Source organism: Botryllus schlosseri, chromosome 2, assembly GCF_051294905.1.
Source record: "Botryllus schlosseri isolate E-star chromosome 2, Bs_hap1, whole genome shotgun sequence".
NCBI lineage: Eukaryota > Metazoa > Chordata > Ascidiacea > Stolidobranchia > Styelidae > Botryllus > Botryllus schlosseri.
In genome coordinates this window covers 13,720,151-13,792,239 of record NC_137237.1, presented here as the reverse complement: position 1 = coordinate 13,792,239, position 72,089 = coordinate 13,720,151, and the positions used below count along the sequence as shown (strand labels likewise).

At 41.5% G+C, this 72,089-nt stretch overlaps 3 protein-coding genes across 5 annotated transcripts in view; 2 read left to right on the top strand and 1 right to left on the bottom strand.

Annotated features, from left to right (window-relative positions):
- LOC145433687 (uncharacterized) overlaps positions 1-12,959 on the top strand; it is a 14,140-nt gene extending 1,181 nt beyond the window's left edge. The window contains exons 2-4 of the mRNA XM_080310856.1: positions 5,446-5,588; positions 9,150-9,374; positions 12,061-12,959. Of these exons, the coding sequence (XP_080166982.1) occupies positions 5,446-5,588; positions 9,150-9,374; positions 12,061-12,502 (810 nt within the window). The 3' untranslated portion in view covers positions 12,503-12,959. The remainder of the gene's footprint in view (positions 1-5,445; positions 5,589-9,149; positions 9,375-12,060) is intronic.
- Positions 12,960-22,334: 9,375 nt separating this feature from the next.
- On the bottom strand, positions 22,335-23,981 carry LOC145433697 (uncharacterized). 2 transcript variants are annotated; one of them, XM_080310869.1, is made up of 5 exons: positions 23,649-23,981; positions 23,233-23,459; positions 23,095-23,173; positions 22,747-22,862; positions 22,335-22,687 (listed from the first exon to the last, which is right to left on the bottom strand). In XM_080310869.1, the coding sequence occupies exons 1-5, from the start codon at positions 23,849-23,851 to the stop codon at positions 22,350-22,352; spliced, it is 963 nt and encodes a 320-aa protein (XP_080166995.1). In that variant the 5' UTR covers positions 23,852-23,981; the 3' UTR covers positions 22,335-22,349. The 2 variants fall into 2 exon arrangements, with proteins under 2 accessions (XP_080166995.1, XP_080166996.1); XM_080310870.1 differs by having other exon boundaries at positions 22,646-22,862; positions 23,649-23,970.
- A 1,963-nt stretch (positions 23,982-25,944) lies between these two features.
- LOC145433696 (putative ATP-dependent RNA helicase TDRD12) lies at positions 25,945-71,843 on the top strand. 2 transcript variants are annotated; one of them, XM_080310866.1, is made up of 35 exons: positions 25,945-26,025; positions 26,904-26,984; positions 27,411-27,514; positions 28,374-28,520; positions 29,677-29,813; positions 29,873-29,992; positions 30,057-30,118; positions 30,258-30,423; positions 31,292-31,343; positions 31,402-31,877; positions 32,220-32,311; positions 32,368-32,573; positions 33,386-33,607; positions 35,132-35,319; positions 35,964-36,099; positions 36,290-36,406; positions 37,103-37,271; positions 37,343-37,467; positions 37,866-37,975; positions 42,594-42,714; positions 42,774-42,905; positions 42,967-43,124; positions 47,271-47,430; positions 47,493-47,642; positions 47,708-47,806; positions 48,855-49,021; positions 49,083-49,189; positions 62,205-62,474; positions 63,723-63,965; positions 67,471-67,682; positions 69,330-69,515; positions 69,950-70,083; positions 70,149-70,227; positions 71,344-71,464; positions 71,531-71,843. In XM_080310866.1, the coding sequence occupies exons 1-35, from the start codon at positions 26,016-26,018 to the stop codon at positions 71,572-71,574; spliced, it is 5,103 nt and encodes a 1,700-aa protein (XP_080166992.1). In that variant the 5' UTR covers positions 25,945-26,015; the 3' UTR covers positions 71,575-71,843. The 2 variants fall into 2 exon arrangements, with proteins under 2 accessions (XP_080166992.1, XP_080166993.1); XM_080310867.1 differs by lacking the exon at positions 26,904-26,984 and having other exon boundaries at positions 37,103-37,280.
- Positions 71,844-72,089: the final 246 nt, after the last annotated feature.

Sequence of the window (72,089 nt, the reverse complement as noted above, 5' to 3'; positions counted from 1 at the left end):
AACACTCGCCAGGGGTAGCCTAATCGTCAGCATCTAGTATGGCAGTGGTTCTCAAGCTTTTTGTCTTCGCGGACCCCCAACGTTTTAGTTCAATTCTAGCTCTATGATCGTGCAACCGTCATCTGTCATGTGCAAATATTAACTGTAGGCTAGTGATAAACAGCAACAATATCACATTTCTCGAAAATAACATCATACTATTTACATGAAAATTGGGAAGTCTTTTTTTTTTATTTTGAAGCGAATTTTGTAGATGCATTTCTTGAAATACATGGCCGTGTCTTGAAAATTTGCACCGTCGATTTGACATGAACGAGTGCCGAAAATCCAGTAAAGATAGGTGGTAGCGAAAGTAATATTAACTCGTAAGGCTTCCGACGAAACCTTTTGGTATGATCGCCACATATATGGCACCAATATAACGCCCAAACTGGTCATTTCTATTCAGCAGTTCATCTTGAAGTTATTCTGGAATAGCGGTTACGTATATCACTGGAGAAAATGTTTTCATTTTTTATTATTTTTTATTCCTAACCCCAACAAGACACCTCTAAACAGCAATATGTTTGTATCGGTAGGCTATTGGCAATTTGTCGATTAAAATGAGTTTGCACAGTTAAATAAGCCCTCACAAACGGCCATTCTCCTTATGTGAGTCCTGAAGTTTTAGCAGTTATATGAAGCGAAACTGCTTGAAGATGTCTCTGATTAAAAAAATACAAATTAGGTTAACAACTATTTTGCAAATTTGGACGTTTCGCGGACCCCCTGAAATTGATTCACGCACCCCTAGGGGTCAGTGGACCCCAGGTTGAAAACCAGTGGCGGCTCGTGACAATATCGGGTGGTGGGGCAAGGGCTGCGAGCGACTTTTATCAACATGACGTCACAATGGCGTTTTCCAACGTAAAAAAGTAACTTTATGATGGTCACATGAATTTCCCGACAACAGTGATTTTAACGTAGGTGCCGCGAGAGGTTTGCCGGTGAGCCGTGACTTGAAGTGTGGTAACAAATGTTTTATTCATTTATTTTTAATCAAAGGATTATTTTACAAAATGTACGTGAACTAAGAATCGTCCCTATGCCACGAATCAAGTATCAGGTCATCCTTAGTAGCATGCGTTTTGATTTCATGGTAGAGTTATAGATTACGCAAATCGATAGACCCTAAAATCCGACCGTCACCCCAAATTCGAAATCCGGATCCAGTCCGGCCAGGTAAAAAAAACATTGAAATCCTGCTCCTGCTCCTGAACCGGACTGTGGCCATCTCTGGTTACGACCAGGTGATAATAGGCAACCAAAGCGGAGGCACCCGGCGTACGATTGGATCAATAGACTGGACAACTTCTAGACCTCTCATTTTCGCTCTAAAGGCAACTGCGTAAACTACGTACGGAATAAAGATTCAATACGATTCATGTTCGCACTTGACTTGACCTGACTAATTCCAATGACTAGAACTCGAGAGATTGCGTAAGCCTAACTGGAAAGGTCAACGAGTTCGGACACATACGCAATTGTTATCTCATAGATTGGGCCTGTCATATTGAATCCAGAACATCAATTTGAATGGTCTTTGAAGAACTAAGGACAGCAGCCTCGGAACTTCGGTCTTGGAACAACGTAGGACATTTTGGCCTTGAAACTGGAGACTGTGACACAACACATACGGCTCACTGTCTATAAGTCTGCTGCGAAATCGCCGTTGGAAAATATATTAATATATAAATACATGAATAAAAGCCGTAACTTAGTATACTGTTACAAGAAATCATCGAGAAGTAGCATACGTAATCTCATAACCCATTCCGGTATGGTACACTGTCAAAATCAATGCAAACAGACGAACACCGAACTTTGAGTAAAATACATCGAGGAATAGGCTGATCGAATGATCAGCTGTTAGCCGACATCGAAAATGAAATAGCTATCGCAATTGACAGGGGATTGTAAGCAAATGGTTTGAAGGCCACAATTTCACAGTGAAATGGACATTGGCGAACATAAAATTATGCGAATACTTGAATGCAAACCGAGAATCTTGGTTAGCTGTTTCATGCGATCATCGAGATATACCATTGGAAATATCATCACCGATCTCGTTATGGAACGCAGACTATAGATTAGCACAGACCGACACCGGCTTTTGCGTGAGATCCGCAATGACGTAGGTAGGCTAAGTATCAGATCAGCGCGCATCTCTACCATACTCGACCTCGAAAACGAAATAACTGCCTCAATCATTGAGTGTCAACTTTTAGACTTGGCACCGCGTTCGATACTAAAATCAAGACATACCGTGTGAAAGCTCATGACAGATCTAGGTATGGAACATCGTTAAAATCAATATAGACCAATAACGGCTTTTGCGTAAATTTGTTGGCGATAAATGAAGAGTCAGCTCTTACTCGACTTTGGAAACGAAATTACCACCCACATAGTTCAGTGACAAACTTAAAACTTGTTACATCGGTCGATACTAACACTTACCGTGCCAAATGTCATGACCGATCTCGGTATAGAACAGAGGTCTCAAACTCAAAGGTGCTTGCGGGCCAGTTTTCCAGTTTTGACGACGCCGCGGGCCGCAGCATTTATAGGGGTATTTTATGCCTTTCCAAGTAGGCGTTATTTGGTGGGAATGAATTGTCCTATTGAAAGTGAGCCGATTCAGCAGACTGGCAGTAAACACACATCGTCAAAATGTGATTTAATCTTGTATCAATTTAGGCCTGGCACGAAAAGAATCAGCACATTTATACCTATTTGAATAGAATTGTTGTTGTACGTGATATATATATTAATTGTAAGATATAGACACCGTATGGGTGGACAAATGTATGATGCCATCATAAAAGCTATCGGGTTATAATTTTGCAGCTACTATGAATATTTTGAATTTAACAGATTGATAATAGAGACTGATCTGATATCAAAACATTTTTAGGTTGAGCATTGTAATTCCAATCCAGGATTCGGGTATACTTCTGATAAGTAGGCCTAGGCTATTTATTAATCTCATGGCCAAATATCTTCAAATAATATAAATATATTAATGAATGTGTCCTAGTGATTGAAATGTCGGAACGCCGAACGGCCCATTGTTGTTACATCATTGGAGCGTACCACTACCTTTAAGAGACCTTATATAATAACATGGTTTAGCGACCAAACATGTATAACTAACAGATTGCCAATGGTTGCCATAACTACTTGCTTAGATAGCGAAATACCAAGCTGCGACCTTCTGATCTATTACTGTTCCCCTGATACGCGAATATAGTTGTCTTGCGTCCATGTTTCTAACAAATACACGGCATTCCGAGTCACTTCGAGTCCACTCGAGTCATTTTCATTTCGCCATCGAGTTAGCCCGTGTCTGAGCAATTCTAAGATCGAAAGCTCGCGTCCGAGTCCAAATCACAAATTTCAGTCACGAATCGTCTAAGGGTCAGGTTTGTCATCATGAATTGGAAATGTGACGAAATAGTGAATCTTCCATTGCATGGTAGCGTTTGCATTTGATTTGATAGTGAAGTTTGATGAATAGTTTCAGGCTTTCGGAGCAATTTAAGAGGGAATTTTCACTTTATAACCTGAAAAGATATATGTGACACTTATATATTGTAGAAATAATAAAAATCTAAAATGTCGTCGCGGGCCGCACATAAATGCTCTGGCGGGCCGCATGCGGCCCGCGGGCCGCGTGTTTGAGACCTCTGGTATAGAACATCGTCAAAATCAATGGAGACCAATACCGGCTTTTGAGTAAAATCCGTTTGCTGTACTATGTACATGATAGATCAGCACACACTGAACTTCGGAAACGGAATTACTACCATTATCTTCAAGTAGCAAGCCTAAAACTTGGAGCAGTGTTAAATACTACCTTCACGACATATCATACCAAGTTTCAAGAATTATCATGGTGCGAAACACCGTCAAAATCGACCTATACCAGCAAAGGTCGACTCAACGCATATTACGGTAACCGAGTTCAGATATAGATACGATTGTTACATCACACCTTAGGGGCGAGTAGGCATATTTGCCCCGGTTGCTCGGCCATTTTACGAATAGGAGAGAGTAAATCACCGTTTCTTTATTGTGCGTGGCTTTGAGAGAATAGATAGTGAAAGCTTGTTATGAGCGCTACCGGGGCAAGCCCCGGCTAGGCATTCACAAAGCGAAAACACAGAAGAGAATTCGATTTTCGCAGAGACTTCGCTATGTATGGGCGTTTGCAAGCGAAAGCACAAGAAGAACGCGGGTTTCGCTGTGATCTCGGTATATATTGATTGCTGTGCGTCTATAAATGGTTAAATTGTTATTGAACAGAATTTTAGGTGGGGCAATGCCCCAGTTGCCCTATAGGACGAGCCGCCACTGTTGAAAACCACTGTAGTAGAGAATTGGAAAAGAACATCGTACATCGACATTTTTTTTCAATTCTCCACTAGTTGCTGGCGATTACCCCTGACAGCCGAAAATATTCGGGTTAATTTCAATACGAATACACTATTCAATGAAATACCTAATTTAGAAATCATGTGAAAAAAGAAAGGTTAGCAGTTCGCCGGATTTAAGGATTATAATTTGAGTCGACAATGAGGGAAAACACCCGGTAAAATAAAGACACTCGAATCAGGCTGAGTGACCGCGATTATCAGACCTGCTGGCGACGCTAGTAAAACAGCAAGGCTATGTTAAACAAGGGCTGAGCAAAATCGAGTGCCTGAGCGATTCGATTCTGAATCACGTAATACGCTTCGGGTCGAGTATCACTCATTATGACGTCATAACAGAATGTAATAAGTCAAAGTTCAAATATGTACCGTTTATGCCACCACAAACAATATAATGCCAGTTATCCATCTCATATACGATACTTTGTTTTTTTTTTCGACCATACCGATTTCATTCCACTTGGTGGCAATGTTGTGGGATGATCATGACTTCGGAAGTGTGCTGCATCCAGTAACCTTCGTAGCTTTGTACCATATGTTTCGTATGCTGCGATACCGCCATCAAGGTTCCGTATGGCTTCATCGGTTAAAATTAGTATCCAAACTATAATTCTCGTTGATAAATAATAATCCTCCGTTCTCATTACCTAATATTAACACACCAACTTAGTAGTTTGTTTTAGCGATTTAATTTAACGCTTTCAATTTAGAAATGAAATTAATGCGCCATATAATACAGTTTAACGTTTGGACCTCCCGACCAACATATTTTCTGCTAGTGATTTGATTTCTCGGGTAAATAATTGCCCACCCCTGTCATAGGCCTTGTAATTCTACTACAGAACTATCAATTTACGAAATACTCCCTCTGTCAATCACACATGGAGTACCTCCCGCTTCGCCAAAACCTCAACTACAACACCGAAGAGTCACTGATAGCGTTCACTGTCCATGTGTCTATCTTTGTTTCCAGATCGGATCGAGTGGTAGAGGACCTGGTCAATTTGGAGGATGGGTTCAATACTTTTGCGTAAGCGAGGATGGTCGAACTTTATACGCATGCGACTCTTTCAATAAACGAATCCAGATTATATCACTTCCGGATAGAAAATGCAAGTTAGTGGAATTTTGAATTTTGTATCGGGCATTTCTATTAACACATTTGCGTGAAACGAAGGTCTATATCAGGGGTCTCCAACACGCGGCCCGCGGGCCGCATGCGGCCCGCGAGGTCCTATTTTGCGGCCCGCGACCTGATTTGAAAAAAATTCAGAAAAACGCTTAGTAAATCATGTTGAAACGCTAAAATTGATTTCAGTTGAAACATAATGTTGTTGTTTTTCAAAGTGAGCCATTCTATGTGCCCACTATCACTATTACTCACTAGTTGATACGGCTTCGGCATGGTAATATCATTCCATGGATGAAGAATTTGCTGGTACGAATGGGCATATTGCCTTGACGTGCAATGGCCCACTACTGCCAAGACCGGGACGCCTGCAAAACGACTTCGGGCGCTCCAAAAGACCATGCTTTACGAGGAGATAGTTGTCTAGCAAGTAGGCCTACCGTGTATAGCTAACCCCAATATTGATTCTTCAATCCATGGGTGGCCAATCTGCAGCAGTAGAAGGAAAATTATGCGGCTGTCGACACTTGTAATAACAACCCTAAGTTTTCACAGATACCCCCTGCATCAGCTGTATCTGGGAATCTGATCACATTGGCCGAGAAAGGATAAATATTTTATAGTAATATGTGAAACTATACTAATATTTATTGACGAAATTCACTCATGAACATGAAAAATTTTTCGCGCTTCGCGCGACTACAGATTGGTTCTCTGTGGCTCTTTACAACATAACTACTAAAGATTTGGTGCGCATAGTAAGCCGATATGTGCATATAGATTAGTTCGGAGTGTACCGGCAATGGACATGGACATGATAACGTGGGTATTTGGCCCCAGCTAGTTTATCACGACTAACCACCGGTATGCGGCCGCAGGCTACATGAGTACGCGAAATGCGGCCGTGAATTACAAAAATGTTGGCCACCCCTGTTTTAGCGGCTAAAGAGTGTTGTCATTGTCAGGTATCGTGTACAGCTCATAGTCCAAAATATAATGACATTGATGATCATGATACTTTTTGTTGTATTTGTGTTTGTTCAATAAAATATTAGTTCTTTTGTGGTGACTATAACCGTCGCCTATGTTAGAAAGCACAGCGTTGTAATAACGTAGAGTTATCAGACGTGGTTGTTGAACTGCGTTGCCTACTTTTATATCGATATTGATGTCATGCGGCCCGCGGCCTCCAGGAATTTGGAAAAGTGGCCCGCGACCTATTTTGAGTTGGCGACCCCTGGTCTATATGATGCGAGTTGTGGCCCGTATCAATAGTGTCATTATATGCTCCGTCTATAGGTTACACCTAACTTTATTTAGTAACGTGGCTTTTTGGGTTGGTAGTAGCCTGCCATTTCAGCGTAACGTGATATCAAGAGTGCGGTAGCGTAAATATTCGGAGTTGCGGCATTTGCTATGGACACGACTGCCATCAACATGGACCAAAAACCAGTGACAGCCAACAATGTTTAATATAGCCTAGCCGTGTCTAAGAAAAACGGTCATAATCACGGCAAGTGATCCAAGACAAGTTCTATAAAGACAGAAGTCGAAAATCACCTTTACAAATGAGGGCAAATCTTTGAAACACCGACGGCGGGGCAACCATATGCATATAGTACATCACATCGGAAGTCTGCATCCACACATGGCCGTAACTGCCGCACCCCAAACCCCCAATTGGGGGGGCGAGATCGAAGGGGGCCCAAAATTATTTCGTGAATTAGCATAAATTATAGAGTATTTTTTGAAAATTTATGCAACTTTTTAAAAAATGTTCGCGCTACGCGCGATTTCAATTCCCCACATACCTTGATTATTGCGTACTCTTCCGTCAAGAAAAAATACACAAGATCTATAGAAATGGGCATATCGCGGCGTTTGACCTTTACCGCGTCACAACGCACCAAGACATATAAAGTCTTAGGCCATGTAACATGCGACTCCAAGAAGTGTGCCAGAACGATCGACAGCGAGAAAACCTTGGCCGTAAAGGACTGCCCTTATGCTGACCAAAAACTTCGAAATACCGAAAACTTCGTTATATATACAAAATACATATAGGTTTAATTGTCCATAGGCGCCTAAATGACTGGCGCCGAATGTTCCTGTCCTGGCAATCTGAGCCTCACAAGACAAATACCATCCCGCAGGGAAAAAATATATGCCAGTGAAGAAATACCAATCTGAAATCGTGTGATCTTTCAGTTTAGTAGGTTTGGGCAATTCTATATTTTTTGATATAGCAGACAGGAGATCACGAAATAACATTATGTAACGAAGTCATACCAACGGGTTCGCCCTTGGAAGATGTTCAATTATTATTTATGGGCTCTACACCTACAGTTTCAAAGACACCTCTCACTCAGCTCTACCAGCAAATCTGATTACGTGAGCACAGAGGACAGGAAATTGATACCATGGAATTCCCGATCTTATTCACCGATCTAATCATGAATGATCGAAATATTCGCGCATCGCGCTGGCTCACTAAACAGTACAACTTCAATGTCGTGGCAAAAGCGACCAACGTGATGGGGGGTCAGTCTATCACCCATGGGAGCCCAAGACTTAAGTTTTTTTGGGGGGGCTGACGAAGTGCTGTTTCATTCCTGCCAACGGGTATACACCCGGAGATGTTTCATTATCATGGAAGGGTCCTACCTTTTCAAACACATCTCACTCAGCTCTACCGGTAGATCAGATTATGTGAGCAGAGAGGGGATAAAAACTGATAGAAATATAAATGCAATTCCCGATCATATTGACCGATTCAGTCATGAAGTAGAGAAATCTCTTGCGCATCGCGCGTTCAGGTGAGTAAATGTGAGTCACTCAACGGACACCCCAAATAGCAGATAAGTAGCGGTAAACAGCGTGAGGGGGGTCTGGGGGGCGAAGCTGCCCATAAGTTAGGTATATCACCATATGGGGGCCCAAGACCAACGTTTTGGGGGGGGGCCTGACGAAGTGCTATTACGGCCTTGCATCCACATATAGGTCAGGTCAATAATATGATGGTAATACGCAAATATATTGGAAATAGTGATATAAAAATCCTGCTGAGGCATGGGCGAAATATACTAGTTCCAAGTGAGCCCATAAGTAATTAAAATACGAGCCCAAGCAGATTCTGTGTCGGATTGTGTGATCGTGATCGTACATGATACTTCAAGATTGTACGAAAGCTTATATGTACAAATCATGTGGACCGGCTTCGCCAAAAAGTGAAGATTTTAATTCGGGTCATTCCAGACCATAGAAGTATCCATGATCAACTTGCACGTGCACATTGCACAACACAGGCACCGATTAGTGACGTAGCCATAGGGGCAAAAGGAGTCCTTACTCTTCTCAAAGTACATTTTTGCTCGCTGCGATGTCACTTTGTTTCGGTACATCAGCAATCGATTGTGAGATTCTCATAAATCTCGTACAGGCTACGTTCCTGACGCTGACCGGATTTTACACAATAAATAGTCTGTCCTCATCAAGAAACGCATCACTGACACCAGGCAACTCCTGATCACAATTATTCCCTGTTTCAGGCATTCGTTTACTACAACGATGCCGCAATACGATTACTGCGCTCGTGGAATCGCTGTGTTGCGCGGCGGTAACGTCTGTGTGAATTGCGTTGGCTACGACGGCACTTCGAAGATCGGCATTTTCACGCCCGACGGCCAACTCGTGCACAACTTCGGACCGGGACTCATAGGGCAATCCCTCGCTATGACTGTCGACCCCATGGATCGCATTACTGTTGTGGACAGGTATAGGCACGTTCTTGATAACCTAATTGTCGTGAAATTGCTTCCTTAAGGCGTAGCCAGGATAAATCCTGGGAATTAATTGATTTTTAACAATAACGTGACGTCATCGATTCATTGTGACATCGTGAACATAGATGACATCACGATCTCTATGTCGAAAATTAGGGGAGTCGGCATCATTCGCCACTGCCTGCTTCATGGTAATATATGCCTGATGTTGATTCTACCTCTGTACTATGTAGAATGTAGATTTGGCGACTATATAGCGTATAGTGCAGAATTGTACAATTATTACATATTACAACAATTACAACAGATAAGTTTTGAACTATACTTGATGGAGACTACGGGACTTATGATTTTAATTGTTACAGCAGACTTAGTTACTTTTCCTTTATTTTGAAACTGGATTGCGCATGCGAAATACGTAGGCTACGTAATCACGGTGCATACATAAACAGGCTTCAAAATAAACTATTTCCGGGTCAGTTTATACAGCTTATTGTTTTAGTCCACGCGTTAATTTTCAAAGTAGGGTTTGTGTTCTTTATTATAAGCGACATTTCGTTGGTCGGTCAGAATTACGTCACGGCCTGCGTTCGGCCTGCGGGACGTAAAGTGCCCACTGCCCAGGTCTGGTGTAGTGTAATACGTACCACCGCTGTAGCACGAATGTGTTGCGGGTTCGAGTCCGATCGAGTATGACTCCAGAATCCCTTCCTAAATGCTGAAGCTTGATGTTCACTCCTCGTTGCCATACGATCAGTATAAGCGGTGTTTTACATAATAGAACGAAAGCGGGCATTGTCATTAGTCGGTAGCTCAGGTATCATATCACGATGAGTGGCGTGCATGTAGTGATAAATGATCATATGTCGACACACCATGAATACTAAACAACAACTCACTCACTCTGTCTGTATCCTTTCCGCTAGATACAACGCGTATTACAGGTATAGATGACTCAGTATATATCGGAAGCGTTGTTATGGCTTCCTGTAATATACTAAATACATGGCTACTGTCACTAACAATTCATAAAAACACAAGATACACCCTTGGATTTCAACATTGTGGTGTATTTCATCAATGTTAGGGCTACCATATTTCGGAAATGTGAAAAGGGGACACTTTTTTCAGACTTACAATACTGGAGTAAAATCCGGAAAGAATGGCAAATTTTCCCTGACTTTGTGGTTGCTTGACTAAATCAAAAGGTGAACTTTCCGGCTCAACTCCTAAAATACCCATTTCTATCAGGTTTTCCGCTGGTTAACTAAAAATGGTCATTTACCTCGCTCAAGTCCCGAAAAGCACGTCTGACCGTTAATTGGCCTATATCTCAATCCAATTTCCACCTACATTTAACCAAAATTCTCAAAAAAGAGGACATATAGGCGTCCTCCGAGGACACTTTCAACAAAGAGGAAAAATCCTCTTAAATGAGGACGTATATGGTAACCCTAATCCATGTGCGGTGAGTGCCGAAATTCTTTCGATTCACTCGAATATCCAGCCTGATTATATCAGAGTGGCGAAATTAATGCAAGGTCCAACTAACTATACCTAGTTTCAAAGTCTGGGACATCTATTCTCCACACGCATAGCGGTGAATACGTGATTCTGAATTCTAGAGTCTACAACATGGCGGGTGTTGCAGCTGTATACCTATGGTTGAATTTAAAACGAATGGTGTTTTTAAACACCGTTTTAAAGAGTTCCCTTTAAAAAGAATTGATTTATTTTTCAAAACTTGTATATGCCATAAATTGTGTAAATACTTACAGAAATCATGTAGTATGAGCCTATACGGACGATTTGTACCCGATATAGCCGACGTATAGGATACGGGAATAGTTCGTGGCGTAATGCTTAAAATAAACAACAATAAAGACATACTAACTGCTAACAAGTACCTTGTTTTAAACTTGATTGTTTTAAATTTATTTTTGTTTTGTATGCAACCCTAGTTGTACCACTACACTTGTATACGTGAAAGTAGGGTTACCTCCATTTTCAGGAAATTAAAAATATACTTCGAGGACGCCTAAATCTCTTCCTTTCTGGCAATTCGTCCTCCTTTACAGCCCTTACAGCTGGCTAGTGGACAGAGTTAACCGAAAATCGGCATAAATAACGCGAAAAAGGTAATGCGGACGTTCGAGCGGGTCATCCGGGAGTCGAATCAAAGTGATGATATTATTTTTAGTCAGCATAACAAGATTTCCAGAAAATAGTTAAAAATCAGTTGTTTTGAATTTCGGTAAAGTAACTTTTATGTTTTTTAAAAAGTGTCCTCCCTTCCGGATTCCAAAATATGGTAACCCTAAGTTACAGTAAAAATGCTGCTATGACCCGTAGATAGAAGTAGTGAATGCCACACAGCAACTCCAATTCAAATAGAAGTACATAACGACACAGTCGAATCTACTAACGATACTAGCTCTGTATATAGTTCCAGTACGTCGGGACTGACACACCCTATAGAATTCTCTGGTCTTCGCGGCATAGCGTTTTCGACTTTATTCAGTCACATATTCATTGTTTGTATTTTAGTTTGATTTTTTATCCCAAAGCCAATGACGCGCGCAGTATTCACACTTGGACTTTTATTGATTATAATGTCAATTATGCAACGATCCTTTCTCACCTGTTATAGCGGACTTTGTAATTGTACTGCATTTAGGCGGCGAATGAGAATAACCATGATGTCAAAAAACGGCGAAGGCATCAACAGTTTCATGAATCCAGTAAAAGACGATTCACTTCGCATCTGCTCGAACAGCAGAGGTGATATACTGGTACCGGACCATCTGAAGAACGTTGTTTGGTGGTTAGACGAGCGCGGAGCACCCAAAGGCAAGCTCATTCCCCCCGGCGGACCAAAAGCTTCCTTCACGTATCCGGGAGGCGTCGCCGTTGACGCGAACGACAGTGTATTCGTGTGCGATGTTGGGAATCACGGAATCGTCAAGTTTGACTCGGAAGGGCATTGCTGCGGACGGATTTTGTCGAAGTCAGACTCGCTCTGGCGGCCTCACGATATCTCGATCTCAAAACGGGGACACTTGTTGATTAGTGAAGTCTCAAAAACATTCATCAAACTCTTCGGTTACCAGCGGCAATAATCGTATCGCTTGAATCGCTCAGTTCATCGGTAACAAATGAAAAATTAAATGTTTTGTGAAATAGAGCTTTCGTTTCATGACTGTTGCAGTGTTGCTACACAAGTCGGCTATGCATGCGCATATGACTGCTGGTTGGTGTTAGAATGATGATGCCATTATACAACCTCAACGATTTGTGGACCGCAGCTCGCCTGCATATGTCTGAAATACCTGTATGTCGGCCAGCCAAGTTCAGGAACTGGAAGAGGATGAACAAGACGATTGTGAGAAAAAACATGACTTCCGTACAGACTCACTGAACGATCTCACCATGACGTAATACTCAAGGCCGGGTAGAGGACAAGCGCTTCCTGATTTTGTGTATTTGTGGATGCGCGTGTAATAGCCTACAGCAACAAATAAGGCCCGTTTATGCATCTGTATGCTTTTACACACAATATGATTCTATGTTAAATCCCATATGTAAACTATTCGGAGGTGTATTTAGAGGGGGCGATAAAGCTGAATTTTTCTACTCGAGTATATGGCATATTTAGCTCCAGTTAGCCGACCCTACTCGAGGTGTCTCTCCCACTTCAACGCGTTTTGGCCAGATTATCTGCATCGCCAGTTTAGTTTCAACGTCTTCATGTTCGTCAAATAGGAAGTATACGCCTATGCTCAGGGGCGGGCAACTTCTCTAGCCGGCGGGCCTAATATGGGGAATGGAAGTACTCGGCTGGCTGGATTCCTGAATAATTGATACATTTTATCGCGTATATTTATGCACATGTACAAGGACTAAATAGTAGTTGATGAAAACTTCAATTTTAAGGCAGAGAGAACAAAGCAGTATATTAATTGAATCTATAAACGTAATGAAATTCAACAGCTGTTGAAGTCAATGACACGTTTATGGTCGATTAATGTAGTGAACAAGCTCTTTAAACTCTGGCTGCATGTCGGGCGTATAAACCCTCAGTTAGAACTATGATTATGAACATCAGTCAGATTGCAACGTCGCTTTATTGTTTTGTTGGTGTTCATGGTCGAAGATATTTCCTCGCAAATGTTTGTAGACCCGAGCAGAACAAGTAGTTTCATGGCAATCTTTCAGGGGTTGGCATCAGTATCGGTATCAGTTTTAACAATATTTTCATCATTTCAAAACACCACAAAACTGCGATACAATGAAAAGATCGGAAGGTGTCGAAACGACTTGGTTTCATTCAGTGACGCAAAAACACACAACGTAATGACAAAAAAGAACTAAAGAATTACCTACAGTCACTAAAATTTGACGGAGTAAGCAAGTATTGGGGCAGGGGTGGGCAACATACGGCCCGCGGGCCGGATCCGGCCCGCGAAGGGATTTTGTCCGGCCCGCGGACAGTTTTCCGTTTTACATGATAATGTGGCCCGCGTCCCTAGTCTGCCGAGATTTCCCACTACTTGCTTACAACGTCAAATTTTAGTGACTGCATAGTGCATGTTATTATATACGTATATGCGCAGCGTGCTAGAGTGGAGCTTACGCGTAAGTTCGTTGAAGCGAGAAGACTTGCATTATCGGCATTTGGGATGTATACTCAACCCTAATGTCGTTTGTGGTAATCATGGTGTTTGTCGACTACAATGGTCAATTACACCAGGCTGATATTTCTTATTTTTCATTCTGTAACCGCCGACTTGTAGCACGGCACACTTCTAGGCTTTTGTAAGACGATAACACTGCTTATACCAGGGATCGCCAACTCAAAACCGGTCGCGGGCCACTTTTCAAATTTCGTAGAGGTCGCGGTCCGCGGACCGAATGAATTCATTATCGAGATTTCTCAGGCCACACAGTTGAACAACGATGCTATCTCGTCACCTTCTCAACCCTAACGAATATATGTGTTGGTAAATTAGGGGTACCGGGGTTATCGAACTCCTTGAAATCTTAATTGAGGATTGCACCGTGTGTTGATTGATCAGATAGAAGCAGACATGGCGGCGCCTGTATGACAATGCTATTCTCAAAGCCACATTGTCTTCGTCATTATCGGCGAGAAATGGCTTTGAAGTGACATTACTGTGGTTAAAATGTATTCAATGAATGCGATTTATTCCTTGTATATGTGGAATGTGGATAAATCGGCGAATATTGTATCGATTCAGCAATCCGGCCCGCCAAGTACTTAATTTTCCTATATCCGGCCCGCCGACTCGAGAAGTTGCCCGCCCCTGTATTGGGGAATGCGGCAGACAGTGGCCTCGGTCCACACTATCATGTAAGACCGGAACTGTCAGCGGGCGCACCCGGCCCGCGTGCTGTAAGTTTCCCGTCCCTGCGTATAGCTTATGAATACACATGCGCCTTTTGTCAGTTATAGCCTACTACTGTTGCTTCGTTCATAGTGTTGACTGTTGATTACAATCCGTCATATATAGGGTTGCATTTGAAACAAACGGCGTTTCAAAACACTTTGTTTAAAACACGTTTTAACCAGTGTTTTAAACAAAGGCCTTTAAAATAATTGTTTTTTCAAGTTGTAAAATTATGCCATAATTGCGTAAATACTTTCCAAAAAAGAAGTTGGATGAACCTACGAACAATTACCACCCGATATAGTCGACGTATATCGATATGGAATGGTTGGAACCCTCAAAATAGTCGGTTCAACATTAATAGTACGGCTATTTCGTCAAAGGAGCTATATTTACCCTATATTTTCAATTGGCAATGTCAATCCACTATGACGTCACAATTGAATATTCGTGACGTCATGGCTTATAAAAAATAAAAAACATGCATTAAGTTAGGGCCTTGTTTTAAACAGGTTTGTTTTATATTGATTTTTGTTTTAAATGCAACCCTAGTCCTAACCATCTGGGCAGCACATCGCCTGTATGTAGGATTACGGAAAATGATCTTGAAATCGCACTTTGTTTAGCATAACATTACTATCCATTTTGCAACATAAATATTAGTAATATATAAGTAGCCTAGTAGCGTGTTGTTGCGCAAGATACGGGCACGAAAAGATCTATGTGGGTGTGGGCTATCATGCAATACTGTATTTAAAGAATGGTAATTTTCTGCACTAGTTGAAGAGGTAGAAGATCAGGTTTGGAGGTTTAGCTGTACTTGCTATCGTAGGTTCACCATATTTTGAGATCCGAAAAAGAGGATAATTTTTACAAGTTTTAAAAAATATAATAGCGGACGTAAAAACGGGTAATTTGGAAATCTTCACGGAAAATATAATTGCGCTGACTAAGGAATAGGTTCATTTTGTTCCAACTCGAATCCCCGACAGATCCGTTCCCAGTTACAATCGGTTGTGTAGACGACCAGCAGATGCGTGGCAACCCTAGCTATCGGCTTCTTTCTGTCTTATCAATCCATCATGTTATAACAAAAACCGACGCATATTTTTCCGATTCGAGGATAACCAGTCAGAATCTAAAAACCGCTAGGCTAGGGTTACCATATTTTGTGTGAAGCAAATTCTGGTCACTTTTTAGCGCCCACTACCGGATTCAAAAATGAGGTATAACACATTGTCTGTCAACATGACGTCACAATAGCAAAACATTGCCAATCGACTGTATACACTATACAGCAGGGGCGGGCAACATACGGCCCGCGGGCCGGATCCGGCCCGCGAAGTGATTTTGTCCGGCCCGCCGACAGTTTTCCGTCTTATATGATAATGTGGCCCGCGGCTACAATCTGCCGAGATTCCCCGCTACTTGCTTACTACGTCAAATTTTAGTGACTGTATGTTATTATATACATGTATGTGCGCACTGCGCAGCGTGCGAGAGTGGAGCTTACGCGTAAGTTCGTCGAAGCGAGAATTAAGACTTGCATTATCGGCATTTACGATGTACTCAACCCTAATATCGTTTGTTGTAATCATGATGTTTGTCGATTACAATGGCCATTTACACCAGGCCGACATTTCTTATTTTTGTTTCCGCAGCCGCCGACTTGTAGCACGGCATACTTCTAGGTTTTTGTAAGACACCTCTTATGTCAGGGGTCACCTACTCAAACGGGTCGCTGGCCGCTTTCCTAATGTCATAGAAGCCGCGGTCCGCATGAATTCAATATCGAGATAAAATAGGCCACACAGTTGAACAACGGCGCTACACAGTTGAACAACGACGCTATCTCGTCACTTACTCAGCCCTAATGAATTGATATCTTGGTAAATTTGGGGTACCGGGCTTATCGAACGCCTTGAAATCTTAATTAGTGATTGCAACTGTGTTCATTGATCAGAGATAAGCAGACATGACGGCGCCTGTATGACAATGTTGTTCTCAATCCACATTGTCTTCGTCATTATCGGCGAGAAATGGCTTTGAAGTGACATTGCTGTCGTAAGAATACATTCATTAAATACGATTTACACCTTGTATATGTGGATAAATTGGAGAAAAATGTATCGATTCAGCAATCCGGCCCGCCAAGTACTTAATTTTCCTATATCCGGCCCGCCGACTGGAGAAGTTGCCCGCCCCTGCTATACAGGAATGGAGTGGAACATAGCAGAGTTGGATCAATTTGTAATTGAGCTGAATGTAATTATTTACATTTTTTCATGTAATTGTAATTGTAATCGAAGCATTTCTATTTTGTGTAATTGTAATTTTAATTATAATTTGATGAAAATTTTGCTCAATTACAATTTCAAGTACATTGTTATGGAAACCTGACAATCACAACATAAAATAATCAATCAATCGATCATTTATTCGTCACACCAGTGAAAATCCGGTACGGACCAGGATGACGACGAGGGGCCGGAAGGCTTTAGGGCCTTAGTACACAATCCCCACCTGTAAAAAATTAGCCTATTTACATCGGTGTTCTATGCGTGCCAGGTTATAAGTAGATAATTCAGCCTTGCTAAACTGTTTCCCATACTTCAGTAGCAACTCTGTGAACTACATTATAGGCTAATCCAGTGGTTCTCAAACTTGGGGGCGTGCCCCCCTTGCGCGGCGTGAATGCGTCTAAAGAGGGCGCGAAGCTCCGGTAAATTGAAATTATTTCCGCGCTTGGCGCGAATCACCTCTATTTCATAGCTATATTGCTCTGTGTATAGTCCGAATTTCATATTGGAGAATTCTCTCATCAACAGTCATAACCTTCCTTACCATCAAACTATCTGTAAGGATTACTAACATTCTGGTTTCATTGTGTGATATGACGACAAGTGGGGCACGAAATATTGCACTATCATAAAGTGGGGCGTGACTCAAAAAGTTAGATAATCAGTGGGCTAAACTCAATCTTAATATTTCAAAATTGAATGAACAACAAATAAATTCTTCTGAAACTTGTGCTGAACCATTTCCTACACCACGTTCAGAGTTTTATTTTTAAATCTCTGACCATCAGTCAGACATGGGGTGATTACTTCGTGAATGTAATCGATTGCGATTACGATTACTTCTGAATGACGCGATTACGATTACGATTACGATTACAGCAAAATCAGGAAGTAGTCGATTACGATTACGATTACATTGGAAAAGTAATCACGATTGCTCACGACTACATTTACTCTCCATCTTAAAAGTTATATTGGAAGACAATATATGGATTGCGCTGAAAGGCCTAATGAGATAACAACTTTCTTTATAAAAGATGCGACATTTGTTTGTTACGTCATAAAATACCCATTGCCCATTTCATAGAGGACGATATATCGCACCCAACGATTTGCATTCTTGCTACGTCCGCACTCCGCAACTGCCGCACCCAAAATTTCCTAATAGGGTGGAGAGCGAGCTCGAAAGGAAATCAAAAGTAGGCCTATTTCGTAAACCAACACAAATTATAGACTATTTTCGAGAGATTTCATGAACTTGAAAATGTTCTACGACCATCGCGATTTAAATGTCTCTATATAGCTTGGTTTTGAAATACATACGTCTCCTCCTCAAGAAAAAAAGCATGCATAATTTATAGTAACAGGCATTTAGGTGCCACTCAATACCGCGCCACGACGCACCAAAAGACATATGCAGTTTCGGCCAACATGAGAATCCACGAAGAGTGCTACTGATGAAAGACATTGGCCGAAACTTGGGGTATGTGTCCATTGTCAATAGCCGCGCTGGGTGGGCGTGACTAATAGTCTGGTCCGTCCAATTTGAGTCCACAATGCAAATGCCACCCGGGCACGCACAGAGCATTAAAGACATGGCAATTTGTGTGTGCGTCTCACGCAAGTATTTCTTTTAGTCTGCTACGTCTGGGCGAGGAGGATATACAAGCCGATGGCTACGGCGGCAGGTCCAAATGTTGAGTAAAGCATTGTGAAATACCGATTGATGCCCGTTTCAAGTAGAATCATATGAGAATTAGAGAAAGCGAACATAAAATTCTGCCTTCAACTTAATACAGATAATGTAATACAAGCAGCCATTACGAGAAACGGCTCGGTTATGATATATATCAGCAGCTGTTGATTTTTAATGCTTCGTCGTGGAAACCGTAATGTTTTATTTGACGAGCAGGCCTACAAAATTTCAAACCTTTGTCCGGTGTACGTTCGTGCTGCATAAGCCTACAGCTCGCCAAGCAGCAACGGTCAAACTGCGTTTAACTAAGCATAACCAAACATCAATACAAAAGTTACTATTTTAAACTAGGCAGAGTGGTGATTAACTATCCCGATAACCTGATATACAGCAGGGTGAGTGTTCTTGCAATCACACCAATGTACATCGAATATCCATTCACTATGTGTGGATAGCTGGATACTTCATACTTACGCAATGACGAGCAAAGCTAATACGCCACTTCTGACGTAATAATGAGCAGTGTCATTTGGAAATCTGACGTTTGTGCTATCACTAACTAGTATAATCCTTGTTCATGTTCAGCACGAATGTTCAGTTTATGTCATGGTCCTGTAAAAATAAAAAATAATCGTTCTTTCACAAAGAAATCGATTAAATATGGGAAGTAGTCGATTACGATTACGATTACTTGGGAATTTTTTCGAATGTAATCGATTGCGATTACGATTACTTGAAAATGCTGTAATCGTCGTAATCGATTACGATTACTAATCGCGATTACCCCATGTCTGCCATCAGTACCGAGGCTTGCTGCAACAATTGCAAAAAGAAATTCAAGTTTCCAGCCAAGGCTTCATCAAACTTGATCACGCATTTGTTCAAACATTTTTCTGTGTTTGTAGTGTTCAGTACTCATGATTAGGAATGCGAATGCGTTCGAGTTTTTTCAATCAATGGGTATTCTACGTATCATGAATGAAACATGAATAGCTTGAGATTGTTGCTAATTACGTCGCTACGATTATCAAAGAACACCTCTCTACCGAATCAATTACATGTTTAACAGTAATTGCAATTGTAATTGTAATAAATTACATGTTTAACAGTAATTGTAATTGTAATTGTAATTTGACATTTTTAGCATTGAGTAATCGTAATTGTAATTGAACCGAATTATTGTAATTGATTCAACTCTGGAACATAGGTCATGAATTGGGCCATTTGTAATGTGAGCTCTGGTGATTGGTACTTGCTAGGGTAACTGCAATAGATTTCTCCACGGGCCGGATGAAATCGTCTGGCGGGCCGTGTCTGGCCTGTCGGGAGTGTGTTTGACAGCTATCTGATTGTGTGTTTTTATCACGTCCGAAACAACATTTTTTGTCACCTTCCGCCCAACCATAGGGTAATCGGTGTAACTTTTTGGGCACTTACTATAGGCCTATGCATTTGGCTGTTAAATTTTATGGATGAATTCTGTCAATAATATTGATTCTTAGATATATTAGCAGAGGTGGTCAGTAACGAAGTACCTCTACTTTTTGAAGTACTTGAAATTGATTTTGGCTACTCACACTACTTTTTAAGTAGTTATGATTTTAGACTACTTCTACTTGACAGTTTTCAGTTTCGTAGGCAAATATAAGCGTAGAATACCTACTTACTTACTTGTGAACCACCACTCCTACTTCTACTTGATTAGAAATTCCGGCGTTACTTCTACTTCTACTTGAGTAGCGACGGTGACTACTTTGACCACCTCTGTATATTAGGCTACTATAAAATGCACCAGCAGGTTGCACATCCGGTGATTTCCAACATTTTATGATCGCGACCTCATTTCCAACTTGAAAATGTTCCGTGGCCCATCTCAAAACTTGAATAAGCTAATCACTAAAAAATTTCAGCTTACCCAAACTTACTCACGGCCTGGGAAGGTGATTACGTCCAACATCATCGTGATCCCCAGATAAAGGCAAACGACCCCGAGATTCGGAACTGAAGCATCCAGTCGGCCTTAACCGACTATAAGAATATACCGTCAGCTTATAATTGCGATTACAATTGGGCTTATTTCAGTAAATGATGGTTATATATATTTATTTTTGATTGCATTTTTTGGTGAGGGTGGTGCTTGATGCCCAAACTAATGTCAATATACGTTGCATTAACTCGTGCAGCGCGAAGAAGAATTTCGAATAGCATAAATATCTGCTTGAAAATAATATTGTTTATGGAGAACTTTAGAGCCTACTTCAAGCCTTCAAAATTCCGGACATTTAGGCATATTTTAGAAATTTCTCCAGACGCAAATTTTTCAGTGAAATTCCGGACGTATGGCAGCCCCACGCTAGGCTACCTAGGCTACCGAAATTCGAGGGGTTGTTTTCTATTGCATGAATACAAACTATGGCTTGACCACAAACTAGGTGAACTTATCTCAGTCCCCTGGTAAGCAAGTCATCAACAAGACAATCGGAGCCCATCTCTGAATCACGATGACGAAACAGTAGTACCAGTAGACTATTTGACAACATGTCTGCGCTCGAAATTATCACACCACCACGATATCCCATATCTATATCGCCCACATACTAAGATATGCCACCTAATTTTCATCTTTTTTCCATCTTATTTTACCTTCTGTTAATCTTATTTTATGTTCTGTTAGTTTTAACGAAGTGGTTCATCATGACCATTTTACATGTTGGATTTCGGCTGACGTGTTCCAGGTCAAAGCGGTTTGTTTGATTGAATGACTGCTACAAGTTGTCTCAGCTCATTCCTATAAAGTCATTTTATCACAATCTTGAGATATGATGAAATTATTGCTGGGTAAGTAAGCTAAAAACGTTATCGCGAACGCTTCGCCCACCTATTTCGGCCAAATCACGGTCGGATTGCGCCCGGTCATGTACTGCGTCTCCGGTGTCCGGTCAATACCGAGAATGCTATTACCGAGAATGCTTTTACCAAGAGGGACAATACCGAGAATGGACATTACCGAGAATTGACGATACCGAGAATGGACATTACCGAGAATGGACACCATCGAGAATGGACATTGGACAAATGGAGTTCTATATATCCCCGGTCCATGCAAACGAATGAAGACTGTTTTTAAAACTACTCACTTACTTGAGTAGATTTAAAGTCATTCAATTCTACTTCTACTTCAAGTAGTTTTAGGTGGCTTATGGAAGAAGTACTTCTACTCGTACTTGAGTAGATTTTTTCGTCGCTACTTCTACTTCTACTTGAGTAGCTTTCTTGACTACTTTGACCACCTCTGTCTTCAACGCATGCGTCATAGCCTTTCTGCCGTCCGTGCATGGAAACGAAGGAAACATAGTCTGTATGTACAATGCATGTGTCATGGCCATTCGGCCATCCGTCGACCATGCATGGAAGTGTCCTACAATGGCGTTGACACAAGCAAATCGCAAGGCTCACTGTGATTGGTCTACGTCACACTTTCCATTCGGACAAGGCATTTTGACGATAATTTTCGACCGGATTGCCGAAGGTGAAAATCGATAAAATTGGTAACAATCGAAAGCTACCGCGGTACTGATATCGAATTTAATCTGATCGTGGTCCTGGAACCCCCCAAAATCAGCCTCAAATGTTGGATTGTAATGGAGTTCAGTATTGTGACGCAACAGAGCTGTCTGGAACAATACGGTGCAGCTCGGAGCGCACGAGAGTGAGAGCATGGAAAACATAAAACACAATTTAAATTGAATGCTATTTTACCCATGGCATTGCAACTGGGGGCCCTGAAAATGTCTTGTACTGACATACTCCCTTCCTCCCAGCTCAGTATAGCATGACGGTTGACACTGCTGTCACTACTTGAATGAATACCATCACATAGTTTCAGGCTTTGCAAATTCTCTGAACCCACAATGAATTAAAATGAGAAATTCTTATCGCCTACACAGATCCAAATTTACCCAAAGTAGTCTTCAACCTTTGGTAACGATGGTCAACATCGAGACAAGTTGCAATAGATGCTGGCCATCCAAAAAAAGATATTGATTTCATACTAGCGTCATCGGCAAACACTATTCTGTAAGACAAAGTGATCAGAGTTGGCATAAGCTCGTCACATTTTAAAAATAAATATACAAATTGGTATAGAATCTAATGCGCTTCAACTATGTAGGCTACTCGTACAGCATTGCAAAAAGTGCGGGCTGTTTGCAATTTGTAAATTTGTAATTCAGAGTAGCTCAGGAATCTTGGTAATTTCCTTATTTGTAGATTTATGCAGGTCTTAGTCTGGTAAATTCAAAACTGACCTAATTTTAGGTTGAATATGACCAGCTTCCTCCAAATCAAGATGAAGCTCTCCTTTCTTCTCATATGATACCCAGCCACCTATTGAAGAGTGATTGAATCACAAATTAGCATTCAACTTTATTCTAAATTTGACCTACCTTGAATATGAGATGCGTCCTTTTTTAACTGTGCAACATTTTGATAATATAGTTTTTTATCAACTGTGTTTCTGGGCGCTGGCTCTTTCCTTGGCGGGGAAGAGAATGATGCAGACTTTTTAGGCAAATTGAGGCAAGGTGTCGCTCCCAATTTCAGCCGACGTTTCCCAGAAGCACCTGCCGCTATAATATCTTCTGGCCGGAAATGTCGATCACATATTTGGGCTCTTGAAAACACAATAAATCGTCCATAAAAGAATCATAGCATGATGCCAGTAACAACGTAGCCTATCAGTCACAGGATTGCAGCTACCAGCTTTGATATCATGCCGGCAATATAGCCGTACACCTCCCATACCACCAATAGATATATGTAGATCATTTTCTGTTACAACAATGTAAATACCGTAACTCACGATTCTCTATCGAGCTGACTGATTATATTATCTCTTCTATCAGTAGAATCGCGCATGGACAATATAAAACGACGTAGTTGCGATCGGTGCTGCCTTTCCTGTTCGTTCTTCGCGAGATCCACCCTGTAAATGACAAAGAGTGCTGAATTACTATTCTTCCGACTAGTATTACAACCAGGGACGGCACAACGGTTTGTAGGCATTTCCGATATTCAATTGTTGTAATTAATCACCAATACAGATCTGCAAAACACATAGATATATGGTCAAATGGAGTGCAGCAACGGTGCAAGATCAACAGGTTGCTGTATAATATTTGGAACAGATATGGTGTCCTTGCTTCGATCGAAGTCGTTGAAGAGAAGTTTACTGACAATTTCCGGAGGAATATCGTACCATTCCTCAACAACATCACTGATTTTCGAGGCCATAATTTCAATAGATACACTGTATAAATGAGTATTCATTAAAATATTAATGATAATAATAAGACAGATCCCATGACAGTACTGAATTACTATTTTACCGACTAGTATTACAACCAGGGAAGGCACAACTGTTTGCAGGCATTTCCAATATTCGATAGTTGTAATTAATCACTAATACATATCTGCAAAACATCTACTACAAGGTCAAATGCCCCAAAAGATCACTAACAGAAAACAGACACTTTCTCAATGCTAAGGTTTTGTGACTGGCGCAAATTTGCTCAACTCGTGAGGTCACTGTTACCCGACCGGAAATGATTGACAGGCCACGCAGTTACCGTTCTATCCCATTCAGTTTTCCATGGTGAGAGTGTGAATGCTCAATCGCTTGTGCAATAATGGCCAATACGTTTGCGATTTGCGCTGCTCCTACCAGCTCCGTAGAGCCTAGATAAACCTCAAACACTTGGGAAGGGAATGTGTGTATGCGTGAGAGAGAGAAAGAGAATAATGTGCCTATGTGACCGACGTATATCAAAATTGAAAATTTAGTCTATTACTAGTACCCATGGATTTGTTATAGCCCAGATGCTCAAGTTTGTTAATGTTTCCTCATCGAATTATTGCTCGGAATCGTTTCCCTTCAATCCAGATGCAAACATATTCATTCGAGGCAACATATTACCCCATTCAATGTGACATATATTATTTCTTACCATTAAAATTTAAAGGAGCTTGTTATCCAGTAACCGGAACATGCACATTCTCAAACAATCACGTGTTCTGCTTGGCTACGGAGCCGCGACTCGAAGTGGTTTCTACTGAAATTGGTTATTTGGCTCGAAATATTCTGTAGAAACGATAAGAAATGCGAATAAAAATATCTTCGCATTATTTCATTCGTGTGTATCACTTTGTAGTTTTCCATGTTATCGGCGGAAAAAATAGAAGAACTGCTGAATGCTCATAATAGGCTATATGTATGATTTGCCTTGGTTTGAATAACTGCATCAGCATAAGCCCCTAAGGCTTTAACCACGCATACGATTGCTGTTAGAGTTAATACAGTGCCGTCATTGCAATAATTCTTTTGCGCAAACCTGATTTCTTGACTATTTCTAGAAAGGAAAATCATACCGGAGGAAATATTGCCGTAACAAACAAACTGCATCATTAATGATATACTGACAATACATACCGGTATTACACTGTCCTCACATAATAGTGAATCTAGGAAGCAGCAAACATCAATAAAATCGGACGTGAAATCTCCATCTAGCTTATCTAATGTTCATAACTGATTTGATAACTGTAACTTTAACTGCTGAGCGGTGCGGCCGCTTAGTACCTGTCATTGCGTATTTGCTTCTGATGTCCAGTCTTTAACAGCTACCGGTACACTACAAAAAAAAATAAGACAAATTTGGTCTCAATGTCTCAAATCGATTTTTTACAAAAAAAAAGTCTTAAAGACCAATAAGTCTTAAAGACCAATTAGTCTTACCAAGTACTTTATGTCTCAAAAGTAAGCCAGAAATTGATCGAAAATAGTAGCAGTGCCTCGGGGGCATCCTTTTCAGTGTTAGGGGTCTGAGCGGAGGAGGGGAAGGATGAGAGAGACCAGAAATTGCAGTGTTGAGATGATCCTGTACTAAGTTTACAAGGTATTCACTAGATATAGTTATCAAGGTACATGCCACTTACTACTCACATGTACTATTCAGATCAATATATATATGGTTGTCTGAGTCGAAAATAGCATTTATGGTGAGTGGGTGGTAAAATGAGACCAAATCATCCTCATTTCTTAAATTTGAGACCAAATTTGTCTAATTTTGAGACCAATTTGTCTAATTTTTTTTTGTAGTGTAGATATTGTGATCGGTAAATAGAAAACAAAATCTCAGACTGTAACTTACTGGGCTGTGTTAATGATTGCATGGCATCAGGTAAGATTCAACAGGGCCTATTCTTCCTCTGAAATAAATTCTCACTTGCCTCTTCATCTTTGACTTTTTCAGGTTGGGCTATTCAACTGGTAATCACACACTAGGGCTGGGCTGTTGATGCATAATAACATCAGTCCCATACATAATAAGGGCAGTTGCATTATAGACAACTCATGTTTATGAATTATATTATTGGCAGGAAACCGGAGCCTCCAAAAGTTGCCCTCAAAATCGCTAATTACTCAGTAATTAGCATTGTTACGTAAGCCAATCACAGTGACAGGATGCAATACTTATCGTTATCGCCACATGCCAATTCTTTCATTACTCTGCGTCTATACAGTGCATTATTGAAAAGTTGACCTGTGTTTTTACATGACTATAGACGTGTTTTGTGGGGTCGCGATGTTATGAACATGATTTTCTCGACTGATAGAGAGGGCATGATTTCTGACGTAGCCGATTTTCTCCACTAGCTATGGACACGCCTGCTTGAATTTGTAATTGAATTCTAATGGCAAGGCAAAACAGGAAGGGGATATAGACCGAAGTGTTTACCCAGCCCCAGGCCTGAAGCGACACAAGCATAAGGTTGTTATGATACGTGATGACAATGTAATTAGCATTGGGAATCATGGGGAAATACTGGTAAACATGTAACTGTAGCGATCAGTTGGTGGCACGACTCTTAGTTTGTGCTATTTTGCGTGTTCCCATGCTCTCTGACAAGATTATGATTCATATTTTCAAAATTGCAGTGTGACAGGATATAGATTCTGATTAGGGGTAGTTTGATTAAATATAGTGCTTTGGTTGCCACTTGCCAGCTACATGATTACACTAGTGGTTCTCAAACTTTTCAACTTATGTCTATGCAGTTCTTTTCCAATATTCCAAAAAGATTCGCGGTACACCTGAGAATCTGGCAACACTCACCTTGGAAATCACTGGATTACAAAGTCAGTACTGTGATGATTTCAATTTGGGGTTTATTTCTTGACCTGGGTTTCAGGCTCATGAGATTTATCCGGTTTTAAAGAGATTTATATTTTTAATATCTTGCTCTCATTAGATAAAGCACCCTTTTGATAACCCATATCTTTCTAGTAGGGTTTATATCAAAAAAGTGTCAATTGGAGCAGCCTTATATGGTTGCATCATAACGTAACATATTTAAATGTGTGTCAATCCAGAAAAAGCAATTATATTCCTATAAAATCTCTGGTTTCTCGTACCGGTAGTTGAAAACAACCGGAAAACCAAGTTTATGGGTTCATCAAAACTCTGGTTGGAAACGTAACTGTCAACACTATCCCAGTTGCACTGCCATGTTTCTAGGCACTAGTTTGCCATGTGACTTATAGTATTTCTTTCTAAACTTGCAGGCACGATGTCAAAGTGGAAAAAAATTCTATCGACCGATTTGAATGTGAAAGGCGGAAACTTTGAAGTAGAGGATGGGCAGGAGATTCAAATTTGTGTTGAGAAGGTAATATAGCTTGTGGCGTGCGGGCTGCTTGTGCTAATCCTTTTGGTGAAGATAAGAGGAGATATTTTCAAATCTCAAGCGGTTGGTATAATGATGTTACACCAGGGGTTAGCAAGCAACCTTTTTGAAACCAGGAGCAACTTCTTCGGTACTGATTAATGTGATGGGCTACCAGTTGCTACTGCCGTTTGCCTGTAATTAGTTGAATATCTTCACTTGAACATTCAGAGCACTGCAGGGTTTCCACTCCTTGCAATGAAAATATAGGCCTAACTCTTCCTGGGACTCACGCCAGCGTCTACGAGTTCAGTTACGTTGTCGCACGGGGCGCCAAACGGCCAATCTTCAGGTTTAGGCTCGAGCTAGATTCCCTTTCAATTGAAAACTGCATTTGCATGTTTGTTAGGGTCGAGTGACCCATGTTTAAATGCAGTTCACATTTAACCATTTTCCACTTCACTTTTTCACTTGAAGTTGTCATTTGAATATTTGCTACTTCCACTATTGGCAACTCAACTGGTCCTTATTGCCGAGTTGATGCCCACGGTCACGACATTGGTGATCTCTGTCTTGGACCGTAATGCCGTAGGCTGAAGATTAGGCTTGATAATTACTTCTCACCAATTAATTCATAATCTTGTGATGCTTTGAAGTGCTGAAATTTATAATACAAGGGATATGAAGGTCCTTTGTTTGACAAGCTCTCCTATATCATGGTCTCATTATTGCATACTTGATGATAGAGCGAGGAAATGGCCAACTATTAGAGTTCAAATTCTAGTCGTCTTACATACTAATCTGTACCGCGTGTCTTGGACTATAACCTCCGTTAACATGTAGTTTAACACGTCATTTCCAGTTGAATTCTCCTGTAGAGTTCTATGCGCGTATCGTGAACAGTGAAAATTTCAAGGCTTTCAGAAGTTTGAAGAAGGAAATAAAGAACTACTTACACAATAATTACGTCTTCTGTAAATCGTCAGTGCAAGAACCTTATGATGGCCAGGTTAGTATCAAGCATCAACTGCTCTCTATGTGGTCATCTCTGGATTCAATATTTTGAATACCGGTATCCTATTTACTTCATTGGTTCGATTTCCGCTGATATAAAAGTGTTAATGACCCATTTTACTCCTTGATATGAATTAATCCATTTGAAGGGGTTTGGTATTGATGAAATATAAGCACCACTTTTCAAATTCATATTGTGACTTTCCCGGAACTTGAACCCGGAACCCGGGCAGTTCCAGTTTAAAAGTGAGCTGCTTATACCCCTCTACCATCATTTAAAAAAGAAATAGCAGCAAAAAATTTTCTACACAGAAAAATATGAATAATGTATCAAACGAAGCAGAAAATTGCCAGCTTTTCATGGCAAACATAATCGGTTGTCAAAGACACGTGCTGACGGCGAAATTGTCATCGCAATTCTCACCTTGAACTGATGCAAATATGCATCACCCCCTTTAAAAGGGTTTCTAGGCTAGGCCGTAACATGTATATTTATTTATCTTTGCCTGTGATTGGACTAGAATGGCTGAGACTGTTTGATTTCAAATTGTGACTCGGAAAGGCAGTCAATATTAATAAACCAAAAGTCGGACTCTACGTCTCACTCGACTTCGACTGTTTCTAGCACAATGTTGATTCTACCTCACAACACCTCTTAAATACAACGTCTGGCCGAGAATGATGCACGCTACTAAATGCAACTCCTGGGCCCTGAAACTAATATGCAGTGTATAATGCATGCAGGAACACAAAGAATTTGAGGCACCTGCTCATAATCGTGGTGTGCTTGTAGTTGTGGTCGTGTTTACACAGTTTAATCATTTGGTTTTGGGCTCCATCTGGAGCTTGGTCAGACCACTGGTATCACAGGCTTCTCCGCTAAGTGCTGTTTGACAACGAAGAAAGTCAAAATGGTGGTGCCAACTCAATCAATCCTGTGAATCTCCGTAGTCCAAGCACGTCTGATGCAGATGAAAATGAACTCTCTTCCTTCCTGCTGTTTGGAAGAGGTGGTCCAAGTAGTCGTCTTGGTACTTGAGTACTAGTGGAAGTAGTTAGTGGTGAAATAGTAGCAAAACTAGAACATCTGTTATGTGATTGAATATTCGTGTTGTAGTCCTCGTACCTCATCTGGTTTGTTTCGTAATTAGCGTTGCATAGTGAAAACAGACAACGGACTATATCACCGCGCCAAGATTCGCAAAACATTTGTATCAGCCAGCATGGGTCTTTACTGTGACTGCGTTCTTCTTGACGAGTTCAAATTCGCTCAGGTGCCGAATACAAGGTACGCTATTTTGATTTCGTATGCTTGCTGTTTCATTCATCGTTACCGTTTGTTCTAAGCGTTTACCACGCTCCGGACTGGGTGTGGATGGTCCCGTGCCAATCTGCGTGTTTTGGTCTCCACGGAATTGTTCCTGCGAAACTGAAACCGGACTACCTTAGAGAGACCATGAATAAAGTGTGAGTCGCTTGTTGTGGGCGTGACGGATTTGTACTTGACCCTGTACTTGTTCCAATGGTCCAGTGCTTGCTCGAAATCGGGATGGGATCCTGCTGCCTGTGCTTTCTTGGAGGAATTGTGTATTGGTGAGATGCTGTTTTACAATCCATGTTTGATTTGGAAAAAATATGTAGTTCCATTCGACCCGCTGTTTTTTTGGTGAAATGTGCAAAATTTATCGGAAATGCCAGTAAGCCAACGCGTGCATTGAATAACTATGTTAAGGCCGGGACAAGGTGTTGCAGGCAGTTGTGATGAAGACGGACCACTCCGGTAAGATTTGGATCAAATTATTCATGCCTGGAAGCTGTATAGAGAATGAGCGCGTGTTTCTCAATGACGAGCTTATCGGAATGGAATTTGCCGAAACCAAGAAAGAATCTACGAAGGGGTAAGCTCCATGTTGAACTGTGGTTTACGTTGCTATGGCATACATGCATGGCCATTAACATTGTGTTTGGAGTCTGTAGAGTGTGAGTAAGCCTAGTATTTGAAAAAATGCAATTTGTGTTTGGAATTCTGCACAAGGATGTGTGACCCCAGTTTCACTTGGTCAGAAAATATTGTGTACATTGTTAGCGAAGGTAAATTTATATAGTTCCCTGCGATAATGCAGAGTGCCAGCTGCCACTTTATAAAAGTATCATTTGCATGAACGTTCATCTCAGTACTAAGAACCTACCTGACCAAGTTGACCAATCTTGACTAAATAGACTGTAAGATTGGCCTCCGGATGAATTGAAAAAGAATTTCAAATCTTTTCTGTACTTATGTTCTATTCTTCTACTGGCCAGCAACAAACTATCCATGAATACAAGAGTTGGTCAAAGTAGTCTGTATTGCAACTCAAATAGAAGTGGAAGTAATGCCGTAAACTTCTACTCAATTATAAGTAGAAACAGTGATTTCCAAGAGTTTCAAGTTTCGAAAAGTAGATTTGGGTTGTTGAACCGTGTATTTAGTAGTACAGCAAATCGGAAATGGGTTACTGCAAACATTGCGACATCGCAAGTATGACCATTTCACTCAAAAAAGTGATCAAACCAATCCCGAAACCGCTCTCTACTTTACAATTAATGAAAGCTTAAAAAGCAAATACTTTTTCAAAACCTATTCAGTATAAATGAATGCAATCTAAAAATATAACCACTCTTGAGTAAGTAGGCAAAACCTGCTTCGGTACAGACGACCCCGGCACGCTGCTCGCAGATCCGGGGATCAGTCAATTACGCTGCTTGAATTGGGTTGATACTTTGCAGACACACCTCGTCGAATAACGGCCGACCGCGATTCCCGCAGAGGAGTTTTCAGGTTTAACCCGCTGTACCTTATTGTGAGACACGCTTGACCAACTCGAACGTCTTCCTAGATCGCACTAGACTGTTTGTCCGACTTTTCGGAAGGGCCTTCTTCCGACGACGAATCAGTCTGCGCGAAGCTTGAGAATGACGGCGTTACGGGGTGGCCCCCGTGCAACGGCAGCGAAAGTGACGACACCGACGACGTAGTCCCCGAAGTGGTATGCAAGGGCGTGTCACATAGGCCGCGCCGTTTAAGCCACAGGAGCTCTGATAAAAAACGGCGCGAAGTCCGCGTTAAAGGTGCGCCTCGGCAGCCGGCTAACAAAAAAGTGGTTCGCATGCGCTCAATCGGATCGCAGGCGGGAGAGGATAGTCCGATTTCCGACAATGATGGGGAGGAACACGTTAAACGCAAGGATTTCAGCTGTCAGGTTACTAAGCGTGATCTGGAGATTTTTGCTCGAGACGCAAGAAAGCCGGTTGAGGACTCCGACACAACATGTCAGAAATCTGATAAGCCGCTCGATGTCGACCCTGCGAAGAGGTGAGTTTGGATTCTTCCGTAATTTGTTATTGGCACAACAGCGACTCGCGAACTATCTATTTTGTGGATATAATTTTGATGTCTTCGGTCGCATTGGACCAGTAACGCTGATCTTTCTAGCTGAGAGCCTCGAAGGAATGTCTTTTGAAGCACATCACCTGACATCGCTTGGTAGCTTGATATTCCGAAGGAATCGGAAGATATTTGCCATTACAACTGTCCTCGTCACTACCATTCGTTCGATTGCGATCGGCTCGAGCAAAATTGTGTTATTATCATGCGTTCCAATGGACCCGTGACCTCGGTTTTTTGGTGGTTAATCTTGACTTGTTTCTTTTGTAGGAATTTGCCTGCCAAAATCGAACCGTATCGACTCGACAACGATCTGTTGAATCACATTCCGAAACGATCCATTTCCGACAGTGACGCAACAAGTGTGTACGACGACCTGACGAATCGATGAAACGTGTAATTCGATCGTTACTTACAGGCAGCGCTGGTGACTCCGAGACTGCTAGCTCTGTTGATTCGGATGCCGATAACAATCCGACGAAAGCTCGCGCTCCTTTGAAATCCGTCTTTGTACCCGATAAAATTCACACCGGCAGCGTGGTGCTTGTTCGCGGTCACAAGCCACCGAATCCGTATCCAGTCTTTTGTAAAACTCCTTTCTCGAATTTTTCCCGGGTTCTGGAGGTGGGTTTTCGGATTTCGCGCCGGTAGAGGTTGTCAAAATTAGTCAGCGTTGGTTCTCAAGGAGAAATAGCAGTAGCGATTTCTCAGATATGTCAATTTTCACTACTTCAAGTTGAAATAGGAAACGCTGGTAGCAAGTAAGTGGTTGAAGAGTCGTATACTTTTAGCAGTTAATCGGAGAAAGATAGTGTAATGGTGATGCGTCCGGCTTATTGATCGGTACGTTGTGGGTTAAATCCCCGGCTGGGTCAGATCAAAGACTCCAGAAACTGGATTCCGCGGCTATCCCGCTCGGCGCTCAGCATTCAGGGATAGGATGGATGAGAAAAATCATGGTGATGCAGACTAGATAACCCTACCTGAAAGGTTGTATCGCATCTTCATCGTCAAGGCGTCTCGATGATGCAGACGAGAATAAATCTAATCTTTCTCTCTGTCTCTCTCAGTTGATGAGTGACCACTTGGAAATTTCAAGACAAAAAATGACTAGTTATACTACAATTTGGCGCGATCATCAAATATTTATCCAGTTACTGATCTTCAATGTTCACTTCTACGACACTTCACTCATAAAGCTTATACAAATATATGGTAAAACTATTTTCTACTTTTTAAAATTTGATTTGTAAAGACTTGGTACATCTGCCAAAACAACTGTTCCAGGTAAAAGTTTCAGATGCTAAAAACTGCCAAGTGGGTATCTGGTGCAAGTAGACAAACGTACCTGAGTAGGCAGAAAAGTAGAAGTACTTCGTTATTGACCACTTGTGCGCGCCAGATGCCTGCAATTGACACCCCCATTTCTTCTTCAGTCGACCTTGCGCCTGCGAGGTCCGAAATTGATTCAGGCACACGCGTGGCCTGCCGTGATGGAGAAGCGCGACGTGGTCGCTGTGGCTCCTGGTTGCGGCGGGAAGATGTTGACTTACATCGTGCCTCTGGCTCACATGATCATCAAGCAGGCAAAGGCGCGTAACGAGAGATGTGAAACGCCGTTGGCGGTTGTCATCACTCCGAACTGGAATAGAGCTCAGGTGATGTTTGATTTTTCATACGACGAGCTTCCGAAGAGTAGATATTGCCTAATGACGGGGCTATGCGCAATTATGTAGAATTTTGTTGCAAAATCAGTGGCAGGTGTGTGTACCTGCCGTATCCACAAGCTTTCGAGAAAGGTTGTCAAACATCCAGCCCAAGAAGCAGTTCTGAGTAGATTGTAAAGTGCATGCATTATCAACTCTATTTCTAGCAAATGTTGAGGTATTTTCTGAGAAATACGTCCACTTACAATCCCCAAAGATAGCAAACGTCGAGTATGTCCATAGGCCGCAATATAACCATCTGACTGCGGTATTCAGGATTCACTCGATACTCCAATTCGAGCAAGTTGCTTATATTGACACCCGATATTGAGAAGGCAACAAAAGTGGTGACCGGAGCTCACATGCCAAAATGGACCGAAAAGTAGTTCGATAAAACGCCAACATGCAACCGTTATATGCAGCTTACATGGATAATATAAAAGCTGTACAGAATAAAATTCAAATATCTGTTCGCATTGGTGTATCACTTCTGACTCGAACGGTCCTGCGCCGGCAGAGAAACCCGAATCTCGATTTAATAATAAAGAGCAAAGAAAAATAAAGAAGCAAATTCCCACGTCCGAGTTTGCAGTTAAATCCCTTGTATTCCTCACGCTACATCATGGCGAAAAGGTAGCAAAGAACTATGCGAACTTATATTGCTTGTTTCTGCACCGGTTTATAACTGTATTCTGTTATATCCTGATTCTCGCTATAGCGAATTCACAAGTTTGCCTCGCAACGTTTGTTGTGAAGACCGCTAAATCGCTCATATACGTTGCCGATCGCGCTAACAGTAGTGCAGTAATGTTGCTTTCCCGCATCATTTCTTTCTGCAGATGTAGTTGGGATTATTAGCTCTAATCTAATAAATCTTCTGCCGGAACAGTCTGTCTGTAATCTCTCACCAGCATCAAAGGACGAGACTTATTATATTCAACAGGCTGATCATCGTAATTTTGCCAATTCAATTGTTTCGAATAAAGGTGTTGCTACAATAGAACCCCTATGATACGAAATATAATTTAGTATAGCCTACTATTTTGGATATAGGCTTGATAATAAAGTATTCAAGTTTCGGTTTTAAGGCAACATTATGAAATCCTGCCCGCGAGTGATGTGAAGATTTGAATCCAACCCGTAACGTTAATCGAGCTAGATGCCCCTGCTTCAAAGTATTTGATACGGCTGTGTGTTTTTAGTACTCGAATCTGAATAGAGTATAGATTTTTGCGATTGGTGATGTATTAGTCAATATAGTCATGTACCGAAACTTTATCCCAACACAGCAGCCGTGAGACCTCTTTTTATCTGAATCATATATTTTAGAACATGTAGTACGCTCACGTTCACGGTATCTAATAATTCATCTGAAGTATCTGCAATGATGTCATCTTTATTATTACTTACTAGTATAATTCATCAACGAACGATATATTCCTCCCTGGGTGATAATGTCTCAAACAATCTGTTTAGAAAATCGAATACCTGTTCGAAGCGTTCTTGGAAACTGCCGAGAGACAACACAAGGTGGTAACCGTGTGCGGCGGCAGCTCGGACGAGAATATCAAAGCCTCCCGATTGGCATCCGGTTGCTCCGTGCTTATCTGCAGTGCGGCGTCGTTCATCAGAATTTGCGATGCAAAATACGTGAATCTTTCCAGGTAGGGCATCGTTCCGCGTGGTGCTTGTACGACCGAGCGCAATTTTCATTGGTCGCCACGATAAATCATGAAACTGATGTTGGCTCCGTTGATTGCGAGTGGCAGCTCAGCTCTGTTTGACCAACTTTACTAGTCCTTGACTGAAGTAATTTGTATATCCGAGTTGAATAGAAATAATTTGGAGAGCGAAGTTGTGTCCGAGGTCTTACACTGTTTGATTTCAAATAGTGTTGTTGAAATTGATTGTGATATCAAATACTAGTTGAATTGCTCATTTTCAATATGGTCCAAAACTAGTATGGCATATTGTAACTGATTTTACTTGAAAGTGTACCCATTTCCAGTCACTTTTTGAAACTTCCACGGTCCGCGCGTCGTGATCAAAGCTGAATTTCAGTGCAATACTCTGTCAATGTGACACAAGGGTGATTCTCGGTATCAAACGGCAAACATGACAAAATATTCCAGACCAAATTATTTGAGCCAATGTGTTGGGTAGAATACAGTAGGTAGAATGAAGTCACTGTATATTAGGCAAGCCGTAACCAAGTTTGTACCTTCTAAAAGCGGAAGTTTGGACAGTGATGCTGGTTGCTTTTCGTGGTGGTGTATTTACGTCTCTTATTCGAGCTCCCATGTCCCAGCTTGCGGCATCTCGTGTTCGACAGCGCTCATCTGCTCTTCGAGGAATTCTCGGAGGAGGTCAGGGGCGTTATGAAAATTGTTGCGAACGTCCTGAGGACGGCTGCGGTTCACATGCGAGTCATGAAGCCGCCACAAGTGAGTTTACGCTAAAGCCGCGAATTTTGATAGACGAGCGCGAGCCGCTAATTTTTGACGTTGAAGTTATTTGTCATACTGGCATGATTCGATGAGCAGTATAAGCACTGAAAAAAATGTTTCCGGAGACGATTATGATTATGATATTTCCGACCTTGCTTCTTCTAATCTTTTCGATCTGATTTGTTAGATAATCTGCGTCGGATCTCAATGGACCAAAGGAATGGACTCATTCATGACGGTGTTCACTAAAACTCGCCCTCTCCTGCTGATTAGCGATCCTCTGGAAGCCGCGGTTTTCGGCAGGGTGAGACTTGACATTGTTTCCAGTAGGTGGAACACCGCCAAGTGGAGTAACAATTTTAATAATTGGAATCGAGTAGGGAGAGTCAATTGTTCTGGAATAGTTGTCTCAAATGTCTCATCCATCAGGAATATAGTTTGATATTGTCTTCCCACCGTGAGAGCCTTGAAACCTCGATCGATCGTAACTCGAACCCTGGAATATGTTACACCATGAAGCTAATATTTGTGGAAACCACATTTCCGGGAATAGTGATCGACCTGCGGAATGTTCACACAGCGTTATACATAATCATGGTCAGAACAATCAAAATTTTCATTTTGAAGTCATGTGATTGTCATTACTTTCCATGCGACTGCGAAAAGGTGCATATTTGACTTTGCAAAACATTTTTACTGTAATAATCGATCATCAGATTATATTTTAATCCGATCAAGACGCACACGCACTCATCGGGTCATTCTGTCGTCGTAGGAACAGCGGCGCGGTGTAAGAAAAGCCCAGATAGACCTCCCACGCGGAATCGAAGCCGGGCGGCCCTTGTCGCGGGCGGTTATCGTCACCACTACGCTAACTTCCCTGTCATAGTAGGCAACATTTGGATAATAATGATTGATACCTTGTTCGTTATTTAATCACTCGGGCATTTGGTTTCCGACTGTTATTTCTGTGACACATGAACTCGCTTTAATCGGACAGGTTCGGCACAAAGCCGTGATGACTGCCTCCAAGAGTCAATTGTCTCTGCTCGAATATTTGCTCGCTTCTTACCGAGGCAGAGGTTCGGTCGCCGTTTTTACGGATAATCCAAAATCGACGGAAAGGCTTGCGGAATGCTTCCGAGCTCGTGGACTTTACACTTTTCAAGGTCGGTGCGGTACGACGCTGTGTTGGTGGCTTGGTTTGTGTTTTGTTACTGGGCTGTACGATTTGTTTCAGCCCATGGCAGCATGTCTCACGGTGAGCTGGATATCGTCAGCCGTGAGGTTTCTCAGGAGTCGACGCAGCTTGTTCTGTTCGCCACTGACGATGTCGTGCCTCATCTGGATGTGTATGGCATTCGAGTATGTTTCTACTTTTCATAGACGGATTTTAAATAATTAATCTTATAATATTAGTATTGGCGGTTTATCATTTTTCTGCCTGAGACACAATGTACAGTGCAATACGGAAGGATCAGAGAGGTTCTCAATCTAACATCCACCTCGACCTAATTCTCGATGTAACAGTTTTCGATCTTTTATAGCTGATATTTTTGATATGCGGCTCGCACATGAAGCTGGTCTGCCCACCCCTGGTATAGATTGTTGATGACATCTAGTTATGATAGTGAAGACATTTTGAGGTATTGAATTGAATGTTTGGTCAATGTTCTGTTGATAGCCGGGTTACCTTTTCAATGTCAATACCGAGCACGTTCTGGTGAGACTTATTAGTCTTTTAACTGAATTCAAACCACCAGGTTGTTGTTCATCTGTCTCCGCCAACGAATCAACATCGACTGGGTGTGCGGCTGTCGGTCATGCAAAGTCTGTTTGATAGTGAAATCGAGGATTTGGAAAAAGCGGGAAGGTTGGAATTTTGTGGATGAATGTTACTGTTGATGTGTATTAAAATCAACTGCCGCTTCTACGGAGGCAACAAATTCTTTCTGCTTTTCCTAAGCAGACGAATATTTTTGTTCGTGGGTGACTGATTTGAACTTGGGATATTGTCAAATAGAAAATTCCCTCGACATACTTCCATCAATGAAACAGACGTAGCCCGTTAACCCCATGCTCCAATCACGGAATATAGTTGAAATGTGTCGTTCAAATTTGTCTCGACTCTAAGATAATTACTTGTGCTTGAGATTTGAATCTGCAACCACCCCTACTTTACAGTGATATGAAGCCCCGTGTTTATATTTCTTGAATCTTCGATGAAGTAGCTTTGATAGACCTTCTGTGAATGACGTTTGACTGACAAGCTTTCTGCCACGTGTTTCTTTTACTGCGAAAACTAATACCACGTCGCAAGTAGTGTAAATCTGACATTTATCTGGCTGGCACCGGCCGAATGTTCTGAACAATTTTGCTTCACGTTTCAAAACTGTAAAACACGACTTTAATGAGATGCGAGACCAACAAGTAATACATTGTTGGATTCAGAATTTCAACGCCTAACCAACTACGCCACAAAGGTGGACGGGAGCAGGGCAACCGAGCGTGTAAATTAGGGCTGTTCAGATTTGAAAAATTGTCAGGAAACTTCGATGCTTGTGTCCCAAATGATGGTTTAGTACATAAGAACACTTTCATGAGCAATTTTGGTCATCTTTCATCCCCGAAAAGCCCCCAAAGATCCACGGGGCAATTCTCCTTACTGCTTGATCTGTTGTGTTGACCATGTTACCGGTTTATAGCTTTTGTGACGTTATATGTTTTTAAATTTTATTTAAATGCAGTCCTGTAAAGGCTACATGCATCTCCGTTTTCCTCAGCAAAACCTGTCTATCATGCTCGTGGGAATCATGTATTGGTTGCACCATTGACATTGCCTTGTTTTGGATCGTACATTGAAGAAGCGCCGTTGGGTAGCAATTCGTGAACAAACACCGATATTCCCAGCTAGTTTTCAGCCATAAGGTATTATTCAAAGGTATTTAATGTCAGTAATACTTTTCTCAACTTCAACTCATCTGTAAAATACCGAGTTATCTTATTTCATGGTAGACTGCAATTTAGTTGAAGAAGAATGCCTGAAACAATGCATCAACACATTGTTCAGCACTTGCCTTATAGGTATTCGTGTCATATTTTATACGTTGGCAACCTCTTCAACAGGTGGAAGGACACAGTCATGTGTTGTGGTAGTTTCTGGGCAATTTTCTTTCAGATATGGCGGATGTAGTAGAACCTCATCTAGAGTTGGTAACTTGGAGTGACTAATACACTCAGATAAACATCCGACCGAATAGTGACCAGAATATCAGACCAAATAGTGGGCAGACCTGAATTTTGTTCATGGTGGGTCCGCAAAACCCATATCCGCTTTGTTTCAGACATTCTTCTGCAATTAAATTGCAGTCTACCACAAAATAAGATAACTCGGTATTTTACAGATGATTTAAAGTTCACAGATGATTTAAAGTTCAGAAAAGTATTACTGACATTACATACCTTTAAATAATATCTTCTTGCTGAAAACTAGGAGAAAAGAAGCAGGAAATATCTGCATTTACTCTAGATTTGTTGCAACCCATCGGCGCTTCTTCAATGTACGATCCACAATTAGCCGATGTCAACCGTGCAACCAATACATGATTCACATGAACATAATAGACAGGTTGTGCAGAGTGAAACCGATATGCATGTGGCCTTTATAGGACTGCACTCAAGTACAATTTTGAAAACATGGCTATTTTATTGCAATATATCATCTCTACATGGCCGTTTTCAACTGATAACGTCACAAAAGCTATAAGCCGATGACGCGGTCAACATTATATATCCAGTAGTAAGGAGAATTGCCCCGTGGATCTTTGGGGGGTTTTCGGGGATAGAAGATCACGATGAAGATGACCAAAATTGCTCATAAAAGTGTTTTTATGTACTAAACCATCATTTTGGTCACAAGCATCGAAGTTTCCTGACAATTTTTCAAATCTGAACAACCCTTGTGTATATAATCAAGAAGACGAGATAACCTTGTTTTAAACATTGATAAGTTTTGGTTACTTCCTTACAGAGTCCACAACGTATACCTAGTGTGAATAAGTACGTGCGCGTCCGCATGCAGGCCTATACTACCGTCCGCTGAAACACTTTCGCCAAACAGTAACAATCTCTGAGTGTAATATTGTTTGTGTTTGTGTTTATGTATCTTTTTGATTAAAACTTATGACCGCGTCTGAACAAATTGTGCTCGTTGCCAATGTCAAATCTGGGTATTTAGTTAGGACTAGCGCACCCTGTAATTGTAATTATTGCAGGTTTGCGGCATGTCTGTCAATTTCGTTATCAGCGCAACCTTGCCGGCCGATTGTACAGTCCGATAAAATTGATCACTACTATGTATTTTGCACAGTGAACTGATGCTGATTTCAGCAAACTAACGATCCTTGTTAGATATACAAATTCGACCTCATCGTTAGAAACGTAGATTTCATCGCGCGCTCTGCGAAACACCAAATATCCGTTCACCTTCTACAAATTGAAGTGCATTATTTGCATCGAGGAGAGCCGCAAGCCGCGTTTAAAATATTTAGTGTACCATTTTGTATACCTAGTGTGAATAAGTACGTGCTATTCACTGCGTCAGAGATATCATCTTTCAAACAAGCCATGAGTGACCGCTTTTGCTCAACTATTTCGATCCATAGTATCAAAACATGATAGAGAGTATCACCATAAACACTAGGGTTGTCCAAAATTTGGCAAATCTTACAAATCCTCCGTTGTAATGTCTTATTCTATAGATTATTGATAAAAAACGACAATGGGCCTAAAAGAAACTCACAGGAAGGCCGTTAAGATTTCGTGCAAAGCGTTTGAAAGTAGCTGCCTAAGACTGGGCGTGCCACCGACCATAGAACGGCGGGAAGACTAGTAATCACGAAATCACGGCTCTTGATTTGCTAATCGGCTATGCTTCAATGGCCACGAGAGCAGCAGCTTGTTGATTAGGTGATCAAGAAGTCTGCTACCGGCGGCGATTGTGAAAGCGCATTGCATGTAGGTTGGCAGATAATGGTTTAGGATTGATTCAGGGTATGTTGAGGTACAAAATACATGAAGAACAAACAACAGCTGCTTCACAAAAACGTCCAAAGCATGACCGCTTTATTGTGAAGGAAACCGCCGCAGCCTATATGCCTTGTTTTCAACGAGGGAAAGCATAGGCGCTTATGCAAGTGGCGATGGATTCCTAGTTTTAGAAAGGATATATCATTATTGAATACAAGTATAAAGCTTAACAACGACACTATTAGTTGTGTGATCTTATTGGGCTCAGGTGGTAGTGCATAGTTGAAGTTTTGAATGCTCTAAGAATCGGCGGGTTATGCTTGGCACTTCTCAGATGCTTACATCAAATTGTATTCACTTGCAAGTGTTGTCAAAGTCCTTAATGATGACGCAGGAAAGCGGTGTAATAGTAAGCACATACTATGCTGGATATTATATGTCAATGATATGGCAAAGTCCTTAATAAACGCGCAGAAAGGGAATGTAAAGGTAAGCACAGAAAATACTGCATAGTGCATAGTATCCAGCATAGTTTGTATATCATATCAAGCACAGTATGTGTGTGCTTACATTTACACCTTGTTTCTGCGGCATCATTTGGGACTTTGAAAACACTTACAAGTGAATTCAATTTGCTGTAAACATCTGATAAGTGCCAGGCCTAACCGTCTGATTCAGCCGATCCCTAGAGCATTCACAACTTCAACTATGTACCACAACTTGAGCCCAATAAGATCACACAAATTATAGTGTCGTTGTTAAGCTTTATATTTGTATTCAATAATGATATATCCGTTCTGAAACTAGGAATCCATCGCCACTTGCATAAGCACCTATGCTTTCCCTCGTTGAAAACAAGGCATTTAGGCTACGGCGGTTTCCTTCACAGTAAAGCGGTCATGCTTTAGACGTTTTTGTGAAGCAGCTGTGGTTTGTTCATCATGTATTTGGTTTGTTCATCATGTATTTCGTACCTCAACATACCCTGAATCAATCCTAAATCATAATCTGTCAACCTACATACAATGCGCTTTCAGAATCGCCGCCGGTAGCAGACTCCGCGATCACCTAATCAGCAAGCTGCTGCTGTCGTGGTCATTGAAGCATAGCAGATTAGCCAATCAAGAGCCGTGGTTTCGTGATTACTAGTCTTCTCGCCGTTCTATGGTCGGTGGCACGCCCATTCTTCAGCAGCTACTTTCAAACGCTTTGCACGAAATCTTAACGGCCTCCTTGTGAGCTTCTTTTAGGCCTAATGTCGTTTTTTATCAATAATCTATAGAATAAGACATTACAACGGAGGATTTGTAAGATTTTCCAAATTTTGGACAACCCTAATAAACACCCAGTCGTGGCCAGACCATTGAGGTCGTGTTTTGCAGTTTTGAAAAGTGAAGCAAAATTTTTCGGACATACCCGACGGTGCCAGGCCCCGTTAATGCATCTGCTGTTTCGAATTCCAGATCGATATTTCTGATTGACGAGAAAAACTGCAACGGCGCGGCTGATATATTCCAGTTTTTAAAACGCGTCAATCAACCGATTCCTGAGGGTCTTTTGTCCATGGCTAGAAAGGCGTTATCAGTGAGTCTCCCTTCCCTATCACTTTTTTTCAATGACGCTCAAGTTGAATGTTTTGCAAGGGCGACAAATCGTCGATACCGCTGTGCCCCACCCTTCAGTTTGTGGGCGAATGCCCGAACATTGCCGCTTGCAGATATAGACACGAGTTGTCGTCGGCCGATAAAGCGAACCGAGACAGCAAGTTTCCTCCTGTAAGAGAGACAGCTCCCCACTTGAATTCGGATTCCATGAATGCGAAAGTGTGTGTTACAGGTGCCTACCGCTGGGCAAGTGAAAATCCGGGTCACTCATGTAGTCGACGCCACTCACTATTACGGCGTGTGCAAGGCCGTGAAGCATGCAGCGGGCAATATCGAGAAGCTGGAAGATCGGCGTGAATCGATTTCGGACGAGATAAAGGAGTTTTTGAGGTTGGTGCTTGATTTGTCGTACTTACATCACTTTGTCCAGCATCCGTAGAGTTTATTTGAGCGGCGACTAGCAAGTACAGAGAGGTGTCACAAAAAAGCTGTTTTCTCGATCCTTGAATAATTATGAGCCTAGGGTTTATGATAATTGCCAACCTCAGTGATTTCTGCTTTTACACAGAAAAAATCGTATCCTTTTCACATGTTGTTTCTGGGCGTAATTTGAGACACCCCGTTTACTCGATCGACGATGACAATCATGTAAAGCCACGACGACATTTCACAACGGCCTTTCTCATATATACAACACTGAGTCCGCACCGATTGTTGTTTAACGTCGCCATGATGAATTGTGTTTGAACTGGTTGCAGATTATTCAAAGAAATATATCATTTTAGAGAACAACCTAAGGATTACGAACAGGAGAGCAGAGTGTTAATCGCGCAACACTTCTCAATCTATATTCTTTGTGCCAAGCGTGAAGTATCAGATGTTTCCTGAGAGTTGATTAGATTACAAAATACTATTGGTCTACTGGTGCAATCCCTTCACCATACTTCATAAAATCTTCCCCGATTCGACAGCACGAAATACCGAGTTGGTAGTTTATTGCATTTTTTTACTGGTTGAACCCTTGTAAAGAGATCCTCTGAAGTCGCGCTATAAGCAAGCTGAGCCTGTTCAAACTGGCTTGACTGAATTTACTCTGACTTGATTACATACCTAGTGTGGGTGTGTAATCTAAGGCATGCAAATTGTTTTGAACCTTAACAATTCAAATCGTTTTGAGTGCTTTGTATGGCCATATCTTGGCTAGGATGAAGTGCGATGACTAACTATTGTTGGCCGTTCGAGCTCGACATTGAATTCGAACTCTCGTAGTGGTGTTGGACGTCGGAGTTGTTAATCTCTTTGATGTTCATTAACCATTTTACAAGTCGGTAAATGCTAAAATTGTATAATCGTTACTGCAATAGACAATTTAACAGTATATTCATATTGAAATTAATCCGAACACTCCTACTCGTCTGGAGCTGGTTGAGTATTCCAAAGAACTATGTATATCAACAGTCCGCAGTTGCATAGGCGCCGAGTGACATAATCATGGGGTGGCGGCCACCCCATACAAAATGCTTAAACGTCCGCCGTGTGTACTGTCAATTAGCGGTTCTGTGATTATCGCGTAAATGCTAACTATTTACTATTAACCGATATGCGTGCGAATAATTGAATACGCAGCTTAAACTAGTGCTTAAAACGCCCTAATAAATTGTAATCCGTGATTAGTAATCATACAATCGAAGCTACCTCGTTTACGACGTCGATTTCGACACGCGTGCTCTGAGAAACACCAGCTCTCTCTACTGGACTAGCGAATTCACGTTCTGCTTCTCCCAATTAAATTGTCTTTGCGCCCATATTCGTTTACAAAATAATTCTTGACTTAGTTTCGTGATAGTCTTTTCAATTGGACCGCGAAATAGGAAAGTGTGTTAGTGTATGCCTGCGAATTGAAAGTCATTCCTGCGCAAAGTGCGCATATCCAATTGCAAACAAATGTCGCGCTCGGAACCCCATTGTGCTATACGCAAGTTGAGGAATTACTGATTAGATACACGCTTTCTCGTTTGCTATCATCTCTAGGCTACTAATTCTTGTCTGCTTTATACACTCGTATTCCCTCGGAGACACATATCAGTGTTTGATTTGTTATTCTTACTGCGCATTGTGCAGTGCACAGCGTTGAATTATGTTGTCAAATATTGATGCAACAAGAGATCCTCGGTGGCGGAATTTCTGAATTTACTCGATTAGTTTGAGCGGGAACCTACTATGTTCCAACCAACTTCGCTGGACGGACTCTATCGGGCGCAACCATGTCGCGGATCGATTTCAAACCATCGAGATTTGTATTTCTATTGATAAGGTTGCGGCATGCGCCAAATTTGCTCTTGCTGCAATAACACCTGGATAATTAAAATCGCACCATTTCACGATCAAATTCGACTGGCTGATCGGTACTTATGTATGCCGTAGGCCCCTGGCTAATCTTAACCAGCGTGTTGTCGGTATTAAAACCCTAGGTGCGTAGCCAGTGAGTTACTCATTTAAAACTAGAAATCCAGTCCTTTTGAAATGCCGATTCGCTAATTCGTATTATCGATGCTGCGTACTGCAAATTAGCGAGAATCATTTGTATGCGTAATGGGTCATCGATATATCATGTGCTTGTGCACTATCGGCGGTGGTTTGACTTAGCGCGTCCGCATGCAGGCCTATACTACCGTCCGCTGAAACACTTTCGCCAAACAGTAACAATCTCTGAGTGTAATATTGTTTGTGTTGATGTATCTTTTTGATTAAAACTTATGATCGCGTCTGAACAAATTGTGCTCGTGGCCAATGTCAAATCTGGGTATTTAGTTAGGACTAGCGCACCCTGTAATTGTAATTATTGCAGGTTTGCGGCATGTCTGTCAATTTCGTTATCAGCGCAACCTTGCCGGCCGATTGTACAGTCCGATAAAATTGATCACTACTATGTATTTTGCACAGTGAACTGATGCTGATTTCAGCAAACTAACGATCCTTATTAGATATACAAATTCGACCTCATCGTTAGAAACGTAGATTTCATCGCGCGCTCTGAGAAACACCAAATATCCGTTCACCTTCTACAAATTGAAGTGCATTATTTGCATCGAGGAGAGCCGCAAGCCGCGTTTAAAATATTTAGTGTACCATTTTGTGATAAATATTCTCGGAGCACAAGTTGAACAGTGTTTTTATTGTGTGTGCCTGCTAGTTGGAATTTATTCCAGTGCCCATATTAATTCAATTATGCTTTGCAAACGTAAATCGGGAAATGCAGCAATGCAGTCAAAATCGATGTTTTAATCAGCAACCACTTGTCGAGATGTGAGCTACTCAATACTAAGTAAAAACCCATTGCGTTGGCGGTAAGGATAACTACTGATTGGATGCGCGCATTGACATTGACCTAATTTTGCAATCATATCAGCAAGAGATCGCGTCGGAGTTTTGTAACAAAGAGTCCACACATATTAAATGCCCTTTCTGCTTCCAGAAATTGGGCTAAATATAGTAAGCAGCGCTTCCTTTTTGCCCGTTCTTCTGTTTAGGTGTCGAGTACTGGAAGGACGAGCAGCTGATACTGGAATTGAGGCCGACATAATAGCTCGCTTTAATTCCCCCCTGAGAAATTCACATGATCAGGCCCGTAGCCAGCCGAAAAATGAAGGGATGTTTTGAATAAAACGAGGGGGTTTCGATTTTTTTCAAATTTAGTGTTAGCGTAAATCAATTACGCTTGCACGCAGGAACATGTTTGCGAAATGCGAACATTCGATGTCATTCTGTTTCGCGATGTCGCTCATTAATCACAATCGCTGATCATAATAGTCTTAGCGGCATATTGTCTTCAAGCCACCAAGAGATAGGAGCCAACGCACGCCAGGTCTGAGACTCGAAGGTTACGCCCGCGATGATATCGTTCGTACCATGCCTATTGCAGATGCGACTGTGTAGGCCGGCGATAATATCGTGAGCACCAAGCCAATGCAGATGCGATTATGCAGGCCAGCGATAGTATAATGTCCACAGAGCCTATTACACGTGATTCTGCCAGCAGAACTACAGGCTTGTTGAAGACTCGAAAAATCAGGCCAGCAACGATAGCCGAGCTTGCTGCAATCAATGTCCTAATTTGGCGATCTTCTCAGCGGCAGATTGCGTCGCGTTACACAGTGCATTGACGTATCTCGCTAACTGGCGACACGCTTCTCGCTAATTATCCGCGCGCAACACTGATAATACGACTTATTGAAGCTCCCTAAAAGTATAAAACGCATTATTAATGATACTATTTTATCTGGTTAACCGGCAGATTTATATCCGGATATCGGATAATAAAAAAACCTGCGGTTAACCGTTATCCGGATAATCCAACCCTAATTGCAACTAAACATTAGCGTCAGAATGGTCATTTCAAAGGTACGGGGTTTTGCGTTTTAAGAGGAGGGGGTTTCGACACCCCCCTGACTACGCACCTGCCGCCACCCCATGCAAAAATAAAAGTCGGCGCCTATGCGCAGTCGTATCACCAAACATGATTATGTTTTGTCGAAGGTCTGCGGACAAAGTGAAAGCTGCGCTCTCGTCGGATCCAATTCCCGGCATCGTGTACGCCACCGTCAAATCCAACGAAAGGGTCGTGCCGCTTCGACTCAAGAAATCGTATGCGCCAAACAAGAGAGACGGCAAAGAAGTCACGATTGCAAACTTTACGGTTGGTATCCGTTTTGCGCCACTCGATTTGCTGTCGCTGTTTTTCACTTTGTCTTCTTTCAGCACGATCCGGCCAAGACCTTTGTGTGCTGGACCTCGCCGGCAAAAGTGAGGAAGACCTGCGTGAAGTACATTGACACGGGCAAGGTGCGGGTGGTCCGGTGCGACGAGCTGGTCACCCTACCGGAAAGCTTGCGTTCGATTCCGCGTCAGGTAGGCTAGAGAACTGTTTTGACTTTAACAGTGTGACACGCGAGACCAAGATGTACGTTTTGCAGGCGGTCGAAATCCGGGTTTGTGGGGTGCGTCCGAACGACCGGGACTGCAAGTGGCTACCGCAAGCCGACGAGATGGTCCACGAGAATCTGTTTAATAAGGTATCTCGGGTGTCTTAAGCCAGTGGTTCGTAACCTTTACCCCCCTGGCGAACCACTAATTTTACATAGTCAGAAATACAAAATCTACCTCTTCAGGCCCTTCTTCACAAATCAATCTCACGTTTATAGTTTTGACTCGGGTCAAGTCGAGTCATTTTCAATTCACCACCGAGTCAAGTCCTAGTCTAAGTCAGAGAGCAGAGGGTCAAGTCTGACTCATGGTATTATGACTTGAGTCCAAGTCATTCTGTTGACTGCTCAGTTTCCAGTTAGTCTTGGTAAACCCACTTTTTATAACTGTGTTTGGTGATATCGAATGGCTCACATTTATAATATACTAATTTTCGTCACTTTCAGCAGTTTCTGGTCGCATTCTCAAGTGCCAGTACCAATAGACGAAATCCAAATAGTGTGGTTACTTTTCTAAAATGTTGGTATTGGTCGTCTGAGTCTCGAGTCATGCGCAATGACTCGAGTCCAATACACAGATTGAATCGAGTCGAGTCATTTCCGTATTTTGAGAAAATGACTCGAGTCAGAGTCAAGTCGAGTCATCAGAAAATCGTGTCTAGTATATTACTATAGAATACTGGTGCACAAAATTAACTGTTAATCAACAAACAATTAATTCACGATCTTCATGCAAAACTAGAAGATTATAATGACTATTCACCACAAATCAGCGGGACTTATGCTGTATGAGTTTGGTGTGTCTTGACCGCCAGTGAACCCTGGTTAAGATCCACTGGCTTATGCTGACTTCTCAGAAATGTGATTAGCACACTAGCATAGGCCCTGGGTTTACCGAACACGCTTGAACATTTAAAAAATATATGGCAAGCTACGGCCTGTCAGGCGGTCACTTACAACAAATCATTTTGAAGCCAAATTGGCGTGTGGTACGCCTCCAAGTGTCTGCTTTCTTCGTCAATGAGTAGGCGGAATAAAATTCTGAATCCTAACCCACTTCATCACAGACAAAGAAGTCATGAAATGTTTGACGTAGGGACACGTCTTTACGTCCTCATGTTTGATTCCTTTTCCGCAGGATTTGGAAGGCATCGTTGTGGCCACGCTTGGCCACACGATGTGGCTGTCACCCGCCGTCATAAGGTCCAAGCTGCCGATCGCGAAAGTCACCCTCACCGACTTCAACGTGGCGCAGGAGCTGTTGAAATTGAAGTACGCTCAGAAGCACCCGGCTCAAGTCAAAATGTAGGTGTTTGTCGCCACTTTTTGCGGCTTGATCGCCTGAAGTGTGTGCGTGTCTTCAAAGGCTGACGGATTTCATCTCCGGCGAAATTGGAGCCGTCTCGATAGAGGGAGAGCATGAAACGCAACGCGCGAAGGTATTTCCTCCAGCTCCAAGCGAAATGAAATCGAGTAAGTTCATATTGAAATTGGAAGTTGTTCAACTAAACTTGTCTTTCCAAATTTCACCGTCACTTTGATTAATTGTTCAGTTGCCTACAACAGCCCTGCCCACCAAATTTGGCACAATTCCCACCAGTAGACTCGGAACAATTTCAATTTCGATTTCAATTCAAATTGAAAGTTTTCTGATGCTATGCTAGTAGTTGGAGTTCGGTGTTGGTATTTTGAGCATCCTAACAATTTATTCACGGTGCCAGTTGAAATTGGAAAAAAGTTACTTATGAACAGTCCTGTTGCACATAATCCAATTGCTGTAGGGTACCTAATCTTTTAATGCATGTCTTGCGGATATTATGACGGTTTCACAAGGTATGATTGTGATTGGCAAGTTTACATTTTTAGGCTATTGCCGTTCTGCGAAACGTTACCTGGTTTTAGATCTATTCATAGTGGGTGCCAGTGCCCCCCTGAGGACGTTAGCGAGCGTGAAGGGGGCGCTGGCGACGAAATGGGCGATTGGGGGGGCGCTGGCTACAAGTTGGCGGTAGGGGGGCGCTGAGAGCAAATGGGGGCTGTGGAGGTTTAACGGGCTACTGCTGCATAGTGTTTAAACGATTGATGAAGAAAACCACTAAATATGCAGTAAAAACAGCAAAATCGGTTATATCAAGGCAATTTATGGTCAATCCAGGCGTCGGTCTGTTCAAGTAGCTGTACCGGGAAATTCGATTGTTACTTGACAATATGTGTCCTGCCCATCAATGGACTGATTCAGCAGCCTGCAGAATCACGGAAAGCGTGATATATTGGGTGGTGAGAACTACGATGTATTTGAACACTTATATTGCAGTTAGGTGCGATGGCTTTGAAGAGAACTGCCTTCCGCAATTTTACTCTGTTTCAAACTGTCGTAAAATTCTCACACTGATGCGACCCTGTCCCACAATAGTTCGATTGCGAGAAAAAGATAATGCTGATAATTGACGGACATAGGCTATTCATCAAGTTTTACGAGTCGAATTTATCCTTTTTTGGTAATAATGTAATCCAGGGGTGGGCAAACTACGGCCCGCGGGCCGCATGCGGCCCTCCACACCGTTTTGTGCGGCCCGCGAGAGTCTGAAGAAACTTTTTTAAATATTGATAAATTGTGTACTAAAAATCGAATTAATGCAGAGACTTGATTAACTTTTTTTTAGTATATTTTACCATGATAATTCTGTAACAGTGGTTCTGAAACTGGTGGGCGCGCCTCTTAGGGGCGTGAAAGGACCTGAAGGGGGCGCGATACTGGGCTCAACTGAAAAAGTTTTTCGCGCACTGCGCGAGTTATAACCAATTTATAGTTATTGCTCTGTATTTAGTCTGAATTACATATTTTAAAATCTCTCATTCACAGTCGTAACCTTCCATGCCATCAAACAAGTCGTTAGATTTGCTAGCATCCTGGTTGCGTTTTGTGATATGACGATAAGGGGGCGCGAAATCTTCCATCTTCATAAGGGGGAGGGGGCGTGTCTTAGAAAGTTTGAGAACCACTGATTTAAGGTAAATACTAGAGCCCGACCGATATTGGATTTCTGAGCCGATACCGATAAGACCGATATCCAGTACCTCCACCGATAACCCCGATATATTCAGCCGATATTCAAAAGATGTGGAATCTAGCTCAAGGCCCATATTTAACACCTCAGAGCATTTATTTCAACAACTTTACAGCCAATGATATGCTTGAACATGAAATAAATGATTTAGGGGCTATAAAAATATATCACAAAATCACCAATCCAGCAGTTGCAGATTACAGTTCACGAAGCACAATTTCTCGGCCCTTTCTCCAAGGAGTGAGCTTCTGTGGTCTTCCATAAATGATGTATATAGTACTTAACACAGTGGGCAGTCTTTCACTTGGTACCATAGTTAGTGGCACAGCAAGAATTGGAAATCTTTCTTCATTTCGGTTCCACCGCTCCCTTGCACTTGCAGGGGATCTTTCCTTCAAGGTTTCACTAAATATTGATATTCTTCTGGCAGTGCACCTGGAGCCTTAAGCACATCATTAACAAATAGCTGAAGAGGATGGGCAAATCAACTGAAATTGTTCACGTCTGCAACTGCTCCACACATCCCCTTGCCTTGACCATAACCAGCATTTCAACAATCAATTGATCAATAATAATTGGCCAATGTCATCATGGAATCAAATATTTTCGTATCAATTATTGGCTTTACTCCACGCTTGCTTGATTTTCTTTCCCTCTGGCCTCTATGCTCGCATATTTCCTATCATGGTGGCCCCGCAGGCCTCAGTCAGACGACTTCATACATTACTGGTATAAATAGCTCTGTTGGTCTTGGTACGGAACCAATAGCACTATCTTCAGAGAAACGTTTCGACGCGACGCTTTTCTCTTTTCATCACGAGGGTCAGTCCAGCATGATTAAAGTTCTCATTTCTCTTACTGATTGAAATCTTCTGCAGACAACTATCCATCCAGCTGCTCTCTGTCTTCATGGTGATCGATCGATTACTGCAGGGGGATTCCCACGAAGTCAGTGGGGCATAACGGTGGTTAGTTATCTAAAATATTTTTCAGATAGGCACGCCTACTGCCTGTATGCAGTATGCATTATATGCAGCCATTTATTTTTATAATTTACCGTCCTCACGTCTTCTATCGACTTCTCTGACTCCCTGCCACCATGTTGTGACGTCACGAAAATGGCCGATATTTTGTTACCTTCAATGGCCGATACCGATATTTCTCTCCAAGCGTGATATCGACTCGATATTATCGGCGAGCCGATAATCGGTCGGGCTCTAGTAAATACCTAATATCATAGCGGGATAGCTGCAACGAGATTGGCATAATTTGGATCACGAGTGGGATTTCAGATTGGCCACTCCCTTTTTAATTATTTTAGTGATGTGCCTATAAAAAACGATACGGGCGTGCCTTAGGTAGATTCGTTGTCTGTATGCGTAGAATTGATGTATTTATATTTTATCTACACATAGTAGAAGCGTGTTTGAAGCTAATATGGTTATGATGCTGTCAGCATTGTGTGTCCTGGAACTGCACCAAAAGTAGAATTTGGAAATAGTTTTGATAAATTGGTGATTGAGGTTTGCCAGCCTATGAAATCTCGCCAATATAGTACTACATATATATATATATGTTTCTGACGCGTGTACGAAATCATCAAAGCAATGCTTGGTTTGTTTTAAATATGCACATTTATTATCTCCATGTCCTCACTATATAATCAAATATCAATATTGCGTTTTGGTTTATAATCCCCATTTTATATAGCGTGGCCCGCGAATGGATTCAGATGTTGAATGCGGCCAGCGAGCTCAAAAGTTTGCCCACCCCTGATGTAATCTGATCAAGATGAAAATGCCGCTATCTGGATTCAGTAATAAGCCCATGATGGATCAGAGAGATTTCCAATTCTCAAGCTTGCCCGGGCTTGGTAACGGTCCTGCTCGCATAGGCCCATCTAATTTTGACGTAGTAGCATACAGCCATCATCTCGAAAAACTGCGCAAGGATTTATGGTAATCTGATTCAGACATGGGGTGATTACTTGACGAATGTAATCGATTGCGATTACGATTACTCGTGAATCCCGCGATTACGATTACGATTACGATTACAGCCAAATCAGGAAGTAGTCGATTACGATTACGATTACTTTTCAAAAGTAATCACGATTACTCCCGATTACATTTGTTTTACTTCTTAGAACTAATTTCAGAAGAGATATTGGAAGACAATATAAATAAGGCTTGCGATGAAAAGGTCTAATGAGATAACAACTTTCTTTATAAATCATACGTCATTTGCTTGTTACGTCATAATGCACCCATCGCCCACCTCTATGCAGGACTATCCGTTGCACCCAACGATTTGCATTCTTGCCAGGTCCGTAACTGCCACACCCCAAACTCCCCAATAGGACCGGAAGCGAGCTCTAAGGGGACTCAAAAGTATTTTGTAAATCAACATATTTTTAAGAGAGTTAATTAACTTGAAAATTTTCTTCAGCTTCGGGATTTAATGTCTCTAAATAGCTTGATTTTGAAATGCATACCTCTCCCCCTCAAGAAAAAAAGCATGCAAATTTATAGGAATAGGCATTTCAGTGGCGGTCATTACCCCGCCACGACACACCAAAAGACGTAAGCAATTTCGGCCAACATGCAACTCCACAAAGTGTGCTACCAAAGAATGACCTTGGCCAAAACGTTGGGTATGTGTCCATTGTAAGTAGCCGCGCTGTGTGGGCGTGACGAATAGTCCGGTCCTTCCAATCAGAGCCCCAACAATGCAAATGTCACCCGGGGCACTCACAGAGGAATGAAGATATGGCAATTTGTGTGTGCGTCTCACGAAAGTTTTTCTTTTAGTCTGCTACGTTTGGGCGACTACAGTATCTTTTGATTATATAAAAGACGGGAGGTCACGAATTAACAGCATACAATAATGAAATTAAAACAACATACCAGATGTTACAATTATGAATTACTTGCCCCCAGCTCTACCGGTAAATCTGAATGAATAGCAAGATAATGCAAATACCAATATTATTGACGAAATTCCCTCATCAACTTGAAAACTGACCACCCTATGGGGCCCCAATACCCAGGGTTGTAATGACTCGAGTCATGACTCGACTCGAGTCGCGATGTTTTGGTGACTACACTTGACTCGAGTTATTTTTTGTATTACCTCGACTTGTACTCGAGTCATTTTGCATGACTCGAGACTAGAACGGCCAATACAGACATTCCATGTAACTTCGAAGAATAGTAACGTTACCACATTATTTGTATTTCGTCTATCAGTCCTGATACTTGGAAATGGGGCCGTAAACTGTGAAACTTGATGAAAAATACGATATTATGAACGCGAGCCATTCTATATCCCTCGCGCAGAGTTGAAAAAAGTGGGTTGAGCCGGATTGATCAGAAAACTGATCTGTGAACATAACGACTTGGACTCGTACTCGAGTTAAAAAATATGACTCAGACTCGACCCTATACTAGCTGACTTGGACTCGCACTTGACTCGGGGGGGAATTGAAAATGAATAGACTTGACTCGAGTCATAACTATAAAAGTGAGATTGACTTGCGACTCGGAACATTGTAACTTGGTTACAATAGGGTTGCCATACGTCCGGAATTTCCCGGACATGTCCGGAATTTCGCTGAAAAATCTGCGTCCGGGAGGAATTTCTTTTTCGTAAATCAACATAAACAATATTTTTTCAAGCAGATTTATGATATTCTAAATTCTTCTTCGCGTTGCGCGCGAGGTAATAACACGTATATTGATATTAGTGTGGGCACCAGGCACCACTTTCGCCAAAAAATGCAATCAAAATAAATATAAATTACCATCATTTACTGAAATAAGTCCAATGGTAATCGCAATTATAAGCAAACGGTATAGTACTAGAGTTGGTCAACGCCGATTAGATGCTTTAGTCACAGATAGTGGTTCCAAATCTTGGGGTCGTTTACCTTTATCTGGGGATCGCGATGATGTTGGACGTAATCACCGTCGTAAGCCGGGAGTAAGTTTGGGCAAGTTAAAATTTTTTAGCGATCAGCTTATCAAGTTTTTAGCTGGGACACGGAACATTTTAAAGTTTGAAATGAGGTCGCGACTATTAAAGGTTAGAAATCACCGGATGTGCAACCTGCTGGTGCATTTTATGGTAGCCTAATGGGAGAATCAATATTATTGAAGAATTCATTCATAAAATTTCACAGTCAAATGCATATAGTAATTGTCCAAAAAGTTACATCGATTACCCTATGCTGGGTTAGAGATCAGTGCTCTTTTTTTGGGCGGAAGGGGGCGGAAAAAATGTTGTTTCGGACCTGATTAAATAAAAACACACAATCAGATAGCCGCACCGACCTAACAGTAGATAGCAGGGCTGTCAAACACAATCCAGACGGGCCAAACACGGCCCGCCAGACGATTTCATCCGGCCAGTGGAGAAATCTATTGCACACCATAGCAAGTAGCAATCACCAGAGCTCACATTTCAGAGGGCCCAATTCATGACCTATGTGTCCCACTCCATTCCTGTATACAGTCGTTTGGCAATACTTTGCTCGTGTGACGTCATATTGACACTCAATGTGTAATACCTCATTTTTAAATCCGCTAGTGGGCGCTAAAGAGTGTCCGGAATTTGCTACACAAAAATATGGTAACCCTACGTTACAACCAGCACCGTAACTGCCGCACCCCAAACCCCCCAATTGGGGGGGGCCCGAGCTCGAAGGGGGCCCCAAATTATTTCGTGAATTAGCATAAATTATAGAGTATTTTTTGAAAATTTATGCAATTTTTTCCAAAATTTTTTGCGCTGCGCGCGATTTAAAGCTGCCAAATATCTTCATTATTTGGTATACTCTTCCCCAAGAAAAAACACGCAAGATTTATAGAAATGGACATATCGGCGTTGGCCATTAACACGCCACTACGCACCAAGATATATAATGATTTAGGACTTATTACATGCGACTCCAAGAAGTGTACCAGAACGATCGGCAGTGCGAAAAGCTTGGCCGAAACGGACTGCCCTCACGCAGACCGAAAACTTCGTTATATGTACCAAATAATAGGTTTAATTGTCCATAGGCGCCTAAATGACTGGCGCCATATGTTCCTGTCTTGGCAATCCGAACCTCAGAAGACAAATACCATCCAACAGGAAAAAATATATGCCAGTGAAGAAATACCAATTTGAAATCGTGTGCGTCTTTTAGTTTAGTACGTTAGAGCGATTCTATATTTTTGATATAGCAGGCCCAAGACCAACATTTTTTTTGGAGGGGCTGATGAAGTGCTGTTACGGCCCGCTGCGATCCAATGTACAATTCTCATCGTCGTCCTGCTCTCTGGGTGATAAAGTATAGAGTACGTGAGCAGAAAGAGGATCAAAATTTATAGCAATATATATGTAATTCCCGATCAGATCGCCCGATTACATTCTTGAATTACTGAAATTTTTCGCGCTTCGCGCGACTAGGCGGGAAAAGCCGTCTGATCTAAGGACACCCAGTGGAGATGTGAAATAGCGTCAAAAAGCGTCTAGCCAAAGGGGGGTCTGGGGGGCGAAGCCCCCCAGAAGTTAGGGTTATCACCCCATGGGGGGCCCAAGGCCAACGTTTTGGGGGGGGCCTGACGAAGTGCTGTTACGGCCCTGGTTACAACCTTACCAATACCAACGTTTGGAGTGGGGGACGAATTGCTGTTTTGGTTCTGATTGTACCTACAACCCACGCTCATAGGCGCCGAACCTGGGCATGCAAGGCATGCCAGGCATGCCTAGACATTTTTTTAGGCATGCGGCATGCCTAGAATTCGGTTCGACATGAATCGGCATAATCCCCGATTGTGTTATTTAGAACGAATCGCAATGTATTTCCGTTTACGACATTACCTACTACCGCTTATGTGAGCGAGGTAACCCGTTGCGCGCGGCCAATTAGCTACAATCGCGTTGCCAATTAACGAGATATGTCTGTGCACAATGTAACGCGACACGATCTCCCGCTGAGATGAGCGCGAAATTGTGTCACTGATTGCCGTGCGTTCGGCAATCATTGCTTGGGGCGCTTGCCTGCTTTATCGCGTCTCCTACAAGCCTAGTTTCACTCGCTTGAGCATAATGAACAATCACATCAGCAGTAAGCCCGGTGCCATCGCTGCCTGCACATTCGCATCTGCATTGGCGCACACGATATTATCGCTTGCCTACACAATCGCATCTGCAACAGGCCTGGTACGAAAGATATCATCGCTGGCTAACTATCGCGTCTAGAGCCAGGCATGCGTTGGCTCCCATCTCTCGAGCCTAGCATGCGCTAGCTCCAATCTTTCGATGGCTTGGTGACAATGCCGTTAGGTGTTTGTTGGTTAGCGATTGTAATTAAAGAGCGGCATCGCTAACCTGAATGACATCGAATGTCCGCAGACATGTGCGATTGTGAGTGCGCCGTGCATGCGTAAGTGAATCCCGCTAATACCTAAACATAATCATCAGAAGATGTGTGTCAACTGTCAAGGCTTGAGTTGTAAAAGACGGGAAAGGTTGGAACAACCTGAAATCAGTGCCATTATAGAACAGATTCCATAACAACTCTGACATTTTGCCTTGCGCAAATCGTCGCCGAGGTTACGTAATACGCGTTGATAAGCGGCGTATTTAATTGTTCGCTAGCGATCAGGGACTCGCTAATTGACAGCACTTCCGGACTCGTTGACAAGCTTATCATACGCGCAAGTTTGTTAACACGCAGATATTGCATAATCGGCATTTATGCAGGCACTTAACCCTCATGAATTGATGCTATATTATCCCTAAATATCAATTCCGTCGGATCATGACGTCATTCCTTTGTGACGTCATCGAACTCGCATGCCTAAGGAAAATTAGCGTTCGGCGCCTATGCCCACGCTTACATGGTGCATAAGCGGGGGGCTATGGCGGCAGGTATAAATGTCGAGTGAAGAATTGTGAAATAACGATTGCGCCCGTTTGAAGTATTCATATGAGGATAAGATAAAGTGAACTTAAAATTCTACCTTCCACTTAATACAGATACTGCAAGCTGCCGGTTATACCGTTAAAAGAAACGGCAAAGAACGGCTCGGTTATGATATATAAACGCAGCGTAATGTTTTATTTGACGAGTACAAAACTTCAAATCTTTGTCCGGTGTACGTGCAATACATACGTACACTCCATAGACAGGCCTACTGCTCGCCAAGCAGCAACGGTCAAACTGCGTTTAACTATAAGCATAACCAAACATCAATACATGAGTTACTATTTGAAACTAGGCAGAGTGGTGATTATTATCTTGCTGCGAGGTAGTGGCGTCTGGAGTGTATTGATAACCTGATATACAGCATGGCATACACTGTTCTAACAATCACACAACAATGTACATCGAATATATATTTACTACGTGTGGATACTTCTTTCGCAAGGACGAGCAAAGCTAATATTTCTGACGTAATAATGAGCAGTGGCGTTCGAAAATCAACCGATTGTTATCAATAACCTAGTATAATATCTCTTCCTTGTTCTCGAATGTTCGGATTTGTCATATTCATTGTACAAATAAAAAGTAATCTTTCTTTCACAAAACAATCGATTAAATATGCGAAGTAGTCGATTACGATTACGATTACTTTGGATTTTTTTCGAATGTAATCGATTGCGATTACGATTACTTGAAAATGCTGTAATCGTCGTAATCGATTACGATTACTAATCGCGATTACCCCATGTCTGATCTGATTTCAGAATATATTCCAATCAGAAAAGTTCATTTTTGGATAGGATAACACTGGTCAACACAATTTTTGTTGACTTTGATCAGACAATTGATTTTGACTTACTTTTGGGCTCTGAATTCAAAAATCACTTCCGTTTTTCTCTATCACGTCAAGATTTTGGGTTAGGCACCCACCACATTGTCTCATAACCCGCATAATACCACTACTTTTAATATTTTATTTTTATTGCATAAATCGTTTCAAAAACCACAAGCAGTCGAAAGTAAATCAATAGACTTCAAATAAACATTTGCACTGTTATATTTGGTTGATTTGAACTGATGTTGCTTCTACAGGACAAATATAGTGCGAGTTTCAGGGTCCAAATTTACGCTAATAACTAGGGCGGTTTTTTTTTGACATGTCAAAATTTGTCAAAATTTTGTCACAATTGTAGCGTTAGGTCAAAATTCGTCAAAATTTTTCGTAAAGTCAAAAAAATTTTGACGTCTGCATTTTGTTTGTATTGTAGATTTTGCACTGTCGGTGAACTTATAATTTGATATTTTACCGCTTTTAGCCTATTTTATAGGCCTACCGTTGTAAACGGCTAATCGTCTGGTGTTATGGTCAACGTACCGCAATATCCTAAATGCAGATAGACTTCTTGTGCATTGCATCATTCTTACATTAAGAAGCGCATGATGAAAAATTGTGATGTAGGCAACATTGTCAGAATGAAGCAACACGGTGTGTCACCAGCACCAGCAGTATACGCACAACTTGAGTGTTGTCAGCCAACAACTCCTGCTGTTGAACGTCCTTGGCAAGCTTCTTAGTAAGGACGTGCTCTTTCTACCCAAGAATGTAGAAAAGTATCTTTCGTTGTACTCCAAAATATTTTAATTATTTCTACCATAATACATTTTGTAACCACTGGAATTCTTCATGGGGCCAGATTTCGTTAAAATGTTGTTTTTTTCGTGTAAAAAGTTGCCTGTTTCTAAGCCAAAAACGTTTTTCAGGCCAAACTACTTCGTTAGGACAGTCAGTTCCAACCAGAAATGAAGATAAGTGGAACAGTTCTAACATTATGTGGGAAAACACCTAATTTGCATACGTTAGGTCAAAATTTGGTCAAAATTCAGTTTTTTTAGGTCAAAAAAAGTCAAAATTTTGATTTTTTAGGTCAAAATTTTATTATTTTTAGGTAAAAAAAAACCGCCCTACTAATGACCCATAATTCTGTAAGTTGTCTAGTTTGATACTCAAGCAATAGTCAGCTAACATATGTTAGCTCCAACGGATTCAAACCTGCAGATCACTCGCATACCTCAAAATCCATACCCTTGATTTTCAATGGTTACTTTATAATCAAGCATATATTACAATACTACTTTATATTACAAACCCGGTTCAATTACAGCAACACCTGTATCGCAAACAGCCGAATTGCCATGAGAAATACGGTGATTAAATATTTGCATACCTTCATATGTTATTAAATCGCGATTCGGGTTTCTCTGGTGGCCGGGGACCTTTTGAGTCAGAATTGATACAGCAGTGCAACCACATATATTTGATTTATACTTCTGTGTAACTATAATATTCTCTATGTATCCTGCATATAACGGTCTCGTATTGGCGTTTTCGCTTCTGTGAATATCTAGTTTTCAGTCCATTTGTCCATAACACGCTGAACTCAGTGGGTGCACTCTTGTGCCTTCTCGGAATTAGGTTTCAATGTCGCCGACTATAGTTCCTATACTAGCTACTTGAGTGAGTACAGCCGCAGCTTTCGATTGATACCCGTTTCATCAAATTTGATGCTCGGCAAGTCAGTCAAAAATTACCCTCAAATTGCCTTCAGCAAAATGGAAAGTGTGACGTAGACCAATTTCACTGAGCCGTGAGATTTGCTTGTGTCGACACCATATAGGACACTATGGTTTTACGCTGCACAAGTGCACACTGCACATACACCAGCGGCATGTAGTAAAGTGCGTTTTAGTGTGATGATGACGTCATCTATATGGAGAAATTATGACATCACATGACCTCGCCACCTCGTAAAAAATTTAAAGTCGGAGCCTATGATTCTCAATGCTTCTGTATTATTGACGAAGACTAACTGACTGTGCAATTGTTACTGCACCTAAGACATTGCCATTTTGGAGAATGCCACACTTTCGGATCCTTTTTCAGCTACCTATAGGCATTTGCCATTCACTTGAGTTGTAAATCGGGATTCCCAACTGCTCCAGTAATCCATGGTAACAGTATAATGCCAATGCCAGTACAATGCAATACACAAAGCTACCGAAAGCAGGCCTACTGAGAAAAGGCTGATTCTCATGATCCAAAGTGAGATACCTTCTCCACCTTGCCAAGGAATCTTTTCTCACTTCGTAAGGATGTTAAAAGTTCTGAAAATTTCTATTCCTAGTCCTAAAGCTTATGTCAGATCAATAACGTTCTGAATCATATTCGATTTCAAAATATTCATCATTAGGCCTGCTAACTATAGGATCTTCATATTGATCCAAATTATCGAGCGTATGTGAGCTTCAAGTTACACTGGATAAGCTGAATGGGGCATTGGACCTACAGCTGATAGTAAAAGTAATGTTTAATTTTCTTGCTATATCTTCCAGTTTGCATCAAATATGTGTGTGAAATATCATCGGATGATTGCATCCTCTAACCGAAAATGGGTGAAAGCATCGGCCTAGATCGATACCAGCATCTTTTTTCTTTATAATTCAATTGATCCCTTCGCTATATAACTTATTATATGGTAAAAGTATGGATTTTTATATGGTATGGAAAAGTAATGTGGCTAAAATCGTGGAAATTTGCATATTTTGGGCATATGTCGTAGAGCAAAAACTTGACGTGATAGAAGAAAACCAGCGGCATTATTGGAATCAGCACGTCAAAATTAGCATAAACAACCAAAGTCTACAAATTTTTCGTTCAAAATTGTTGCGCAGTGTAATCAGTACAGTCCGTGAAATTTCCGAGCATGAAATGAATAAGAGCCGTCTACATTGCAGAACAATTTTGCGCTCACATCAAAGTTCAATATCTCTTACTATCAATCCTTCTGGATACATTTACACAATTGAATCATATGGAAATACTCTACCTGGAGTCGGGTTGAATTTTTCCTCATCAGCTCCCAGCTTATATTTATTAAAACGTGCTTTCAGCGCCGTGACAAATCTTCTGACTAACAGCAGAAACTTCACATAGCCGGACGTGGAGATTTCAGATTGTTCTTCTAAGATATCAAACCAATATAATAATGATGATGATGATGATAACATATGCAACAGCTTCATATGTATTATTGTTGATTATAGTATTTACGGAACAACTTTCGCTTTATCATTTAGGGGGGGGGTCGGGGGCGTTGGTACTTTATTCGTTGTCCAGGGGGGGCAGTAGCTTAAAAAATTTTGGGAACCACCGATCTATTCGATTGAGATGCATGCAAATACCTCGTTTTCTATACATAGAACGCCTTGATGCTCCAGTTAGCTGAATCAATGCGGTGAAGGTAATTTGATTCAGGTTGATGTGACGATCATATAAAAGTTTGTGCGTATCGAGAGGCTAGCCTCTGCAGATGACCACTGCGCTGACTTCCAGAATCCAGCACTCTGCCTGTACACCTCGCATTGATGTCGCTGAATTTTCATTTAGAATCGGAAGACAAAAATAAAATCTCGCACAATACTACGGACCGACTTGCGGTTTCGGATTCGGAAAATGTCAAGGACATTGAACGACGTGAGGCTAGTAACGTTGATTTACCGGTTGAACGCCCCACGTCTTGCATTTCCAAGCTTCAACTCGATGATGCCAAACTGACGTCTGGGCGTTGCGATGTCAGCAACAAAGAGTCAGGTGTAATGCGTCGACTACCGCCGCCTACTAGTTGTGAGGAAAACAAAGAGAATTCTTCAATTTCTGGTGCGTTGTATTTGAAATATCAGGGAGCTGTCGTGTCAGTCTAGTATGGATCACTGGATTCCAACCTTTTTGATCCAGCAGACCCCGTCAGTCAATAGTCAATTTGTTTTTGAAGTGGTGCAGTTGAATATAGCGCATACATCAGGGTTGTAATGACTCGAGTCATGACTTGACTCGAGTCGCGATTTTTTGGTGACTCGACTTGACTCGAGTCATCTTTTCAAATGCGTAAATTGACTTGAGTCAATTTTTGTATTGACTCGACTTGTACTCAAGTCATTTTGCATGACTCGAGACTAAAGACTGCTAAGTAGGGCTGGGCAAAATCGAGTACCTGAGTGATTCGATTCTGAGTCACGTAATATGCTTTGAGTCGAGTATTCGAGTATCTCTGATTATGACGTAATAACAGTATATAAGATTTCAAGGTTCAAATATGTACCTTTTATGCCACCACAAAGAATATAATGCCTGTTGTTCATCACATTACTTATACTTTGGTATCATTTCGACGTAACGATTTCATTTCACTTTGTGACAATATTGTGGGAGGAACATGACTTCGGAAATGGGATATTTCGAGTAACGGTCGTAGCTTTGTACCATGTTTCGTATGCTGTGATACGGCCAATCAAGGTTTCAAGGTTTCCACAGTGAAAAATAGTATCGAAACCATAATTGTCGTCGATAAGACAGACATTTCATCGTATAGTGTGTTAGAACGGCTATATTTAATTAATAGGCACGTGAAAAACGGGTTCTTTTGAATCTCCCTCGAAAGTTGACTAAAAAAAACATGAACTCCACCGATTATACGTGAAGACGAGTCTTTCGGGAGACATTTCGAAAAAATGACCTTCTTTTGTAGTCAATTCACCAGCTATCAGAATTTAGTTGCGGAAAATTTCCCTTTTATATGCCCTCTTCTTCGGTTCCGAAAATATGGGGGCAAAAACTTGCGTCGAGCTAGATAAGGGGCGATGTGTCGGGGAACCACTGTTCTAGATATTTTGAGCTGCAATTATTCAAGTCTAGATCATTAACTGTGAAGGTTTTCATAATCTGTGCATATGACACCATGATATTTTAGTCCGCTGTACCAATCCGGTGAGGTTGTTTATGGTTGGTGTGGTGGGGATATAAATGTTTGTGTGTATCGAAAGTCTCTCCTCTGTGGCTCTGTGTAAAACTCGTGCTTTCAACACTTTGTCTTCATAATTGCGTATATGCTTATAATTTATTGTTTAGAACCGGAAGACAAAGATAAAATCTTGGAGGATACTCGGAATGTCATGGACGTTGAACGACCTGATGCCTGTATCTTTGATGCGCCCATGAAAAGAGGCGTGTCTGGCCTGTCCCAGCTTGACGCGGACGATGTCGAAGTGATGTCTGGGCAGTGTGATGTCAGCAACAAAGCGTCTGGTGCAGTTCGTCGACTACCGGCACCTACTAGACATATAGAGAAGACAGAAAATTCCTCAAATATTGGTACGTTGTATTTGGAATGCCACGTTGCTGTCACCAATGTATCCCAACTCACTGGGTCTTTTACGACTTTCGATTTAGTCTTCACCATGTCTCACTGGTTTCAAACCCTTTTAGTCGATTGGACACGTTTGACCAATATTCAAGCCTAAATTCCCCACTAAGCAAAATTGAGCTAGTTGAATTTGAAATGGCGCGGTGGAAGACCACGCACAATCCCATAGATTGAGGGTATCTAATGAAAGGCCTGACTGCCAATGACTACCGGCCGCACATGGTATGATTGGGAATAGCAAGCATACTTCTTAGGCCAATGGTCGACAACCTTTGGCCTGCGGACAGGTGCCGGTTAGGGTTATGACTGGATTTTTTTTATAAATTTTGTGTGTCCTGTAGTCACAAATTATGAACTTTTGTGTCCTGATTTCAAAATTCACAAAACTTTAGACTGTTCAAACAAAAACCTCCCGCACAATAATTTTCCAGTTTTCACTGTATGAAGGATAGTTTTTTTTTTGTAGACACAGACTATATAATATATATAGCGACTGATTCCCAATTTGACTGACACAATTCCAATTGCGAATATTTAAAATATTATTTTAGTAAATTGTGATCGCTCAGATTAAATTAATCCTATCGTGTTCTTGTTTATAATCAAAATTAAGTAATTAATAAATAATTATTAATTTCGATTTTAGATGTAAACTGCATTTATCGTATAATTTCAATTTATCTGACACAAATCAAACTGGGTGTTCGAAAAGGCAAAAGTAGAACAACTCAAGATATTTTCAGCAGTCTAGAAAACCGATTAGAGGAATATGATGCATTGGAAAATTTGAAATGTCATTTCACATGTGACACAGCATCTGTTGATACTGGACGGCAGAATGGCGTTGTTGTGAATTGCAAAATGCAATGATGAGCAAGGATTGTGATAAACCACTATATATATTGGTTGCTAGCATCCTATTATCGATTCTTAAAAGCATATATCAGAGTTCTTCAATCCAACGTCTTCAACAAATGTGATGTGGTAAAACACTACGAAAACTTGGTACACTCCACCAAGCCAGAATTTCAGATGAAAATATTAGAAAACCGAGGATGGAAGGATGCTTTTAAGCTTATCTATGAGCTGTGCAGAGCATGCCGCTTTTCAAAGTAGATTACCACTAATCAAATGGCATAAATTTCCATCTCTACGCAATGCGAGATGGAGCTCAAGGGCCATGATTGCGTACTTCCGAATCCCCAGAGGGAGAGTAACTCTGGAGATATCATGCTTATTCATCGCAAATTTGTGTCAGGAAGCCTGTTATTCTAACCAGATGTCTAAAGATGGAATATACTAGAGTCCGACTGATTATCGGTTCGCCGATAATATCGAGACGATATCACAATTTGAAAGAATTATCGATGGTAGGAAGTCAGAAAACCATAATCTTGGACCGCTAAACTGAGAATAATGATATATTTCATATAGCTTACACTTTACGGGTGTCCAGATGCAGCCGTTCTAGTTCATTTCATGTTCAAGTATAACAATGACTGTAAAGATGTTCAAATAAATGCCCTGAAGCTTTGAAAATGTGCTTATGTATACATCCAACTTCTTTTGAATATCGGCTGAATGTATTAGGGTTATCGGCAGGCCTGTTTATTTTTGGATTTCTCCAAAAATAACAAAAATAGCTTAGTTTTGGATGTTTTCAAATTTTATTTTTGGAGAATCTCCAAAAATAAGAAATGAAGGTGTTTTGAGCCCTATTACTACTGAAAAACTCCACTAAAAGTATGTTATTATCATGTATTCAAGTCCTCCATCACATAGATATCATCAGTGATCTTGATCTAACTTTCCAATACATTCTTCGCAAATTTAGTCTTTGGCCTGAAGAATACCTTCTAAAGAATATCAATCATTGCGAGACGCCGGCCGAGACCCTCCCTCTCACTTGATTTTCGAGATATCGGCCTCGAACCTCGCAATTGTGGGAAACATCGAGGTTAGTGGTCCAAAAATGAAGGAATGTCTAATTCTTCAAACTATCCAATCTTCCAAGCCTTTGCTCCTGACAAGCGCTCGTCAGTAATGCGCTTGAAACCTCTGATCCTCCACGAAGTTGCGTGCCTCATTGAACTTGACAGCCCAACACCCTCTGACCAGAAAACCTTCCTTGTGGCGGTCCTCTTTGTCCCAGTACTCGCCTGAACACAGAGCTCGAAGGCGTTCGACAAGGCGCATGAGCTTCTGCTGCTCCGTGATCAGAACGTCAAGACCATGAAGCTTCGTGACGGTGGTGCTCAGATCTGTGAGACCGTGACCATGCGATCGAGGGCGATCAGGTGGATTAACCACTGCAGCGAAGGTGCACACTCCGGACTGTTCTCGTCCATAACCTAAAGCAGTTTGGTACGGTTTCCAGTCAACTAAGAGGCCACCCTCTTCATTGACAATAAACGAGCGACAACAAACTCGGGGCGCGCACTTTCCATCTACTGGATCAAGTTGTGTTGCCGTCTGAAGCATCAGCAGATCAGTCCCGTCATCGTGTGGACGAAGTGATCGTGACAGAAGTGGCGGTGTATGATTTCGCCGTTCCCTTTGCCTCACTCAAGCTGCCTTCCCGTCTTCTCTATGTGTCGCGCTGTGAAACTAGGAGTACAAAGGTGGAGGGGCGGGAGGGCAAGGTCAGCAGAAACGTGAAGTGGATTGAGTGGAAGTAGTTTTAGCGTTTCGGTGACCTCTCCCTCACATACATTCTGATTTTGTGTGTTTTCATGAGTTTTCTGGTCGTTTACATCGCTCTGACTTGTTTATTTTACTGAAAAACTTGAGAAAACATCATCCAAAAAAATCTTATTTTTGGATGTTTTCAAATCTTATTTTTGGAGAATCTCCAAAAATAAAACCCATTATTCAAAAATAAACAGGTCTGGTTATCGGCCAAGGTGTGAGATATCGGTTTTATCGGTATCGACCCAAAAATCCAATATCGGTCGGGCTCTAGAATATACCAGAGATTATTTGCTGCTATCTTTGTGGTCGAATGTCCGGCAGCGATAAAGTGCCTCAAAACCCTATTGGAAGTCCGATATGTCCGTCGTAGATGTCACTGACGCTAACATAATAACAGAAAGGGAAGTCAAATTGATGGATGAACTTTACAACAAGTGCATTAGGACATATATTTGAAGATTAAATTTGTAGCAAAGAAATCTTTTAATTTCTTTCTAAATTTGGACCAGTGTCGAAAATTGAACTTAGTTTGTGCGGGACATTTTTTTCGATTTGAACAAAATGATTATAATTTTATTAATTTATACCAAAATGTTCATCAATTCCTGCTATAGGCAATTTTTTTTTTTTAGTCATAACCCTTATGCACATGCGCTCATGGTATGCATATGTTCAGACCGTGTGTATGTATATTGTGAGTCGGTGTATATGCCACAAAACATCATGGTAAAAATGCATAGCGGCCTTTCCTATCTGGTATAGAGAGCAAAGAGGATAAAGACGAAGCCGTTCTCTCACTGGACGAACTCGGCGAAAAGTTTTGCGACGAGCCATTGAGTGAAGCGGAGCGGATGACGTTATTGCTGGAAATGCACGTTCTTGCCGTCGGATCATACTACGATCTCTCGAGACGTGACATCGACAGTTTGGCCAACGTTCTGCCTGCGACGCAAACGGTGAAGGAAGCGCTGATCGTAAGTAATTTTCTGGCTTTCCATTGTCGGGTCACGTAACAATACCATTTTCTCGAGTCGGATTTCTACAAAATACGAATCTAGTTAGCTGGCAGTCGACTAACTACTGGTGTTTGAGTTCGATTTGCGGTTTTTGGAATATAAGTAATTCTAGTTGCGCATTTGAAAAAAATTTAGTTGCCGAACGACTAGAAAACGTGTGTCGTTTGGCATAAATGGTGATACCGGTGTTCTGCTGTGTGATGTTCTTCTTCGACAATATTTCTTCGCTCATTTACAATTCAGTAATTTGCATTATCAGGACTGTCAATTAACCGATCCGATTCCAATAAAATAAAAAGTAACGAGGAGTTTCGGAATTGAATCTAGTTAGTTGTGTTTTAGTTAGTTGCAGTTTTTTAAAGGTCGTTCTTTCTGGTTTTAGTTCTGGTTGTGAGTTTTGAAAAGTGACTAGTTCAATTTCTCTCTGTGCATTTTGAGCATCAAGTAGTCAAGTTCGTTCGGAGTGCGTTTGCTGGAAATCCTGATAAAAGACCGTTCTGATGAGATAAGAGAATTGCAGGCTTGGGAGTAGGTTAGGGCGAGTCCCCGATAATGCTTGTATGCGTTATGCTTCCACAATTCGTACCATTATTAGTACTTGTAATAAGAGTTGGTCAAAGTGGTCATCGTCAGTACTCGAGTAGAAGTGGCGTGAACTTTTATTGGAGTACATGTAGATATTGCGATTTCCAAGTAAGCAAAAAAGTATGTAGACCTATTCTGGTCCTAGTTTTGCCCAACAGACTGAAAACTGTGAAGTAGAAGTAGATTGTCACCTGTGAATTTGGAAGTACGCAGTCCTCTTTTAAATCTTCAGATGCAGTAGGTCAATACCAGGGGTGGGCAAACCGCGGCCTGCTACACGGTTTTGTGCGGCCTGCGATAGTCTCAAGACATGTGTTAGAAATATTAATAAAATGCATAGGCCTACTAAAAATTTGATTACCGCAGGGACTTGATTAAACTTTTTCTCAATATATTTCACGATGATAATTATTATTTTTTTCCTATTTCGTTGTTGGCGCAACAGTCCGACTTCAAAGCCCGTGCATTTTGAAAGATTTCAACCACTAAACACCACAGAAAGTCAAAGCGGGCGTAATTTAATTCGTATCACACGTGTGATTTTAGATTGGCCACTCCAGCAAGTTTATTTCTTTTAGTGCTGTACTTGGAAAAACCAATTTGTGTAGAGTCGTTCTCTATATGTGTGCAAATATTTATATTATCTATATATTGTAGAAGCGTATTTCAAGCTAACATAGTTATGATGATGTCAGCATTGTATATCCTGGAGTTGAACCAAAAGTAGAATTAGTATATCTATGAGCAGATCGCTGTTCGCGGATTCAAATTTCCATCTTGTTCTAAGAATCGGGACAACCGACTCTTATTCCTAGTTTTGACAAATTGGTTATTGAGATCGACCAGCTTATAAAATCTCATCAACGTTTCTGATGCGTGTAGGATATTATCAAATCAATGTTTGGTTTGTTTTCAATATACATACATATTATCACCTTATCTGATTATGTCTTTGTCATCGCCCTTGGTATTTTTCATGTCTCGCGTACTGTGTCGATATTCGCATTTTTGTACATTAAGGTAGCCGGAGCTCTCCTCAGCCTTGCATTGGACGACGTGCCCATCGCGAATTGCGTCGCCTTGGTCCCGCTCGTCAAGATGGCCTGCGATTTGCCAGCGGACGACAGAAAGGAGACGCGGAAACTGGCGGTGATCCTGTTTAAGCTTTCGCAGGCCATTGTGGAAAGCCTGTCCGTCAACGATAGGGTGCGCTCGATTGTCAGAAGCGGTCAAGTAGTCTTAACTTGAAAAGAAGTAGAAGTGGTGTCGTAAATTTCTACTCATTGTGCCGTTAAATCTTGAGAAGGGCACACGAAAAGTCCCGCCAGTCACCTATTTAGCCAGGTGCAATCTTCGATAATATATCCGGTTACCAGGTCTACTTCGCGTGGTTGCTATGACAACTACACTCGTAATAATGATGCAAACTTATCCCAGAACTACTTCCTACTTTTAAAAATCCAAATTATAAAAGTAAGCAGTTTCCCGTAAAAACTGTTGAAACTGAATTAATCTAACAACAAAACCAATTGAGTAGGGAATGCAAGTAGGCGAAACTTGCTTGTGTACTTCCTAAAAGTAGAAGAACTTTTGAACACCTGAACACCTCTTGGCTGACGTTGCCTGCTTTGTTGTCTCAGGTGGACGCGGACGCACTGTCCATTACGAGTTCTCTGGAGGTCATTATCGAGCTGGAGCGATACCTCATTCTTTCGGGCGAGTCTCGCGTGATTGACGAGGCCAGTCATTTGTTGGACATGACGAGGGAGTATTGGTACACGCGCGCTTTTCGTCCCATGTTATCGCCCTCGCTGACCAGGCCTTTTGCAATGTTCTTAGGACTGATCAGAGAAAATTGCGTGAGGCTGCTCTGAAGGAGAAAGACAGAAAACCGGAAAAGACTCTGAAGAAGAAAAGTGTGCGTTGGTTGTGATGGAATGTTATTTCCATGCATGGTGCTTAATATATAAATCCATCGTAGTTTTGTACTTGAACTATGGCTTTATCGATAGCTAAAGAGTATCGATAAAATTTTAGATAGAGAAAACACAATTATGCAGAGGTGATCTGTAACGAAATACTTCTACTTTTCCAGAGAGTACTCTAGTACGTACAGTGCTCTTCTTTTTTGAGTGGTGCACTCCTTGAACGTTGTAGCTCTGACTCGTGCACCTTATTCAGTGTTACCGTCAAAGTGTGTTGATGACATCACTAAAAAAAGGTCACACCTTCCATCTGACTGTCGTATTGCCAAGTTTCGGTTTACTACTACTTAACCATCTTATGCCGACTAAAATTTTAAAAGAAGGTCATCACATCGGCCAGACTGCCTAATATCGGTCTGCTTGCTACTTGATTTTTTGACTAAATAAAACCCAAGCCCATTACAGACGCTGATTACTAAAAATAGGTCGGTACACCGACGAGCTTCTCTCCCTGCTCTTGAAAATTGCTCTATTTTGGTGTCATCAGTTATTCTGCATGTCAGGAAGATGGATCTTTGAATTTCAGAAATAGCATTTTATGTTATACGAGTAAAAGTATGAGACACCTTGTCCAAATCCACATTTTAAAACTACGTCAGTGCTTTTAGGGCCTTTCATTTTATGCTTCTGCTCGAGTACAGTTATAGCATGTCAGGAAATCGCTACTTGATACTCGTTGAGTATAATTTCACCATGCTAATTCTACTTGAATAACAATGCTGACTATGACCAACTGTAATTGATCCCAGGCATTATGGCAACCACGAAAGCGGTTATGGAGTGGACTTGATTTCTGATTACTGTATATGTAAATTCATCACACTGATTTTATTTTTTTTGTTGCGGCCTGTCTGATCTAATGACCGAGCCATCGTTACTTTGTGTTAAAGATCGATAATGAATAATAATATAGCGTTGCTGATTGGAAAAAGAAGGTAACATCAAACCAATCATCAATCCACGCCTTGTCGCCAGTAAAATATTTTGCTACTGCGTTCTAATGGCTGTGGTACTGGCAGGTATTTACAATAATATTTTGCATTCATCAGCCAAAACCTGTTCCACGCGCTCCACAACAAGGCTTCAACTACGATCGTTTCAATGATATCGATACCGATACGACGGACGCCGAATCGTTCAGGCGTCCGTTCACACCGATTCCTGTTAAATGTTCGTAACTTGCAGAATAAAATATCCAGTCTCTTTTTGTGTTGTTCAATGTCGCCTTGTTTTTAGTTGATACTGACACGGAGGCGACCACGGATTCGGAAACAATGTAGCGGGAAAGTCTGGAGATCTTCAGTTGAAACTACTGTTTCTGTCCACTTGTCATGGCGGAATCACTCTGGATGTACGAGCTTGGATAAATCAAAATACCTACTTATGCGAAACCGAATTGGCAGTGGAACTTGAACAATTAACTGGTATCTTTGAGATGTGGCATAGACAGTTGGCTGCAGGCGCCTCCCCATCTAATAATTTGTGATTTGGATTGTGACACTATCGCAGTCTTGTGATGTTTTAAATTAATAGATTCGAACTTGACGAACGTCATGGATCCTTTGTGATGTAGAGAACGCAAGTGAGGTCACAGTGTTCGAGTGGCCTTTTTGGTTGGTAAGAGGGATTTTCGCCCCATGTCAATTGCAATAAATGTATTGGTGTTCGGAATTATTTTATTAATTATTAATAATAATAATTAAAATGATTAATATTTAATTATTTTATTAATTTTCTTCACTTAGAAGGCAGCGATGGTCAACCCATGGCCTGCGCGGTAAGTTTTGAAATGAGT

Coding starts and splice junctions, on each gene's coding strand:
- LOC145433697 (XM_080310869.1), bottom strand. CDS start 23,851: ATGCCTACAAACCGTTGTGCCGTCCCTGGTTGTAATACTAGTCGGAAG. Junction 23,174..23,232: donor GGACGCATCTCATATTCAAG/GTAGGTCAAATT, acceptor ACTCTTCAATAG/GTGGCTGGGTATCATATGAG. Junction 22,688..22,746: donor AAGGTTGAAGACTACTTTGG/GTAAATTTGGAT, acceptor TTGTGGGTTCAG/AGAATTTGCAAAGCCTGAAA.
- LOC145433696 (XM_080310866.1), top strand. Junction 29,993..30,056: donor AGAGAGACCATGAATAAAGT/GTGAGTCGCTTG, acceptor CCAATGGTCCAG/TGCTTGCTCGAAATCGGGAT. Junction 47,643..47,707: donor TGCGTTCGATTCCGCGTCAG/GTAGGCTAGAGA, acceptor TACGTTTTGCAG/GCGGTCGAAATCCGGGTTTG.